The sequence below is a fragment of the Chlamydotis macqueenii genome, chromosome 3, assembly GCF_036417535.1.
Source record: "Chlamydotis macqueenii isolate bChlMac1 chromosome 3, bChlMac1.mat, whole genome shotgun sequence".
Lineage (NCBI taxonomy): Eukaryota > Metazoa > Chordata > Aves > Otidiformes > Otididae > Chlamydotis > Chlamydotis macqueenii.
In genome coordinates this window covers 35,925,937-35,998,025 of record NC_141558.1, presented here as the reverse complement: position 1 = coordinate 35,998,025, position 72,089 = coordinate 35,925,937, and the positions used below count along the sequence as shown (strand labels likewise).

General features: G+C 42.1%; 1 protein-coding gene across 1 annotated transcript; it reads right to left on the bottom strand.

The window, feature by feature from the left end:
• Nucleotides 1-27,887: 27,887 nt before the first annotated feature.
• On the bottom strand, nt 27,888-66,175 carry SH3BGRL2 (SH3 domain binding glutamate rich protein like 2). The gene is made up of 4 exons (XM_086744501.1): nt 65,985-66,175; nt 45,633-45,818; nt 29,290-29,370; nt 27,888-28,135 (listed from the first exon to the last, which is right to left on the bottom strand). The coding sequence occupies exons 1-4, from the start codon at nt 66,027-66,029 to the stop codon at nt 28,121-28,123; spliced, it is 327 nt and encodes a 108-aa protein (XP_086600627.1). The 5' UTR covers nt 66,030-66,175; the 3' UTR covers nt 27,888-28,120.
• Between the last annotated feature and the right edge of the window lie 5,914 nt (nt 66,176-72,089).

Here is a 72,089-nt window from a genome sequence, read left to right as displayed (position 1 = left end):
AACATAAAGATGATTAATAATGGGCAGGTATGTCTTATGTATTTTCTTACTGATGGAAAACATAAATATTTTGGCCCAAACATAAAAACTCTGACTGTATAATGAAGTGTTTACATTAATCTACCAAATAATTTGTTTTTATTCCTGCAGGGATTAGGGCCTTTAAGAGCATAGAAAGAAAACATGATTATATCTTATTTGGCTGAAGAATGAAACGTACTATAAGACTATAAGAGCCATACATGCACTTATGTTTTCATGCTGTTATGGTCCACAATCCCGGGGGGCTGGAGCTGCACCGCACTGAGGCAGGAGAACTGCCCACCAGCTCCAGCCCTCAAATGCCAGCAGCATTTTGGCTGGGGATGCTCAGCTGATTTTATTACATAGATGATGCTCCTCCAATGTAGTTAGCAGAGGAGCAGCCAGAGGGGAAGGAAAGATTTCTTTCAGGTGCAACACCTGGGGAATATCTGGAACATTAAGTGTGAAATAATAAAAATATCTCCCTTACAAAGGCTTCATGGGTGTTCGAATGTAGGACAGAGCAGCAGATGTAGCCCCAGAAGCAGAGGTGCCCAACCCCAGCAGGTTAGTGGTACAGGTGCCCTCCCAGTCTGTGCCAGTCGCTGTTCCACCCTCCCCGCTCCCCACAGTGGCTGCGTTTCCTCTGGGGAACGTGTGGCAGCCAGAAAGAGCCTGACGCCGCTAAGCTGCTCAGAGCTTTGTCTCCCGTCTCATCCATGGGAGGATTTGCAAACCAGGCATTTCCCCACTTGCCTTGTCTGCAAGGTCCTACCGACCCAAGAGCTTTCCTCAGAGCCTCTCTGCTGATCCAAACAGAAGACGCAAGTGCTGACTTGAAATACAGAAGTATGGTTTTAAAACCCTGGCTTCCCTAGTTCAATTTAAAACATTTGTCCTTGAAAAATACCCCATCCCTCTGGTCACTGGCTCGGGTGGACCTCCCCACCTGAGCACCTACTGAGCATTAGGGAGCACTGACGCAGAAAGGATCTGATGGAAAGCTAGCTCCATGCCCTGTGACGTGCTCCTTGTGTCATGATTCAGACTATCCCGTGAAAAATAAATTCTAACACGTAAGTCATTGCAAGGAAGGCAGCTTAGGTGCTTACCTTATCTCATCAATCCCATGTATTGTTTAAATTCTGCTTTGAAAGCAGATGTGCTTTCTGCATTTAGCTCAAAGTTATTCCAGAGTTTATATCACATGTGGTTAGAAAGCTTTTATTTCCCAGTGTAAGTGTATTAATGGCCAGCTTACCTCACTTGTTCTTGTGCCTGTGGTGTCTATAGCTCAAATAGCTCCATCCCTTCTGTGTATCCCCTCCATCCTTGCAATGCCTGCATGCAGTAAATACATTCCCTCTCTGCCTTACTTTTGCTGTGTAAAACATGCTAAGCTGCTCCCATGGCAAACAATAAGAAGCTTGAGAGGGTAAAGAGAGCCTCGTAGGTCTTTGCTGCCCTTGTTCCTATTTAACTTTTTCTTTCATGAACGTGGAAGACCAGGACTGTACACAGCATGCCAAACAAAGTATTTTTTTGTTTACTTGCTTGTTGATGTTTCCTACTTGTTGCTTTGCATGATTTTCAGTTTGAATGGCTCACTCTGAGGTGCCCTCAGGGGCCATCTTGCTAAAGGAGAGGCCTGGAAGACCCTTGTGGAGTCGTGGGATTGAGACCAAACTTCCTTGCTTTCTAAACTCCTTCCAGGAAGGAGCCTCAGTGTGACTGGATCCAGACTTAGTCCCAGCTGTGATGAAGAGTTTGGACCCTAGGTTCTGTCGCAGAGTCAGTTTATTACAGCTCGAGATGGGCCCCCTGCAGGGTTCGAGACTCTCCTTTAACACATCTATCCCCAACAAGCCCAGACACACGATGGGTACAGCACGTCCCTGGGGCAGGATGGAGCAGGGAAGGTTTAGGTTGGTTATTAGGAAACACTTCTTTACTGAAAGAGTGGTCAGGCACTGGAACAGGCTGCCCAAGGAAGTGGTGGAGTCACCATCACTGGAGGTGTTCAGAAAATGTGTAGATGTGGCACTTCAGGATGTGGTTTAGTAGGTATGGTGGTGTTAGGTTGACGGTTGGACTTGATGATCTTGGAGGTCTTTTCCAACCTTAATGATTCTATGATTCTATGCTACAACTCTGACACCTCTCAATAGGTTTTGTCCTCAGCTCTAGGAGCTGCCACTGGTGTCGGACCCGGAGATGGTACCTAGCAGAGGTGGCTCGCTGGGCAGTTTGGAGGTTCAGCTGAAGGCATCATTTACATTTTCAGATGCATGTTTCTGGCTAGAAATATTGCCCCAAAGTACATAGCAGATGACAAAGCCTGGGTGGGATTTTGATATAGCAGATGGGTAAAAAAAAATCAGCTAAGTCAGAGACTCTTTTTCACTCATTTTAAGTAGTTATTCTCATAAGTGGGGAAAAAAAAGGTTTGGCAGAGACCATGAGTATCACTCAAACCCAGATCACTCACACAAATCACTTGGAATTGTTTAAAATCCGAATAATGCTCAGGAACAGTGAACTATTGCTCCAAAATTCATGCCAGAATAAAACGGCCCTTAACGCTGCTGTACTGCTGTGGCAGCTGGATGTGAGCAGCAGTACCATCCTTAACCTACTCAACAGTGACGCTTACGGGTGCTTGCGCCTAGGAAGTGCCGTGACTTGTAATTCTGCCTTCTGCACAACCAAGCTTCCTGCTAATTCAAAGGACTCAGCACAACTCAGCAGGACAAGAAAGGCAGGCTGGTAATGATGCAAGTAAAAATAGCAGCCAGTGATGCCTACGCTCCATTTCGAGCACTCCCTTGTTCACCTGCTCGGTTCCCAACAGAGGTAGGAGGCTGTGATGAAAAACACTCACTACCAGGCACCATACCTGCATTTTTAAAATGTAGCACCTCACATTCCCCTCACAGTAAAGGGGTCTGTTGAGCCCCCAAACACAACACTGCCCTCCATGCAGCACAAGGATGGGCCTGGAGATGCTGTCACATCCCTGAAGAGAGGACAAGGCCCTGAAGGCACCTGAGCCTCCCTCTGCTGCCTCAGCCCCTCATGCTGGTGCAGGAAGACAAGGGGACCTTCACGGGGACTGAGGTGGAGTTTGTCAGGTAAAAACAAAAACTTGGTTTTCTTGGGTTGGGAACGACAGCAAGGTTTGGGTACAAGTGTCCCAGGCAAAAGAAAGCAAACAGTCCTCAAAATTCTCAGATTTTTCTTTTGCTTCTCTCACTAGAAAAGAAAAGCAAAACAAAACATGGGAATTCAAAAAGTTCCTCTAAAATCACAGGGAAATGAGATAGAGAATTGCCTACATTTTAAGACTGATCACTGAAGAACAGCTGAAATATCAATATTTGGAATAAAAATAGATATTGAAATAGGCACTATGGAGTTAACTTTCTCCTTTTTCTAATGACCTCAGAAACAAGATACTTTACAAGATGGCTGTTGTCTGTCAAGGAAAACCAGGCTCCAGCATTGCCATTTCTTTGTGACTTAGCAGCAAGAAGCCCTCACAGGAGCGAATCACCTGGAGAAGCAATGTAACCGTTTTCCAGCAGAGATAACACATGCTAATAGAGCAGAGCTCTCAGTGAAATGCTGAGAGCAGGTTGTATCCCCTGCTTTTATGAAAGATACCTTTCAATCACACAGCTTACTTTCATGCTGCTTTAACCGTGGCAGTCAACTAAAAATCATGCAAAATGGATTAGAAGAATAGAGCGAAATAGACCCAGCCTGAGAAGTAACTTTTGAAGTTATGTGGCAAGAAATGGAAGATGGACAGAACTGTAAATGACAATTGGATTTAAGATTTCAAAGTTGTAGTTATACACGATGAATGCATTTGGAAAATGGAGAAGACTTTGAGGCAATCATCTCCCAGAGGAGGGAGAGAACAACCTGGCAAGTGCACAGGTCTGAGAAGGTTACCTGAAGAAGAAGGTGAGTACAGGAAGATACAAATAACAAATATCTAAAAGACTTACAAATAGAAAGGAAATTACCCATTCTTATGTCTACTGTGAGGAACAGGTTGGGCAGAGAGGTGGTAGATGCCCCATCCCTGGAAACATTCCAGGCTAGGTTGGACAGGGCTCTGAGCAACCTGATCTGGTTGGAGATGTCCCTGTTCCTTGCAGGGGGGTTGGACTAGATTACCCTTAAAGGGCCCTTCCAACCCAAACTGTTCTATGATTCTAGATTCTAAGGATGAAGAGCAGGAGCCTTAGTAAGAGGGAGATGGGAAGACGTAGCTGAAATGCTAGGAGGAGTTTTCCAGACTCGAAGATAGCAAAATCCTGGTGTGAATCGCCTGGGGAGCATGAGGAGTCTCTGGTATTGGAAGGCTTTTAGGTCATTTAGACATCTCTTGGAGGTGGTTTTGGTATAGCTTAGCCTGTCTGGAGCTGGAGAGTGGATTAAAAGGGGTTGTGAGAGCATATTTCTGCAGCTGTATATTCATAAACTTCCCCTTGCTACAATAAAATCTTAGTATGTCTCTAGAAATAAAAAGGCACAAAATTAAATTAATTAGCCATTTAGGAGCCAGTACTTTGTCATTTAGGATTCCTTGGTAGTCGGGTGTAAGAAATGGCACCAAGCCAAAATTTCTCAGATATCCATCACAGAAGATTCACAGTAACAACTGTCAGCAGCAGCCTGCATGTTCCTGGAAATCAGCCTGCCCAGTACTGCCAGGGATACAGCTGTATCCTGCCTCCATTAGGTGTTTAATTCTGTTATTTAACCTCTGTGTTTTTCGGACGTGAGTGGTCAAATATAAACTGTGAATAATATTGAAACCTAATTCTTAAACACGGCTGCCCTGATGCATGCTGTGTGGAGCATGAAGCATCTTTCCTAAGCTCACAGGAATCATAGAATCGTAAGCTCACTGAATTGTTTAGGTTGGAAAAGACCTTTAAGACCATTGAGTCCAATTGTAAACCTAGTACTTAGGTTTAGAACAAATCCACCCCTAAACCATGTCCCTAAACACCACATCTACACATTTTTTAAATACCTCCAGGGATGGTGCCTCAACCACCTCCCTGGGCAGCCTGTTCCCATGCTTGACAATCCTTTCAGTGAAGAATTTTTCCCTAATATCCAATTTAAACCTCTCCTGTCACAACTTGAGGCCATTTCCTCTCATTCTCTCCCTTGTTACTTGGGAGAAAAGACCAACATTCACCCCACTACAACCTGCTTTCAGGTAGTTTTAGAGAGCAATGAGATCTCCCCTCAGCCTTCTCTTCTCCACACTAAAAAACCCCAGTTTCCTCCGTCGTTCTTCACAAGACTTGTTCTCTAGATCCTTCACCAGCTTCGTTGTCCTTCTTTGGACATGCTCCCATCCAGCTGTTTTCTTTTGAAGATGAGCGTTTAGAATTTAAATCATTTACATAATTTTCACTATTTTGCATCTTGTAATAAATCACTGGATTTTCTTAGTGAATTGAATAAATCAGCCAAGACTAAATAAATTTCAGCGTTTTCTAAAGATGTTCAGATTAGTTGTTCTGTAGCTGATTTGAAGTAATTAGTCATCCACACTGTGCTATTAGCAGTGAATTCTTATCTTGATATTGAAAAGCAATCCTACTCCACAGTAACAAGTTTGTTTAATTTATAACTTGAAGTTAACCACTCTGTTTTAGGAAAAAAAAATCTGATTGTACCTGTTTGGTACAGAAACTCATTTAGGTTTTGAAAAAAAGGTATTAGCAAGACTTACTTTTATGCAGTATTGTCCATTTTGAAATGCAATCAGAAGCTGGCATTTGCTTTTGGGGCTTACCAGAACCCTCTTTTAAACCCTTTTTTTTTCCATAAAGCTTCCCAGGAGAGAAGGAGATGGCTTGCCTTATAACTTTGAACTCATTGATCAATGATTCAAGCTACTTTGAGAGGGAAAAGGGTAGTGTGGGTTTTTTTTAATTTTGCACATTTAAAGGCAAGGAAGCAGCAATGCCCCTGCTGAAGAGAGAGAGACCCCATTTCACTCTTTATCCTCTGTATCAGAGACTTGGCAGGGGAAAGGCCTGAGCACACATGTGCAACACAGAGGACATGGGAAGGAGATTACGTTAGTTCTGCTACAGTGAAATTACATAGATCTGCAAAGTCCATTTGTCCTCCTTCCCTTGTCTTCTAAAAGCATGGCTAACTCAGATTTTATGTTCTACCTTGCTTTAATATGAAGAAGAGGCTTCTGCAACTGTGGGGAGAGGAATCTGGAAGTGTATTTCAAAACATTAAAACCAATTGTGATAGTAACCAACATTATCAAATGCAACCTGCTACAGTAATTATAGAGGAAGTGCTTGAAGTGCCTACTTTGGCTTTAAGTCCCTTATTATCTTATAGGCTAGAAATTACAAATCTGTTTAGAAACAACACAATGTTCTATGGAGGAGAGACACAAATGTCCCGTGATGTACAATGACTCCACGCACACCTCTTGTCTAACGATGTCAACACACAGGCGAGCGGAAAGCACCTTCTGTTAGACTGGAAACTGTAAATCTGTACACTAATGAACATTTTCTTCAGAAATTCATCCAAGCTGGGAAGACTTTCCCAACTTCCCTGTCTTCTGGAAATGGTTTTGTACATTGCCAGTATATTGCCTTGTGCCACTGCAGTTTTACTCTGTTTCAGTAACTGATCTGAATGCTAACGAACACCCAAGGGCTGCTGCTTCTACCACTGGAGAAAAGTAATCTAATCAAATTTTAGCTATCAGATATTCAAATAAGCTTTACTAAATAAGAAACAGAGCAGCCGTCTGATTTTTTTTTTTTTTTTTACTGTTGAATTTCCTGTTGATGCCAGGAAAGTACAAAGATTAGTAACATCAAGCTGGAAACACAAAACTGCTAAATAGTTTGACGAAGGCTAGGAGAGAAGTGAAAACACAAACATTATTTGAGAAAGTATATAAAAAAATAGACAGCAATGTTCAGCTTTGGTCATTAAATTAGAAATTAGAAATGATAAATTATTGAAATGAAGCTTTATCAGAATTCAAATGAACTAGCCTTCTGGACATATAATGCTTTCTTCTCAGTGGATATTTAGGAAGAATATCACTAAAAAAGTCAAAACTGTGAGTCCACATCATGACTTAGAAACCTGAATATCAGTGGAAACCTGTAGAGACAGTTAAAAATAAAAGAATAAATAGAACAAAGCCATGTGCTTCTGTCCAAGTGTGAATGTTGCCGTTTAAAACTAACTCAAGATCAGTATATAGCTGGTAAAAATCAGTGATTCCCATCATGCCAGGTTTTTTAGGGGAAATCTGTGTCCATTTGTAATGGGAATCTTTGGGGGACTGCAAGGAGCGCATACTAGTACAGTCTGGTCCACCACATATAATACTGAAGTGGTGGAAATGAATGACTAACGGCGCTTGAGAAGAAGAGGCTGGAGAGGAGCAGGCTGTGTGGGAGCAGGGATGGTGGTGAGGACAGAATTCTGGAATAGCTAGAGGTCCATTTAAGCACCAGAAGTCATAGCAAATGGATATTCCTGCCTGCTGAGAAATGCTGAACCTCCCCAATGGATGCACCTATAGGTTTTCCCCAGGGGGATCTATAAGAAGCTGTGTTCTGTAGTGATGACTGGGCAAGCTGACAAAAGGGGAAGGGCTGAAATTTGCTACCGGCACAAACAGTTCAGTCTCTTTCCAAAGATAAACAGGGTAAGACATAGCAATGTTTTTAAATTAGGAAGGAACTTGTAATTCCAGTAAAACGGCGAATAAATTTTGCCCAAATCTTTACACAATCCAGCTTAAAAACAAATTCAAGCATTCCTCGGGCCTAACATATGGAAATCTGTCCTCGTTCTCCACTTCCCACGCATGCTGGTTTCTCATTTCTGTGTGAGATGAGAAACAGAGTATGACTTCATTTTACAAGCGCATGTATTATTTTTTTTTTTCCTTAGGATAAACTGAGAGACTTGGTAGGGCAAAGACTTAGCAACGATCCTTCAAAACGTCATACATCATCACGCTCTGATGAAGTAGGTGATCTCTGAAAATCATAATTGCATGATAGACTTGCTTCATGCAAAGCTTCTGACTCCTCAAGCTGTAAGTCTGTGCCACTCTTCCCTTTCTCCAGTTAATTTTCTGTCCCCCATTCTGTCATAATTCACTGAGGTCCACACTGCAAACAGGATCAGGAAGATGAGGAACATCAACTTTGCTGAAGTGGCAACAGACTGCAGTGTCTGGGGATGGAGAAACCAAGAAGGGGAACAAGTGGCCTCAGGCAAAGGCATTTGGGTAGGAATTTCTCAAGCCAGCATCATAGTGAAAGAAAATGCATCTTATATGAAACACTATGAGATGGTAACAAACTGCAGAAGGTCCTCGAAAAGCCACAGTAGTGTGGTGATCATCCACTCATGGTCAGGGCAACAGGCATAGCTAATAGTCTCACTATTTTCTCACTTTCGTACCTCTGTAGAAATGTGTGTTCCCTGCAGAGAATTATAACAAATATAGATGGAAGAATGTTTAAATTTATTTAAGGGGGCAAAACCACTTCAAAGATGGGAAAAATAAAAAGAGTCTAAATTGGGAAATATTTCTGCAGAGAAATTCTTGTCCATTTTTACCAACTTCACACAAAAATAAAGTATACATGAAGGAAGAAATTCCAACTATCTTCTAGTTTCTTCCTTTCATCCTAGAAAAACTATGTTAAGCATGAAGAATGATAACAGAACACGGAACCTTTAAAATGGTAACAGCTTGCTGCTTCTGCAAGACCTTCTAAAGGAGCGAGGAGTCATCTTAAATGCTCACATACAAATATTTGCCCACAGTATGTTGCCCATTTAAAATAAATGCAATGTAGAGTATATTAATAATACACAATTATTATAGAACATCATGCAGAATTACTGGGGAAAAAGTAGAAGATTCTGTTAAGGTTAAATGCAGATGGTGCCTGTGGGAACACAGCACAGATGGAAAGAGAGGTGGTCAGTTAAACCCCTCCAGAGCTGGATCCAGCGAGGGACATGAAGAGAATGGCTTCTACAACTGTATCAGCAGCAAAAGAAAGACAGGGCAAATGTGGGCCTGCTGATTAATCTGACAGGAGACCTGGTGATAAAGGACATGGAAAAAGCCAAGGTTAGTGGCTTCTTTCTGCAATCTTTGTTGTTAAAACCAGCCTTCAGGAATCACAGGTCCCTGAGGCCAATGGCAAAGGCTGGAGCAAGGAAGACTTACCTTCCTCTGTGAAGGAGGATCAGGTTAGGAAACATTTGAAGAAACTGGACATATATAGTCCATAGGACCTGATGGGACACAGACAGGAGTGCTGAGGGCACCCGCCAATGTCATTGCAAGGTCAACCTTGACCACCTTGGGAATATCATGGCAACTGGGAGAGGTTCCTGATGACTGGAAGAAGACAAATGTTGGTACTGTCTTCAAGAAGGGCAAGAAGGAGGATCCAGGGAACTACAGACATGTTAACACCACCTCAGTCCCTAGGAAGGCGATGGAAAAAGCCAAGGTACTCAATGCTTTCTTTGCCTTGATCTTTCCCAGTAAAACCATTCTTTGAGAACCCCAGGATTGGATGTGGCTTCCTCCTGGAAGGTAGAAGGAAGTATAAAAGACCTAATATTGCACCAGGTAAATGGTCACTATAACATCCACATCTGAGGTATAAACATATATTTAAAGTAAGGAAATAAAAGGTTGTGTAATGGCAACTTTTTTATGATAATTTGAACAAGCATGCGATGGTATCATATCGCACTGCACTTTCAACATAGAGGCGTCACTCTATCCCCCTCCCCAGCCAGGCCAGGCCCCTTGATTGTATCACACTCATATTTATAACTATATTTAAAATGTGAATATAATATAATGCATAGGAGCCTTTGGCCTTCATGGCATTCTATGAGAGCCACAAAAAGTAATTTCTGCTCTTTGTTTGAATTCAGTGTTGTTAGTGCTGCTGGAAAATGCACCTTTTTTTCCTGCAATCGTTATTTGCCCTTTGCCTATTTTGTCAAACTCACCAAATTAGCAACAGATTATCATCATTGTCACACATGCTCATGCAGGCAAGAAAGCCACACATCTCTGATGCAGTGGCAGTAATTTTGAGCTGGGCCAGCACACCGTCTTTGCACAATCTGAGACCCTCCAAAATCTGTGTGGACTGAGATGACTCCCTGGGCAAGGTCAGCAGGATCTCAGCCGCCTGTTTCCCAACCAGCTTAACCCAGTAAGCAGATTACTGGTGCACTTGGAGAGTTTCTGATTGCTTAACCCAATGAGAGCCTTTCTGTATTTTGCACTCCCAGCCCCGTGTCGATGTGCAATACCGTGGAGCCTGTTGCGTTCTTGGTAAGATGATGCTCAGCGCTCAACCATTATCTGTCAGAACAGATGGTTAATAGGGAACATTCCCACGTTGTTAGTTTATCAGCCAGCTCATAAATGATGAACGTTACAGTGTCACTTTCTAAATGTGTACATGTTTCATCATCACTCATCATAAAGAGGAAAAGCCAAGCTAACTATGTATCTGTCAACAAATATTTCACCTTAACTGTGCGGGTATTAAGAAATGCCTGTTGAATGTAAACTTTTTTTTTTCAGCAACAAGAATGATGCTCAAAACACCATGCAAAATATATCTTTTTTTTAGAATAGGTGATATTAATTTTAAAATTATATTTATTTTTTAGCATGAGTAATCACTATGATTTTTCCAGCGATTGGCTGTGGTTTTATCTATCTGTTTATGAGACTGAAAGCTGTAAGGGGAAACTAACGTTCTGGAAGATCACACCTTGGTCATTTCCAAAGGGTCCCTGCTCCGCCACGTCTCCCTGTGCCCTTCCACGCCAAGTGTTACCGCGGTGCAGTTCCACCCTTCTTTGCTCTACCCTCCCACACATGTCTTTTGGACAGAGACATGATGGAGACTCTGGTGAGTTATCCAAGAGGTTTCCTCCAGCATCCTGGCTTGGGATGTGCCCATCAGCTTCAGCACTGCCTGTAGGCATCTGCCTCCTGCTGTTCACTGGTGTTTTTCATGAGTCGTTCTCAGTTTTTTTCAATTTCTGCTCTCCTTTTCAGCACCTTTCCCTCCCTTTCTCCACCCAGTCTCCTCCCAAACAAATCATCCTGTTATCCTTGTTGTGCTACATCCATTTCCAAATTTGGTATTTGTCCTGCCATTACATATGCAATCTCAGCATTACATGGTATTAATGACACGGTTTCCTAGGTACAGCTCCATTCCCCAAAAGAGCCTCCAAACTCCCCAACTCCAAACTATCTGGTTCATACTGGTTTGGTTTTCTTACCTTACATGCTTTCTGAGACACGCCATCCTGTTTGTGTCTTGATTCCTCTACTCAGCTCCAGGTAAATTCGAGCACCAGCCAGGCGTCAAAGCTCATCCTGTAACATATTTTTCTCAGTCTGTTTTTGTGCTTACAGTGCACCCTGCTCTCCCTTTGCTACTCAGTCACAAATCATTGGCCTGGATGTGTTCCTGGGACACCATCCCACATCCCACAGAGGCACCATCTCAACGCTGCCTAGATCCTCTGCAACTCAGTGCCCTACAGCAATGCTTTCCCAGTGTTGGAGGGACACTCAGACTGAGCGCAACATCGGTCCAGGCACTGCAGCAGGGGTAGGGCAATGAGGCAGATGCAACCTTGTATTGACTGAGAGCTATACAAAATGTCTCTGGGACTCAGGTCTGCCTGGATCTGTCACTGCTGGAGGGGGTTCATTTCCTCTGAGGTCTGCGCTTGAGCAGATGTGTGAGCTGCTGCTTCATTTCGGGGCGCAAACACTTTTTTTTTTTTTTTTTTGTGGAGGATACACCTTTGATGAGAAGTGGCCAAGCCTGGGTTTGGCTAAAAAGAGGACTGAAAAACCAAAACATTTTTCTGCATTACTTGACGTCTGATGGGACTAATGGAATTTTCCTTTATAAATATCTGAGAAAGATACTTTCTATTTCTTCATATATTTTTCCTCAGAGGTGATAAATCACTTATTGTAGTAATTTTAGTAGGAGCACAACCTTTAGGTGACCTCTCTTTGTCCTTGCAGCTAGCCAGCTACCTTCTCAGAGGGGTAATGCCACTGACTGTGAATTCAAGATAAGTAATTATGTGAAGCTGAAAATAAGGTGTTATGACCAGGACAGCTGATGAAAGGGTAGAGGAAAATACAGGAGAAAGCGGAGCTTCCTTTGAAAAAAAAGTGCACTGAGAAAAAAAAACAGGCAGTGGTATTTCACCTCCCAAATGAACAAGACTTTATTTCTGTGCATCATCATTCATAAAACACTTTATGAAGGGAGTTGGCCACTGGGAAAGGAGTTGCTTGCTCCATTGCTTGATCCTCCTTCCCAACAGCTAAACCAGACGAAATGCCAGTTGAGAAGAAAGGTTTGCAAGTGTTGTTCATATAAATTCTTTTTTTTTCCTATGATCTTGTGTCAATAAAGACTTGCTTATGTTCTTACCCGATCTCGATTTCATAGGAAACATTTTTAAAGATTATAACTGCTCATGTCAGTGTTATTTCTGCTAAGCACTGTGCCTCTCCTGCTCCTTCCTGCTGCTGCTGCTGCTGCATCCCCAGTAATCTCCTCAAAAAGAAGGTCATTCTGTATTGTTTCTAGTTCAGTAATTTAATGTGGTAACAAGCCATTGACAACGGTAGTATTTATAGAGGTAGTTAGAAGAAGGAGATTAATTAAAGGTCATTTTGAAAAGAACATGGTTCCATTGCTTTGAAAAATAAAATAAAGACCACACCGCTGTAGCCGCTTTGGAAGGTTTCCTTCCACTTTTAAAGCAGATGTCTCTGATGTTTAATTATTAATAAACTGGAATAGCTGGATGCTATGGGAAATCTTCTGTAAAGGCAGATGTCAGCCAAATCATCGTGGTTCATACAAAGCACTTGTAAACTCCAGAGGGTTATGGCCTCTTTTAGTTAAACTACACAGAGTCTCTAACATATACTGCTTGCTGTTCATTAAATGATGTTCATTAAAAGCAGCTTCTTAGTGAACATTGACATCATCCTGTTCCCTGGCTCTGTGGTCCTTCCCTCAAGAACAGTTCAAGGATGTTCTGCTCTTTTTTGTTATGCGAAACCAGGCACAACCCTGCCTTATTAGCAAAAAGTGTATTTTCAGTCAAAAAGAAACCCAGCCCTTTGCAGAGGGAAGCGTGCTCATGATGTATTTTTTTAGCACTCAGAAGGTGGGACCTTTGTTGCCTGCAGATGATGCCATGACCTGTGTTTTCCACGTGGTGATGCATTGCCCGTTCTGGTGTTAAGATGTTAGGAAATGAAAATTGGTCTTGTTCACTGTGTGGTGAGGATCTGTGATTCCAGGCGCTGTTGGGAAATACTTCTGTGTCTGGCAAGAGTGGACTTTGCTGCCAAATACCCTTCCTTAGACCACCTTTGTTTTTTACAGAGGTTTATTTGAAGAAGAGAATGATACACAGCACATATTTATGAACCATCTTTGAGATATAGGTATGCCAGTTAAATATTGAATATTTTCTGAACTTACATAGAAGAGTTCTATGGTAACTATTTCTTGTGATCAATGTAATGTAAACATGCAGGTTTGGAGAAAATCTTGAGCAAAGCTGAGACTCAAAATTCTCGTAAGACCAAATTTGTCTTTGATTTGCCTTTCATTTTATGCTGAAATATCATTTTTCTCTAAAAGATAACTGCTGCTAAATGACCTCAAGTAGAGTTCCTCTCATTTCCCTTCATCCCCAAAATCTTGCCTCACAGTGACTATATTAAAGTTTGGGCATCATAGTAGAACAAGCAGGAAGAAAATGCATCCCTGGGAGCTGTGGCAGCTGATGCATTGGAGATGGGCATGGGATAAAATATGAACATGAGTTACCTTCTCCACAAAAGAAAGGATTTGGGTCCAAACTTATGTATGCAAATGCCTGCACTCAGGCAGCTGAACCGAGCCTTCCCTAGATGTCCATTTGCAGTAATGGGAGCTTTGATAGCTTGCTCACATAAGAACACGCATTTAGATGTCTTAAATGGAGCTAAATTGCATCCCTTTTCTTGTAAGTTTTCTAAACTGGATAAAAAACCACAAAGCCAAAGGCTGAATTCGGTTGTTGGGCTGCAATTAACGTCAACAGAACGATGACATATTTATTCAGCGATAAAGACAACTGGTAATAGGGTTGAGAAGGTATTTATGGAGTTGCTATGATCTTGATGACATCGTTATTGTTGAAAGGCTGTAAATAATATTTAAACAATTATAAATGGCGCCACTTAATGTCTTGCAGCTGCTATGACCACAGTTTGCTTTAACAGAACTTATAGTTTAGGAGGCTTGAGTTGTAAGAAAGAAAATGTACCTGTAACATCTGTTGGTCACTTTGACTGTCCAGCCAAGCAAGCACGCAGGGACATCATTGCCAGCAAGCTTCTGCTTTCTGTAAGTGCTTCTTGAATCCAGCTAGGATTAGAAGGAGGGCTAACTTTACCCCACAAATTTTGCTGAACTTGCATCACTCTATATAATTTTCATCCGACTGCTCAGAAAAGCACCTACCAGAAGCAGCACATTTTAACAGGAGTCAGTCTAACCTAAGCCTAATTTGCTGACTGACAACAGCAGCACTGAAATTCTCAGAGCGTGGTTTTGTTTTGTTTTTTTTTTTCCCTATTTCTGTGTCCCTGTGCAAGGAGACGCATTTTGCTCCGGCTCTTCCCCAGCACCGCAAAGCTCCTGTCAGCCTCAGTGAGACAGCTGCTTCCCTGGAGAAACCACTCCTAGGTAGGTAGATACTGCTGTGCAGCATCAACTCTTGTAAAAATGCTTTAAAAATTGATTTTTTATTTTAAAAATGCATGTGGTAAGTATTTCACTCTGCGTGTATTTATTAAGCTATATTTCAGCTTTTCTTTAATCTATTTCTAGGCAAAGTAAGGATGAAAACAGGGCTTTATATAACCCTGATTAAAGCATCTGTCAAGTAATGAGAAAGAAATAAGTACAAGAGACTTGTTAATAAAACAGTAAAAATATCTAGAGTTGCAGCATTGCAACGAGGGAGCCTGCCGCTCTACTTAAACCATCTGCTTTTAAAATTGATTTCCTTTAGCAACCGGCTTAAGCGCTGGGGCATCCCTGTGTGGCATTGAGCTGAGCCCCCCGGACTCGCCTCAGTCAGTCTTCTGCAGGCGCCGTCCTCTGCGCGGGGTGTCTCAGGTGGTGTAAAATGGCCCCCAAAGTCATCGTCGTCGTGCACAAGCGCTCTGAAGAGGTGGCCCCAGTGCCAGGGGAGTGTTGTCCCCTGAGAAGGGGGCATTTGTGCCTCCTCTCTACATCTCCTTCACCAAGGTCCATGCTGAAAGCATACCGGACAGCCCCACATTTGGGGAAGTGGGGAGCAGGACTAAAGTAACCTTTCTCTTTCCATCTGCTGCCAAAATTTCCCTTGGTCTAAGGATAGCCATTACCAGCTTATCCGTAAAGTGAAACTGCTAAAGAGTTGGGAGCTTTGTCTCAGGGCACAACTGGAAGAATTTTACAATCTTAAAGCTTTGTGAAGCAGTCAATCCCTGTGTCATCCAGCTCTGCTGGAACATCACTGGATGTCCACTGCCCAATTTATTTTGCACACACAACACACTGTCATTGCAGATTAAGTTTTTCCCCCTTTTTTGTCAGTTGTGCTTGTCTGCTGTTGCTGGTGTGGTGTGCAGTGGCAGTGGAAGGGCCATCTGTAACACCACAGGCACGAGGATCATGCTCACTGATGACCTCTTTCTCTCTTTAATCGCCTTTCCCACTTTGTTTCTGGAAATATGGTTTTTATGGGGTAATGGTTTTAAAATAGAGGGAGGTAGATTCAGATTAGACATTAGGAAAATTTTTTTTTTACTGTGAGGGTGGTGAAACACTGGAACAGGTTGCCCAGAGAGGTGGTGGATGCCCCATTCCTGGAAACATTAAACGCCAGGCTGGATGAGGCTCTGAGCAACCTGATGTGGCTGGAGATGTCCCTGCTTCTTGCAGAGGGGTTGGACTAGATGACCTTTAAAGGTCCCTTCCAACCCTAATGATTCTGTGATTCATCACTCCAATGAAATAAAATAAGTCCCTGGAAATGTCAACCACTGGGGTCCACTGCCTGCAAAAGCACACAGGTAGGAGCCTTCCCAGCTGCAAAGTAGGCAGCGATGGGGGTGGCTGATGTGAGCACCGCTCAGCCGACGTGCAGAGCTGCCGGGAAGCAGCAGCACAGGTTACACCTACTGCATCGCCTTGTCCTCACTGACCTCAGCCCTGTAAATCCAGATGGCATGCTGAAAGCATAATTAATGAAAAGCTAATTAAATGTAGCGCTGAATTAAAATTCCTCTGAAAAAAAAAATTATTAGCTTTGTGCAAAACAGTTTACTCATCCTTTTACTATTCTGCTAATGCTCTTTTTATGAGGACAGCCTCTTCCCGAGTGCTGGAAAGCCAAGGTGTGGGGTAAGCCGCTGATTCTGCGAAATTGCCCCACTGAGTGCCAGTTTGGCATGGTCTAAGCAGGGTGATGAGCTGCCACGTGCACGGTTGGACACCCTGAGTGGAAGAAGCTGCTCCTTGGCTTGAAGTGATTATGATCGCCTCCTGGGACAAAAGAAACCATCCCAGCCCAAATATCTGCAAACAGTTAAAAATAATCCCACTAAAGCTTCCTGTAAATGGTAAGAAGCTCTATTCCAGCCTCTTTGGTTGTTTTCTACATCTGCAAAAGCTTGGAGCTGGCAGAAAGACACAGAGAAGGTGGCCTGTCTGCAATAGCTTTCATCTTCATCCTCTTTAGCTGTGCAAGGAAGAGGAGCCTACTGTGAAAATATGTCTCTGGAATTAAAACCGATTTCCCAGGAGCCTCCCTACTTACTTTCTTTAATTTAAAAAGCTGCCTTACCTTGCATTAACAGAGACTTAAACAACATCTTCTTTATAGGCAGGTGTAAAACACACCTACTACAAATGGATGACAACAGGATCTCGTAACGTTCCTGGCCGTTCCTCCACCCAGAGGGACCCCATCCAGCCCCCAAACCTGGTGCAGCAGGGCAGCAGTTGCACCTTGCAGTGTGACTTGAACCGCTCAGCAGCACCCTGCAGCCTCCTGCCAAAACCTTCCTCGGCGCAGGGTGCCATCAACCCCCGCGTTGGAGCCACAGGGGCTTTGCTGGCACCCAGTCTCCTTCAGCTGGTTGAGTAAAGCCCATGGGCTCCACAGTCAGTGGTGGGAGAGGGCAGTTTGCTGAGCTGCTGGTGTGTTCCCCCTTAGGAAACATCCATCAGTGCTGGCTGGTTGGGTCAGTCTCAAATTTTGTGTGTTTTCTGGGGAGCAGAAGATGAGAAGGCCCTCACAGCAGACCTCAGTGCTGGTGCCTCACCAACGATGAAAAACGCAATGTCAGTGTCCAAACTGGGTAAAATGCTTACATACGGCCCAAGCACAAGTTTGAAAACCCAGCGAGTTTCAGCTGTGAGCACTGCTGTGCCCATGAGCAGTACCGGGGCAAAGGAAGACGCACTATGCCCCAGGTTGGTTACTTTATAATATATACACTTCACATATATATATATGTATATATATATACTGTCTGTGCTGTCCTCTGGATGTCAGTGACAGCCAGCACATCCTAACTCCCATCCACACCCCGTCAGGGCTGGGACAGGCTCTTCCCTCCTCCCGCTTCCCTGGCTTCATTCTCTCTGTGATTCGGAACTGACCCTTCGTGGCAGCACCAAAGGAGGTGGTCCTCCAAACCAAGCTGAGATGCAAACTTGTGACAGTATTTTTTTAAAAGGTCAGTCTCCACTTTTTCTGTGGGTTACCAATTGTTGGTAACAATGGTTTCCTGCGCTGTGCTGGTAGGACCAGCTCATCCACATCACCATGCTAACACAGGGGTGCTCTCCAAAGGCAGTACGCTCTCCTCAGGGGTGAGCGGAGAAGGATTGCTGCAGTCCCCTCATCAGGATGGGGAACGCCATGCCAGCATGTGCTGATGGTGTTAAAGGAGGATCTTCCACAATAGACAGATAAGGAGGTTCAGGAGAAACAAAAGGCTATTCAATAACTTGCTGTGTTAATTTACATGAGGGTGAACTTGTTATTAATGAAGATGCTGGTAAAAGAATTTTACATCAAAGCCTTTCTCAGCAAAAAAAAGAGGTGGTGAAAGTGCACAAAAAAAATAGTCAATGTACTTACTGTCTTTGAGGCTTCTGTCTTCTAAGGACAATGTGAAAAAGAATTCATTTATTTATTGCATGGGCTTGTTTTCCATCATTTTGTTCTACAGAGGTAGTGAACAACTTTTTTCTAAATATCTCTAATGTGAAGACCATATTCACTAGAGACCTCAATCTCTAATTTCATCCTCCTTTCATCTCCCCTCTTTTTATTCCCCAAGGATACATCTTCAAGAAAGTGCAATCATTGTTTAGTCTGCCTTTATTGATCCCCTACTGTGTTAAGTCTCTATAAGAGAATATTTTTATAAGGACTGCCTCATCCCTGGAAGTGTTCAAGGCCAGGTTGGATGGGGCTTTGGGTGACCTGGTCTAGTACAAGATGCCCCTGCCCAGATAATCTTTAAGGTCCCTTCCAACCCAAATCATTCTATGATTCTATGACTGCTGTTTCTGATCGGTTGAAGACATTGCTAAGAAACAGATACTGTGATGCACAATTGGCTGGGACAGAGGAAGCTAAGAAAACCTGGAACATATTTCTAGCTTCAACCATCAGCATTCCTGAAAACAGATTAATTTACAGTTTAGGTCATATGTAACCCTGAGAGGACATTGAGCAGGTCTCAATGGTAAAGAAGATCCTGTAAAGTTACAGTGAACAAAACTCTCTTGGTCTCCTCAGTCTTTAGCTGGGAAAAATTGCTGAAGTAGTCACCATTTCATGTTTTATTCCCAGTGGTTTTAGGACTTATGCAACCCTGTTATTATTATTAACCATAAGAGCATCTGTCCCACTGGGGTTTGGAGACCATAAACTCCACAGCATCCCTTAGGGCAGCTGTGCATCTGCTCTGTGGGGTTTCAGCTAACACAGTGAGAGGTGTTTTCTGATGGGTAGCGCTTTGTAATGGCAATTGATTACTTGTTACATTTCCCCTTATCAAATATCCCGAAATATCTCACGTATCTTCATAACCTCTCAGCTGGAGACACAAGGCATGGAGACTAACGTGAACCTGGGGAGGGTGGCAAAAGGAAGAGGCCACCAGCACAGGGGTTGTGTTTGAAAACACAATGAGTTATAAAGAGAGGAGAGACAACTGGAAAATACACTGGTAAATGTGCTGGAAGTCCAGCTAGGATGGTACGACAAGGTGAGAGGATTCAGTTGTGGGAGACTGCGGAGGGATGTGTGCAGGGAACAGGTTGGAGCAAACACCATAAGTGTGATTTTTGCAGCAAACACAGTAATTTTGGCTTGACGTGCAGGAAAGCCAGGCAGCAGGACTGCACCGGGAGTTGGAGCAGAAGCAGCAGCAAGAGCCGGCAGAGGAGCGGCAAGGAGAACCTGAGCACTGTGCAGGAACAGCGGGCAGCATTTGGCAGGAGACAGATCATGTATGTGCTTGGGGAAATGCGGCCATTGCCCTTGTCCCACTCACCGCAGCACACAAAAATAAAGTCACAATCACAACAGGTCTCAGGCCCCTCACGTACAGGGGTAACTGCTGTCTGCCGTGGAGAGTCATGTTCCTTGTTCGAATCAGTGGGGAATTAGCATCTACCTTAACAACTTATTTAATATTTATGTCTATATATTAAACTGAAATAAATTTTAAAAAGATGGCTGACTACTCACGGTCTTTCCAAGATCTGTATTTCACTCCTGCAGCTGGTGTAAATTCAAGGAGCATCTCTCTTGCTATGAGATTTTTCTGACACCTTTGAATTAATTGAAGGTTAAAGTCTTTCAAGAGAATATTTAATTCCTATATTTAGCAAATGCAGTTCTTTCATCTGCCCACACAGTATGCCCAGGAAATATGTTAAATTGGAGCAATAGCTCAGTCAGGGCTAAAATGAGAAACTGTTAAATGGCAAGACTGCTACCAAGATGCTGAAAGCAAGTATCAGGATCGTCTCTGTCTTCCTTACATCTCTAAATTATTAATTCTGCTAGTTGAAGTAATTAAAGAGCTCTTTCTGGACTTGCTTCATGGAGTTACTCTATGCTATTGTACAGGGGAGATCTCCTCATCCCAGGGATCTCAGTTGTCCTTGGACGTCAGTGGCACCAAAAAAAAAAAACCAGGAAAAAAAACCATATCAACCTAGACCCAGATTGTTGCTTTTGTGCTGGAGTTCGGTTGTTTTATGAAACAGACTGTGACAACAGAAATGGCAGAGGATTTGGCTCTGTAAGCCAAGAGATCTCCTCCAGGTTGACTAGTTAATACAGACCATGAAATTTTATTGCACTGAAATGTCATCACCTCTGCAGGTTTCTGTAGGTGTAAGTGGGTTTGATGGATACCTCCACTTTGCTCAGAGCGAGAATGCTCCAAAGGACATGAAATGACCACTCAGGGCTTAAGCACGATAGCCTGGCAGGAGCAGTACTGATGCTACAGCAATTTGCCTTAATGACTCAAGAGCGTATTTCACAGCAGTGCTATACAGCTGTCCTGACCTAAAAGCCCTCTCATGGCTTAAATGGAAATTTATGCCACTCACAGAAGACATCTAAAAGAAAAAGCATATCCAACAAATCCAGGAGGAAAACTGCAAGAATTTAAAGCTGTGAAAATCCAGAGCAGAAAACACATTGAAGGGAAATTATTCCAGTGGTGCCAATGATTATAAAAGTCTCGTAGAAGGAAGACTGTTAGATTAGACTAATTATCTAATTAAAGCTGTATCTGAAAGGGAATCCAGTTCTTTCTGCCTCTTCACACCTACATTCTTCCCTCCTCCCACCATTAAGGATATAAAACTGTGAAATTAAGAGAAGTTAAAGAAAAAAAATCAGCCCCATTGTCAATTGATACAGGGCACAGCATGGCAGGACAGTGGTGGAACACCCAGCCTTCATGGGTCCCTTGCGGGGTGACCCCACTGGGGCCATCCTGGAGTGCAGGGAGAGGGATGGGAATCCTAGGGTCTGCCTGCTTCCCCAGACAGAAAGGAAGGAATTTCTCCTACCGTCCCTACTTACATAGGCTTTGCATCTGAGCTCCTCTTGAAAGGAGAGGTGGCATTATTTTTAAGACACAAATTGTTTGACTTTTGAATGCTGTCCTGGGGTGAAAGTGTCCACACTTGAGTCACCGTCAGAAGTGCGTGCTTTCCCTGGAGAGTGCGAGGTGCCTCTCCTGAAAGTAGACGTACATACTGTGGATAGCTAAACTGGATGGAGCATCTTAGCAGCTAGGGATTGGCACACATTTCTTAAGGACTCCGCTTTTGAACTCCCTTTTTCTGTGACAGAACCTAACAATTTCTTTCTTGCTTTCTAAACACAATTTTGGTTAGGGTGCTAGTTCCATAATTTTATAATTTTCTAATGGTTCCCAAATTAACCAGGGGATTGAATTATGTGCAATGCTCACCTTTAAAGTAATTCATTTGCACTGTGCCTCACTATGTAGCCTGAGGGAGGTTCCTTCAGATGAGAGTGTGAAGGTGCCTCGAGTGAAGTCTATGGAATGAACATGGGAAGTCCTTCTGGCACCTAAAAAGCAAATCAAGTGAACGTGACAGTTCAGGAGAACCTTCTCACAGCCCAGATGGACTGCTCTGGGGTAGGAACAAGGAGATGTAGACAGACTGACAGACACACGCAGGTGTGCAAACACAGAGATGACTTTCAAGCACTTTCATCCACTGATGCTCCCCTAGCACAGGGAGCACACACAGAGCTGGGGACCTGTAGGACAACAGCTAGGCGCAAAGCATCCCGCACTCTGCAACCTCTGCCCGCTGAATGCCCTCGGTCTATTCTCTGGCAGCCATGCAGAAGGAACCACACCATCACAAGTTTACACATGAAGTGCAGGCAGTGATGCTACAAGAGCAAAGTGATATAGAACATCTCTTCATCTTCCTCTCTGGAAACCAAGAATTTTCTGCCAACCCCTGCAACAGAATCTGGCTGCACCCAGATTTTGCACATCTACCCACCCTGACACAACAGCTGAGCTGCTACAGCTCCAGTCACTTCAGAGAGGTTCTACTGATCCTGAAGCGATCCTCATTTCAAGGGTCTCAGGCTTGCCTTCCCAATCCATATCTCTTTTACTCACCCCGTCTGACAGCAGGTGACACAGAACCTCGCTCCAGTGCACAGAAGAAGACACACATAGGTAGAATTTTCATAGCGGTGTCCACACTGGAGATAATGGGCAAGTTTTAGACAGGAATGATACAGTATTAAAAATCACATACTAGAGTGAGAATCAAGGGAAGACTGCAATGATGGATAGACAAAGCAGGAAAAAGACCAAAAAAAAAAAAAAAAAAAAAAGCACTGTTCCTGAATATTTTAGCTCTAGGGGCAAAACTTCATTGGGTCAAAATTTCCTGTTACTATTGCCCAAGCCACCTCAAAGGATCCATCCTTTATTTCCATGTATCAACTAACCCAAGAGCAAAAATGTAAGACAATAAATCATCCTCTTTTTTTTTTTCTTTACTACTGTTTATCTGGGAATACCTAGACCCTAACCCAGCAGGTATTCTGCACATTGCAATTTCCACCCAGTCAACACGGTTCGGAGGCGATTAGCACCTTACAGGATCAGGCTCACCCATCTTTCAGGGAGTGCTCCAGCCAAAGCACCAGGCTGTCACCAGAGGGAGCTGCAGCAAGGAAAAAGACTCGTATTTTTCCATTGTTTTCCTTGGCACACACAACACAGTCCAAATGTCTTTTCTGAAGTACATTTTTATTAGACGAACATGGTTTTAATATATAATTTAAAACTCCACGTGTACACAGCCTAGGATGCAATGTGCTCCCTCCCCCACTGAGTTACGAAACACGGACACCGTGAAGGTGAACACCAGCTCTGTGTTTGCAACCTCACAGGGATGTGACAAATGGCCAGGAGTGGAAGCTCTGCAGGCAGGTAAGTCTACGCAGGACAGGACGAAGCACATTAGCACATTAGGAAAAGGTAAAGAATAGGAAGACGGGAGTAAGCTGGATCTGCTCTGGCTGAAGGACTGCTCCTCAAGAAGCCGCTCTGTTTCCCCTCCCGGTTTCCTTAGGGAGCAAGAGGGTGATGGATAGGCCACGATGCAGGTTGAGTCCCGCGGAGAGCAGCACTGTGTGGTTTCACACACGGCACGGCCAGCCAAGGGCTCCTGCGAGAACCACTGCTCAGCGTGACGTCAACCAACCGTGGGCCATTCTGCATCGCGTCTTCCACTCCCATTCTCTGTGCAGGGCGAGCACGCAGGGCTCCCTCCTCCTCCTCCCACTGCTCATGCCAAGATCTAGTGAAATTAGTGGACAAATCACTGAAGACTGATAGGATTTGGCACTTTCCTGACCATGACCCCAGTCTTGCGCTCCTATGAAGTGCCACAAGGCACTGCCTAAAATTTCAGAGCCCTACTTCTGAATTGTGGTATTCCCGGAATCGGGCTCCCTAAACAAATGGCCTGACGAGGAGACAGGGCATGGAGGGACAACCAAGAAATCCACAGAGAGTTTGGCGGCTCCTCTTCATTTCAGCTCAACACTTGAATCAGATAGTTATTTTAAAGCGTAAACATCAATTTGGCAGCTTTACTCCAGCCCCACTTCCCTTGGAAGGTTTGATTCTAGACAGTTAACAAAAAGAAAAAGAAAAAAAAAAAAAGAGAAAGCCACACTAAGACAAATCAAGAGTTCAGAAGACTCATCAAAAACTATTTCAACCTTACAAAGCACGTCTTTTGATCAAGCCTCAAAATCAACGTACTGTATTATTACAAAAATAGCAATATAGAAACTACCCCTTTCTCAGTTCAAAGTTCAAGCACATCTAAGAAGACCCTACAAAAACAGTCCTCTTTCTGGCAAGGCACTATCCAGGAGTGTGTGGCACAAACAGAAACACCTCCATCAAAGCCACTGATACAGTGAATGTGCGCGTGCACGTCAGCCCACACAGCAACTTTAGCTAGGTACAAAGACTTACAGTTTAATTCGCACTGCTCTCACTTTTAAAAAGTGGGGTAGTTACAAGTATTAGCTAAAAATTGGGATCATTTGGTTCTCAAGCATATCTTTCCATGCAAGTATTTTTAAAAAATTAAGAATTTGTTATTTCTTTCAATAAACGTCTCTAGTTTCCACAGACCTTTTCAGTTACCTGATAGCTACATTTCACTATTACAAAACTTGTTTAAAAAATTCCAGATCATCTTGTGTAACAAACTAGAACTCTACTTGCTCTAATTACAAAAATAAGGCTGTCATACAACAGACCAAATTCACATTCCAGCAACATATATATATATATAATTAAAAAAAAACCAAAAAAACTAGCCACTTATAATTCAAAAGCACATATTCTTAGGGACTTCCACTGCCAATCCATGCAAGCAGGCAGGATATCTTTGGAGCTAGTATTGTCCTCCATACAACTAATTATGCTCCCACACATGCTCACAAATAAGCTAGGTTTACCTAACAGCTGTAAGAGGACTAGCTCTCCACTGAATGGGAGGCTTCTATTCTACAATTATAAAAATTCAAGAGGAGTTCTGTGAAACTAATTTCATCCCTGTAGAAATCAGTGTGGTTTTGCCTTTCACATCAGCAAGCCTGGGATTTCCCCCAGGATTACTCATGTGGATATACTCACACACCTAAGTACCTAAGTTCTTCGAAACCGGGACTTCAGGCAGTTCTCAAAGTTTACAACATATCAAGTACATGATAAATCCAGGATGGCTTCTCTGTAATCAACTGTGTAACTGTAAATTCATCTGCAAAGTTAAATATTTTTCTTTAACTTTTTTTTTAAGAATAGTTATATTGAACTTGGTGAAGTTAATAACGTACAGCTCCACCTGGTGTTACATTCCCTTCCTATAGTAAGGTTCAAGTCTCATGAAAATACGGGACTGGTGACAAGAATGTCACAACAACTTACCACAGACAACATAACTCTTAAAAATGCACATACATATATGTATATACATATACGCATGTTAACAACTCCCATTCAAGATTCCTCTAGAGAAGGTGCTGTACCTAAGATGTTGACCAGTAAATACAATCAAGGACTTAAAATCTGTGTGTGCTCTTGCTCCATCTAGTCCTTTAACTGAGCTGAGGAGGCCCCAGAGGATCCAAAGAGAAACTGATTTATGGATGGACTCCTTTAACATCTCCATTTTTTCAAGCTTTCTGGCCTTTGTACTAGAGGGAAAAGCCACACAGCTATAAGCAGTTTGCAGTCAAGATAACAAAAAGAGGAAGGTAACCTGATTCTTTACTCCAGCAACTGGTAGTAACGAACATTGTTCATGTCATAACTCTGTAGTCGTGAGTAAGCCAGTGTCCAAAATCTGAGAGGCTACAGTTCTCCTATTGTTCAGCATCTTCAGCAGGGACTTGTATGATGACCTAGCATGCACTCAGCAAATCTGTGAACAGCTGAACCTGGTGCAGTGGTTGCTAACAGCTGGCAGAGCTTCAGTCCAGGGTCATTGCAACAACCTTGAAGGCTGGGCCAACAGAAATCTCATGAAGTTTGATAAGGACAAGTACAAAGTTCTGCCCCTGGGGGTGGTGAGGCATCATTATGGGCTGGGGATACCCTTGAGCATACCCCTGCTGAAGGGACCTGGGGATTTCAGTGAATGTCAACTTGATCATGAGCCAGCAAGGTACTCACTGCAAATACGGGAAAGCACGCAGTGCGCTTCTTCAGGAGAAACGTGGCCTGCAGGTTGAGGAAAATCATTAACCCACTCTACTGAGCACTGGTGAGGCCACATCCAAAATATCGGTTTGGGACCTTTTTCCAGCTCAAGAGGGATGTGAACAAACTGGAAAGAGTAGTCTTCCACCAAAGCAAAGCAGCCAGAGGCCTAAAGCACACAGCCTGTGACAAAAGGTTGAGGAAGCCAAGTTTGTTTAGTCTGGTAAGAAGAAAGCTAAGAGGTGATCTAATGGTAACCTACAACTATCTTGTGGGTAGTTACAAGAAGGATGGTGCCAATTTCTTCCTGTGAGTGCCAGAAAACATAGCAAAGGCAACAGCCACAAAATTACAGCCTGGGAGTTGAGGCTGGACATTAAATTTTCACTAGAAGAGTACTGCCCCACTGGCACAGGTTACCTAGAGGGTTAAGAGATCTTCATCTTTGGGTGTTTTTAACACTCTGCTAGACAAACCCATATCTGATCCGAGCTAGTGTTGGTGTTAGCCCTGATTTTGATAGTGCTGGACCACATGACCTCCAGTTGCCCCTTATAATTAACATGTCTCGGATCACATGGTTACTGATTTTAACAGAACATGTGATTTGTTGCACAGACAGTGTTGCTTTCTGACACTTTTTACAAGTTTAGCTTCCTTCCAGCCACCCAGTCTGAGTGATGCTGTGATTGCCAAGCAGCTTTCCCACATAACAGTCGTCTTTCATTTACCCAAAGACATAAGGACATTTATTGGAATGGCACTACCCTGTCATTATGAAATCACTTGAGTAAAAGATACAGTACAGAGTTGTTATTTTTATAGCCAGACTTGATTCAAAATGCATAATGCAATTTGACTCCTGTCTAGAATGCATTTTGTAACAGTTATTGGCAAGTCATGGGCATAACCTCTGCTGTGTGCATCAATGCAGTCCCACTGGAAAAATCTCCACTTCTTTTACTTGGCTCTTGTTCCTCAACTCAGCTGACCATTGTGGCTTCACCCAGCAAAGCACACACTCAGCTTTTTCACTCTCTTTGAGGCACCTCCACATTTCCATACCTGGGGATATAACCAAGACAACAGCTGGGCAACTTAGGTGTGCTCTTGGACCATGGTAGAGCTGGCTCTCAAAGTATCCTCCTGACTCTCATGTGGCTAACGGTGGAGCTGTAAGTTACTGAAAGTAAACTCAAGGTTTTGGCAAAATTTCATTGTAAGACAGTCCAACTATAGAGCTCTGACTTTGGGTGTTAAGTCTTTCTCAGTTAAGAGACAACTTAATATTATCATTAGCCATGAGACCTCTTCTGCTGAACTATCCAGTATTTTCCACCAACTGGTTTCCTGCACATTTCACCTACATTTGGAACAGGAATCATGTCAAAATACTTCACTTTGGCACCTCCTCCATGATAACAACTGTTTTTAAACACTGAGTTGCAATGTGCATCATTAGACAAATCAAGTTTTCATGAACAAGGTTAGCAGCCCGTGTCTCCTACAATAAACATGATCTAGCATAAACATCACAGTAAATAAATGTAGAACAAAAATACAGCAGTTATTGGCTTAAACTGACATCTTAAGATTGACAATTTTTACCTTCTGGCTCATGGCCAGCACAAACATTCTAATAATCACCATCACTTTAACTATCATGATGAGCTAATTTCAACTACAGTAGTTGGAAGAATCAAAAAAGGGAAAGAATCTTGACTACAGAAGTATACCCATGAACAACAGAAGCCCTACGCTTCCACTCCTTATTCTCAAACATACATGTCTTTTAGAACATCAGCGTCAGTTGCAAAAGCAATCCAAAGACAAAAGGGAAACACCAACAACGAGTATTTTTAAAAGGAAGATGAGTAGCCCGGCCGTAATGCTGTGTCATATATGTGTTATTAACTCCATGTTACTGGAGAGCACCGACTCATGGCAAGCAGACTACTACTAATGATGCATGTTTGCTCTATCACAGTGATCCATTAGGGAAGCTGTTGTGTGCTGAAGAATAGTGTCATTCATCCAGGAGATGTGCTTGCGATACTTCAGACGGGTTTTCTAGGGTTCTGACTCCTATTTAAAAGAAAAGAGGGGGGAAAAAATATTATTAATGCTATGAATACATTCTCCTCTCCTGTGTCTGTGACCTTTGTGTAATGAGGTGCCCTTAACCCTGGAACACAGCAGCTGAGGATGCATCGGTCTGCAGTACTACCAGACTGAAGCAGGGATCTGGCCAAGTTCAGAGACACTCCTCCAGGCCTACAATCAGTTATTTCCCAGGAACAGAGCTGCGTGGAAGCTGCTATTTCTGATTGCAGGAGGACATAATCTTTTCCCTAGGACTAGTTCTTCAAGCTACAAAGCGAGGCAGGCTGCCAAAATAACCTGCTTTTGCGGTTCCCTGCTGAGGTTCCCTCCCACTCCTGTCCCTCGTGGGGTCCAGAAATAAATTAATTCCTGGCAGAAGATGAACTCTATAGATACCAAAGAGCTATTGTTCAGGCCTGAACCAGTACTACTACCAAACACAGCCATGCCTACAGTAGCCAAGGGAAGAAAAACCCTCCCGTATGTATTTGATCTACTGCCCAAAGGTGCACCACACAGTCTCTTTGAACAAGCTTCCATATGGCAATAAAATCTCCTCTATTACACTGCCCTCAGCAGGCACACGTTATCTGGCTTTGTGTTCTGACCTGTATGTATGTATGTACGTATGTGTTAAAAACGAATTCTTGTCCAAAAAGTTGATATAACTCCTGACTGCTCCAGCATGTCAGCATAAAAAAAAAAAAAAAAAAAAAAAAAAAGCCTAATAAATAAATGTTGCCTTGGTTGAGCCATTATGCTGCCAGGCTGGCCCACTAAGATGATGCTTTGGTGACATAAGCTGCAGATAGTCCAGTGATTATGATCCTAGTTCTGTCTCCTGTTACAATTAAGTCTGTTGCTTTCAATTTAGATTGATAATGTGAAGGAGAATGTATTCTTCAAACTTCACTCATCTGCTGTCTCAGATTAACTCCCATGTATATGCTTGGTTTCATTAAAAATGCTTTACTTTACATGGCAACTGCTTCAATTACTTTACTAGCAGGAAGTCGATATGAACAAGGTATGGATCAAGAGAGTGGTGCATCCAAACACAGAGTTCCTTCAGTTCAAAGAAAATTCAATCTCAATATTTCAAGAATTCCATGAAAAGTCTGCAATACTACACTGACCTTTGATGCTAAAGTAGGTTTCAGTCCAAGAAACGAGAAGACAGTGTTGCTCTCCTTTGATTCGAAAAAGCCATCATAATCCTAGAGAGAGAGAAAAAAAAAAAAAAAAGATGAGTCAATATTTGTATTCGTGTTTTCCTGATTGATCTTACCACACCACATATTCGACTAAAGAATGGTATGTAATAATGCTCAGGAAAATATTGATACTTATCCATACTCTCCTATGCAAACCTAAAAGCATTCTAAACTGCAATGACATGCAATGGGCGTTGGACTAGATGATCTTCAAAGGTCCCTTCCAACCCAAACCAGTCTCTGATTCTGTGATATCAACTACAATGGCAAAGAAAACCACATAAATTCTCTAACTACACACCTTTCACTACTTGAATTAAAAGAAAATCTATTGTGGGTATATTTTAAAGGTATTTAAGTGCCTAACAATGCAAAGAAGTTTCTGACTGGGTTTCCAATTTGCATGTTAGCACACAAAATACTTCCTAACATGGAAATCTCCAAGAAGTTCTAAGGCAGCTGAACTCCTTATTTCTTCAGTGGTGGAACAGAGACTTCATCTTCATTGTATCCTTTGAAATCAGCAAACGTATCTCAGCCTTGAACAACCAGATAATTAAATATAAAATGTTACCATAAAGAATCTTGTTGCATAGAAAGATAACCAAGCTTCATTATCATGATTAAGCTCCTTTTAGGTTTCAGCTGCTTAAGAGCAGGTTCTGATCTCAAAGCGTTCCTACTGCTTTTCCTTTTGTTTATTGCATTGGACACCTGCTACTCTTCTATCATCAGACGAGCTGACAATATTCAGTTTTCAAGGGAAAAAGGAAAAAAAAAAAACAGAGCACAGTTTAGTGAATGGATTTGGCACATAGCAAGAAGCGAAGTTTCGGGTTCTCCTCATGGTTTGGCAAAGATTTCCTCTATCACCACTAGCAAACAATAAAGCACCCAGTTCAAACTCTTTTCCTCTACCATGTAACTGCAAATCCTTACTTAACCACTTCTGGCACATAAAATACTCTGTAAATGGCAGGAAATTTCAGGTATGTACTCATCACTACATAGCAATTATCTCTAAATATCTAAGATTAGTAGTTATGCTTAACTTGAAAGCATTCAACAAGAGAAATCCCTTTAAATATTGACTGTGCACAAACATGCTTTCAACACAGAATAGTAACAGGCAGTCTCCGTGCCTCCACACACTTCCCATCTGTGTAACAGTCATTCCCAATGCACCTGACCCCCAAAATTAGCACTTATTTGGCTCTTAACCTCTTATCTAATTTTCGAGATCTCATCTCTCATTGTTACAGTTTCAGGTGCTTTCCCTGAAATTGGACCTCCATTTTTCTCCAGTAGCAGGTGCCTTGCCCATTTACCTCTTTCCGCTCCTGCTTTCCCCAGAACCTGTAAGCTCACAAACCACCCCACAATCACAGGGGACCATGTAAGATAAACAGAAGAAGCTCTAATTGAAAAGCACAAATCTTTCTCTGACCTGGCTATTCTTGGAAGGCTGTCATAGGATATGCAAAGATTAGGAAATTTCTTTTATCTTCCAACCAGAGTTTATTCATGCCTAGCCAATATCCACTCCTGCTTACATTTTGGCTTCTCAGATCATAAGCAGGAAGCAAAAATGGTCTGGGAAAGCATTCTGCTTCGCAGTAATTCTCTGGGTCTTCACAAGGTAGTGTGAATCCCTTCATCCGACCTGCCAGACCCAATTATAAGGTATACCAAATTACGTCCTTGCCGAAGGTTGGTTGGTATTTTGTGAAATACAACTTTGTAAGGAAAATGTGTACTTGTAGATGAAGACTTTGCTTGTCTTCGTTCTCTTCTTTTTCTCTCTACCAACTTAAAATAAAAGATTGTTCGGACAGAAAATACACAGTCACCATTGCAGGGATAATATACCTCCCACGAGATCCATAATCATTCTGCAGATGTGCAGGATTTATCTTAAAACCTTTATGGTGCACTAGACAAAGGTGCTTTACTAGCATTTCCATAATAACATACTGCTATACCAGCGTGAGCACAACTGTCCTAGCAAAGTGATACTTTGCAGTTGCATAATCATTCAAATAACCCCAGCCCAGAAAAAAAAAACAACATAGCTGTCCCGAGGCGGTTTCCCAGCTTAATCCTCTATACTAAAAGAATCTGCCCTGAAAGACACAGAGAGGTCACCAGGAGTGTATGACAGTCATCAGGCCTCAGACATATTAGCTGACATACATAGAAGGAGTAAACCTTCTTCTTAAGATGGCGTTTTCTCGTCACCTTCTTAAAAGATGACTATATTGTTGTGCTATAGACTTGGGCAATAAGTCAGTATTCCAGGACAAAGCTTCACTTCTACTCATCCTTTCAGCTTTCACAGACACATATATATATAGAATCATAGAACTATTAAGGTTGAAAAAGACCCTTAAGATCATCAAATTCAACCATTAACCTAGCACTACCAAGTCCACCACTAAACCATGTCCCTAAGCACCACATCTACACGTCTTTTAAATACCTCCAGGGATGGTGACTCAACCACTTCCCTCGGCAGCCTGTTCCAGTGCTTGACAACCCTTTCAGTGAATAATTTTTTTCCTCATATCCAATCTAAATGTCTCCCAACACAATTTGAGGTCATTCCTTCATGTCCTATCACCTGTTACTTGGGAGAAGAGATCGACACCCACCTCCCTACAACCTCCTTTCAGGTAGCTGTAGAGAGCAATGAGGTCTCCCCAGAGCCTCCTTTTCTCCAAACTAAATAACCTCAGTTCCCACAGTCACTCCCCGTAAGACTTGTGCTCTAGACCCTTCATCAGGTCTGTTGCCCTTGTCTGGACGCACTCCAGCAACTCAATGTCCTTCTTGTACTGAGGGGCCCAAAACTGAACACAGTATTTGACGTGTGGTCTCACCAGTGCCAAGAACAAGATAGCGAGAGTGCGTGCATTTCTTCTATCTAGTCTTCAGTTCCATGGTTTTCTCTATGTGCAATACCTAATTTCCAATGAATACCGTCTACTCACTTCATTCTATGGGAAGAATCAAGTTTATTTGCTTTCACTGCCAGAGGAATGAAACAATTCAATGAAAAAAAAAGCAGTTCTGAGCAAAGGAAGATAGAATCTCCCACAATGATCATGATCACAGACTGGAAGGCAGACTTTGCAGACAGATGCTGCTTATCATTATGAGGACAAAACTATTACCATTACTTTTTAAAATGCTAACATATGAAGATATTAGACACAGTTTTGAGTTTCCTCACTGTTAGTTATAGGTATGGTCTGCTCTACCTAACCTTGAAATTAAACATATAATTAAATAGAGGAAATAGACACATTTACACCAACTAAAAAACCATTAAAGGTGATGAATTGGTGCTAATTTCTGATTTAATGTAAATGCATGACTAAGAGCCAGAAAGTAAATCCAAGTAAAATAGACAAATCTCACAACTAGACCATGGCATGTGCTGAAATAGTACTGAAAGCAACCCCAACAATGCTATGGACAAAAAGAGGACAATGTAATCACGGAATACCTAGAGGAGTAATAAGTAATACTGAAGCTCTGCAGAAGTATGTGTGATTAAGCCTTTCACTTGAAAAACTTCATGGACACTGTTAAACTTGAAAAAGGTCCAGTCTGATTCTGCTAAAGCAGATGAAGAGCCAAGAGGGACAGGAGCTATACAAGCAACCACATGTGAAGACAGCGCCTGACCTGAGAAATAACCTTGATGTTCTCCACTGGGTTCACCTACCAGTGAGTCACACAATCTCTAGAGCTGAAGGTAGGGGAGCAGTGGATGAATACAGCCCACAGCAAGAAGAACAAGGGCACCTCTTTAATATCAGGACAGTTTAAATTGCCTTAAGATGCTCATTACAGCCCTGTAAACTACAAGCAGCCAACCTGCAGACAGGCAGCTATTGCGAGCATTTCTGCAGCAGCACAGCTCAAGATAGACATTGTTTCCACTCCTCACCAGGAGCATCCTTTCCTCCTAAGCACACAGGCAGTTTTCATGAACCTCCAGACACCTGTTTGTCTCAACAGTTTGTCCAAGAGAAGGTGCTCTGTTTGAGTGGGTGAGTCATCATCTCCCATCCCCATTTTCAAGTTCTGGGGTTCTCCTGAAGTGTCCTAATCCTAGTACTTCTAAAACCGTCACTCCTCTAAGACCATCGCTTTTTCACTCTTTGTTAAAAAAAAATGGAAAGAAAAACAGAGTAGGGAAGGATTCACTGCCTGAAAATAGTGTCACAAGAAATAAGGCTGCATTCCTGGCTCTGACAATTACTTTGTGACTCAGCAAATCCATCATTATCTGTGAACATCTGTTTACTTTAACCTCTGTAAAGTAATTTAGGACTTAATCACAAAAAGCTTTCTGCAAGTGCTAGTTATCAATTTTTACTTCCAGCAGTACCCAAGCCTGATTTAGTATGTTTTTTTTTCCACATTTTTACAGATTATCAAACCTGGATTCACTTACTGAAAAAATTGTGAAGGTTAAACAATGAGCTAAACCAAGTAAGAGAATGTTTGAAAGAGCACAAAGCCCAGTGGATTGATTCATTTTAAAAGGAGCAGAATATTTAATAACCGCAAGAGATTATCCACCAGAAAAAACTTCCCTGATGTTTTGAAATATCTGCATTGCAAAACATATTAAAATGCTATTGACACTTTCATACTTTCATGGGAGATGGTGTAGAAACATCATGCTTTTAGATAAAATTTTAAATACGAGAATTTTCCTACTAATCTCTGCAATGAAAACATATGATCCCAAAATACTCAAATGTGAAGAAAACATTCTAAAAATGCATGAATCCTATAAATGTTGAGAGAAATTGCTTTAGTATGGCAGTTTCTTAAGAGATTTTTGAGAAACGTGTTCTCAAAGAATATGATCTCCAGGACTCACTGGTTTTGCTTTAGCATGTGGTAGGAGTTCAAAGAGGACATCCCTGGCTTTCCCTGTAACACAGACGAGATAACAGATGTTCCAAAACCATCTCACCTTTGACTTTACCTTTATATGGAGACCAAGTCTGTGCAGATTTGGGCCACATGTAAAGACACTACATCAATGGACGTGGACACAAAAATTCTGGTCTCACATAAAGAACATCCCACTGCTACCAGCAGCAGATGCAGAGACTGAAGAAGGAAAATGGTGCCAAGCTCAGTGGAAGCCGAGAGCTTCATACACAGGCAAAAGCCCAGCTTGCTTGCAAGCCAACGTGTTCCACTTGGGTAAACTCTGTGGGACACTCTGCCTCCCACAGAGGAAGGATACCACCGTGCTTTGGTTTTGGCAAGGCACTGGTTCCCTGTTTCTGCACCAGGCTTCACTGCTGGTAGCAAGTTGCTACAACCGCCTCGCCACCGTGCCAAGCAGCTCTACCATGCCAGCGGGCACTGTGGCTTTGCTGGGATAGGCTGAGCAGCACTGTCTTGCCCCTCTGCAAGGAAGTGGCTCCCACTGATGCCCTGGAGGCATTTGGAAAGCAGCTGTTAATCTAAAAACATACTAGCATGGCAAACTGCCACCCACTGCCCCACTTCAAAAGGCAACTATGTGCACAAATAGAATTTTGACTGTATTGCTTTAAATCATCATCCGTAGTGCTTTCCAGAGCTGCTAATTACACGTTATTAACATATAAAATTCTGGCAACATTAGCAGCCGATTAAGGCTACTAAAACTAAGGGGACATAGAGACAGTGGACATGAATCATCAGTGATGCATAGATGCTCTGTCCTTCTAGAAAAGTTGAAAAGCCACAAAAATACGGGTGACAAAGCACAAAGACAAGGGTATGAAACGCTACAGAGAACAACAAATGCCAGTTAGGAGGGAAAAAAAATATATCTCAGGATGGTTTGAGGGGATAGAGAAATGACAGGAGTATAAATAAGGCAATTAAAAAGCTATTCCAAGTCAGAAAAGGTTTCTTAACAGAATAACAGCCATCTGACTGCTTTAGGCCTGGTTCCTCACCTTTAAAGTCAATGGCAGCTTGATCACCAAGTAGTTGGAGCAAGACACGGTCCCTCTGCTTTACTACTAGAATCCTTTGTCGAAAAATAAGTGATGCTAACTGTACTGAAGTTTCATGGCATAAAGCTCTTCTTTTCTTTCCCTGCTCCTGCTGAATGACTCTAAACTGGGATAGAGAGGCAGGCTGTGGCTACAAAGGTCTTCAGGAGCAGTTACCCCAGATGGTAGCGGGAGGAAGGCTGCTAAGCTCACTGTGGTGGTAGGATGATTGGTCCTAGATGCAGAGCTCAGCAGATCCATGGCGCACATTGCCAAAGCACGCTAAGGGTGCTAAATGGTTACATGGTTTCACCAGGAGGCTGAAGTTCATGGAAGAGAAATGTAATAAGAATTACTAAATGTATTAAAGCTGTATTTGTTTAAAAAAAAATAGCTAGAGACAGGGAGAATGCTCAACAGAAGTATTTTATATGCTTGACTTGCTTGTAGTCTTTCCTAGGCATATGCTTATGGACACTGTTGGGAAAAAACTGGGCTAGGCAGACCTTCAGTCTCACACAATTAAGGCTACTTGTGTTATCTTAAATTGTATCTTACACAAAGTTTTAAAATAATCAAAGTCAAGTGATATTGTTCACCTATGCTAGTAAAAGCAAAAAAAAAAACAAAAACCCAAACCTCACACTTAGATAGCTTTGTTTTCAAGATCTGAGTCCTGCAGTTCATCTTGAAACCAAAAGGTGCTGCGATGCTTTGTACCTCTTTAAAGGCAGATTAATCAAAGGCAGGAGAATTCTCTTAATGTCTAGATTCTGCAGAAATCCCAACAGCCATCCACTGCCCAAATTCTGCAGTGAAGTAAAAGCAACTTACTCTTTGAGATAGTGGACAAGCATTCATGAAATCTGAAATTAACTTCTCATTATGACACAAATGCCTTATCTCCTTCTGGCATTCATGTGGGGTTTATGCCAATCTTCTTCAGCAGGAAAACTGTTGGTCCTTGAGAATTCTCTCCTCCTTAGAAATCCCTTCTCTGCAAAGTTCACAAAGCTCAACTTGGCTACAGGAGTAGCAGTATCCCAACTGTGATGTGGAGGCTTTAAGTGTGTTGTATTCCTGGTGCTGGGAAACCAGATCACCGTAGTGATGTGACTACAGACACTGCCATAATTAATTTGGCTCAGCATTTTGTTAAGCAGGTACACTGAGGCTTGTTTAAATAAACACTGTCACTGCTGTGAGAAACTATTTACTGCACACCAAATTTAAAATTGGCAGTAGTGCAGACCAGCATAAATAATTATTTGTGCTTCAATGAACACAACACAAGTGTGATGGCATTCGGTCAAAGTAAAACATTAACACAAAGTAGATTTCATTTACAATTAGCAATTATGCAGACACTGTCTATCCACTACTGTAACTGAGATTAGGAGAACTTTGTATCTAATGAAGTTTCAAAGACAGTAACTGTGAATAAAATTCTTGCCAGTAAGTTTCTTCAAAATAGCAAGTTGGCTTTGTTACTGTTTGCTTTTAGCTTGCAACAAGAGCGAGCTTGTTAGACATCTCAGACAAATCCTTATTGCTTACCACATCAAGGAGCAGAAAAACAAGGAACCTGCTCAAATATTGTTTGCACTGCTTTTTATACAGATTTTTTTTAAATGCACTAATTATTGGAGAGCACTCAAAGATAAGTCTATCGGCATGCTGTTTGAATTCTCTTCTCTTTGGCAACAATTTTTAAATACATGATCATGATCTCTCAATTCTTATAAAAGGGGCAAGGTAATTGCTCTTACAAGTAACATTGGGAAACTCGTAACTTAAATGCATTAAATCAGCGCCCTGCTGCTGGCTGAGTTAACACTGTACGCCACAGAGAATGAACTGTGAGCATCCTTCCCAAAAAGGGCAGTCCAGTTCTCTAGGGCAGATGACACTCATCTACTGATCTGATTAGGATTACAATGGAAAGCTCTTACTCAGCACAGCTCTCCTTGGAGAACAAGTGTGCGTGCATGTGTGGGTTTTTTTAATATTACATAAACGCACAAAAATAAGATCTTGTCTGCACAACACAGGAGTCTAAACATGACAGTTTTCAATTAGCTAACCTTCTGATACGATCTCTGGGCAGGATTTTTGAAGAGCTTAGACAATTGACTCTGCAAAGCAACCTGTTACTCCTCTCCTAAGGGCCAGATGTTTATTTCACTAATCTCTTGTTGCAGGCTTCCAAAAACAAAGGCTTTAATAAAAGGGAGCAGATGTCAGCTACAGCTCTATTGTTTGGACAGTACAGGACAAACTCAGGCTGATGTGATGTTTGTCATTCATTCAGCAACTGTGACAGGGTACACAGACACTGACTATCTAAGAACCGATACCCTCACCTCTAGGACAGGGAGTCCAAGTGCAGAAGTGGCTTCTCCCATCCAAGCATTGAGGACCCCAAATTGGCACAGTGCCCATTTGGGGCAGGGGAATATTCAGGGGTAGTCAGTAGTAGAATCAGTAAGTGCTGTGGATGATAACAGGTGCCACCTCCCCCTTCTGTGCACCTTCCAGCTCATCACATTATTTTACAATTTGTTTGGATAAGAACACTTATCACTCAGAACACGGCAGGTGTTTGAGAGAGGGAGGGACAGAAACATCAGGGAGTTCACTGTGGTAGTCATCCTTTTACATGAAATTATGGCTAAGAGACACATTGACTGTGCTGCACAGAAGCTCTACAGGCACATGTTTTCACTTGGACATGTTCAAAGGTAGCTGTAACTTTACAAGAGACACGACAACCACATGTTGTTTGTTTTCCTTTTAGAACATTTTACTCACATCAATATTAGGTGACATCTCAGAGCACTAAATGAAAAACAGATTTACCCCTTCCATTTGTTTATTTTAGGAACTGGACACTGGTAGAATCATCTTTCAACCTTTCCTTTGTTTTCCGTGGTTCCTTCAGAGAAGAACAGAAATGTGAGTCTACTAAAGAAAGAAGAAATTGCTCTGCAATGTATTAACAGCATTTTTATTTATAAATGGATTATAACTTTGCTATATCTTCAAAGTGTGTCTTAGAACATAATCATATTAGCACAACCACAAGTGGAACATTGGTGCACTGCATTTCTTATTTCATCCTGCATCCATATCCTGTGTGCCCTCAAGCTATTCCTGTCACCTAGTACGCTTTCTTATTCTTTCCTCAGTATATTTTAATAGACCAGGCCCTTTATAAAAGACTTTACAAAAGACTACCAAAGTAGTCATGATGCCTTCAAGAACAAGCCCCTTCTCTTCAAGAAAGTATGGCATAATAGGAAGTTTTCATTCCATGCAAAGAAGAATTAGGAATTCAAACAAAATTTTTAGTAGCTTGTGTCATACTTAATGATTATTCATATGTTCTGCAGAACATCACTGTAATAAATATAAAAATCTAAAAGAAAAAAAATGCAGTATTTTCTACTATCTCCTCTAAAGGTGACAATTCTAATTTACACTGGTCATCTTTAAGTGCTTAAAAATACATAAACACTCTATAACATTATATTTAGGAAAGAGAGTGTCTGAAACAGAGAAAGTTATCTCCAGAGATGTATCAAATCTTGACAGCTATCATCTCTATGTGGTGGGATGGTTTACAAGAAATTACCTGATACTTCACCTTGAAACAGCTATTCATGAACTTTAGAAAGCAGAGAGGAAAGAGTCCAAATAAAAACTGTGGTGGTCAACAGGAATATACTACAGGGTAAACAGCAGCACTAAGACACTACTGATACCAATTCTAACTGCTCTGGGCAAGAAAAAAATTCTTGGATTATTTTATTTTTACTGAGTTGTGGAGTTTCTATTTTTAAGCTCTAACACTGTCCAGGCTGGCTACTCTACACTTTGCCTCTGGTACTATGCTTCCTTTTATTAAGTACATATCACACAGAACTAAAGCTTTTTGCTCCAAGACACAGAAAAGCAGTGCAGAAGTGGACAGTAAAAGCACAGGCATAGACTTAAGTTACAACCATACAGACCTTGCCAACATGCAGAAGACGTTGGCAACCCCAACGGGCAGAGGGTGCTTTCCAATGCCAGCTTTGCCTTCTATATTCCTTGCCTGAGAAAAGGGTTTATCAGGAAGATAAACAGTGCTATGTCACTGGCCCCAAGTCACTCACACTTGGCCTAGGTTCTGTGGACACTTGTGAGCCACAAACTACTCCAGTGCAACTGCAAAAGGTAGTTAAGAACGATTTCAAACAAACAGCTTAAACTGGCCATACACAAAACTGTACCTCTGATGGAAAAAATAATTAATCAAGAAAGTTTCATCATCATCAATCACTAAAGCTGTTACACAATCTCTGAGCAATTCACACCAACTTTTATCCAGTGAGATTATCGCTCATCTCAAGAGAGACCTGGACCACCACGATGCTAAGGGAGTCAGGTATGACACCTCTAAGGATGCAGGGAACCAAATGTAGACTTGCTGAATACCAAATCAGCCTCACAGCTGCCCTAGCTCCTGAAGTAAACACACTACAGCAGGTGTGCTAAAGTGAATTCTGCCACATTGCTTGAGGATCCAGAGAGTTCAAGCTCTCTGTATCTGTAGGCTCAAGAATGACAAACTCCCCAATGACAGGTCAAGGCGGAAAGCCTGAGGTGGCCCCTTGCCAGTTTTCTTAACCCCTCTTTCCTCTTCTTTCTCATATCAGTGAGTAGTTACCGATTTGTCATTTGACACATCAAAAAAAAAAGAAGAAAAAGAAATGTGTGTGAATCTTTCCAGGATCTTTAAAAAAAACCAGAAGAGACTGATACTTAACAGTGCAAAGAAATCAGTGCCACAGTAATCGCCTGTGCACTGAGCAGTTTCTCGACAACAATCCACCTCTTTCAGCAGCCTATTTTATTTCTTTCTTTCTTTCTTTCTATAGGCCTTCACTGTTGATGGAGTTGATATCCATATATTAAATTTCAAGGAGGGACAATAAATATCAAATATCTCTGTCTCTACTGCTGTGCCCACGACACACTCTATCAGGGCTTACCCTAACACTCCAAACCATCAGAGCAGCTTCCAGGAAAAAAAAAAAAAAAAAAACAAACCAGTAACAACAAAAAAAAAGAGTCAGCCTGTTATGTAAATATTTTCCCTTCAGCTCAAACTCCCACCTGGAAACAGATTTCCTTTTAATTTTGGTTGGCCTAAATTTCAGGCGATCTCACACCAGTGGCAGATTTCTGCATATAAAACTGTCACTGCTTCAAAGTGCTAACTTCCAGCTTTGTGAGGTTAAAATTAGAGTGCAGTTCACTGGGAAGTGGAGATTTCCAATCCAGGAGGCTCTTCAAGTCTAAGAAGAGTTGTGTATTCGACTGTGGAGATTTCAGAGAAAGCAGAAGAGGGAGGTGTGAGGCATAGGCCTAATTTCAGACATCACTTCTCCAGCATTTCTCACTTGCTGCTTTAAGAGCTCTCCATGTCCAGTATTCTGGCTACTGCAGTTCCTGTTTGGATATACGCACCTATGGCTCCCCACATACCACGTGAAGAAGCTCGAGCCCTCGCTGGGGGCTGCAAATTCCATTCCAGAAGCCACATGCCCAAAATTTACACATTTCAGTGCTTGGCATCATGCTATAGTTCCTTTGTGAATCTGGCCCTAAAGCACCAGTCCGCAGTGATCTCTCCATCTGTCTGGATTTTCCACAGTCTGTGCAAGAAAGGTAACAGTATGTAATAGTTAAGTAAGGACAGGTAATTAACACTTTTAAAAAGTGTTTTTAACCTGCAGGATACTGAATAGTTAGTACTATGTTGGATCCTACCAGCAGTACTTAGAAAAATTTTAATAACTCACACACAAAATCACTGCTCTGGCTGTGTAAAACAAATTCACAATGGAAGGTGGAGCATTTAGAAATTTTTCTGTAACCTTGAAAGCACAGGACTTAGTGAAAACTTAGAATAACGAGCTACAGTCTTCACCTTTCCTTTTTTACTGGGTCCAGCTGGAATGGAGTTAACTTTCTTCACAGTAACCCCTATGGTGCTGTGTTTTGGATATGTGACTAAACCAGCCTTGATAACACACCGGTGTTTTGGTTACTGCCAAGCAGTGCTTGCACAGCATCAAGGCCTCCTCTGTTTCTCACTCTGCTCCTCCCTGCCAGCCCCTGAGAGTAGGCTGGGAGTGGGCAAGAGGCTGGGAGAAGACACAGCTGGGACAGCTGACCCCAACTGGCCAAAGGGATGTTCCATACCGTATTAATATCATGCTCATAAAAAAACAGGGAGTGTTCATCTTCCAAGGTAGCCATTGCTCGGAGACTGGCTGGGCATCGGTCTGCTTTCGGGAGATGGTGAGTAATGGCGTTTGCATCACTTGGGGTTTTTTTTCCCTCTCCTTCACTATTAAACTGCCTTTGTCTCAACTCATGAGTTCTCTTGCTTTTGCTTTCCCTATTTTCTCCACTATGCTGCTAGGGAATTGGGGCGGTGCAAGCATCTGTGTGGCTGCTGGCTGGTCAACCCGCAACAGTCATTTTTGGCTCTTGAATAGGGACTCCAAAAGGTTCAAGGTAACAACAATTTGATAAGTGTGCTAGGCTGAATTTACAGCTTTTATACCTGTTTACCTGCTACTTGGCAGGCTGTTACTTGGTGTTGCTGGTCACGCTTGTTCTTGATGCTGATTTGCTTTTTCTCTCAGTTGCTCTGCTGCTAGCTCCCTTTCTTCCTGTACCTCAAACTCGAGAGCTTGTTAATGGCTCTTTTCAGCTTTTGCTGTTTGCCGTGTTGTTTATCACTTTCTTTTGCTTTGTCTGGGAGAGCCACAATAACAGCACTAGCCTTGAGCCTAATCTGGTATTTGCCCCCTGCACTGCTGCCATCTCAGTACTCTGGGAAGCATCTTGTGGAGACTACTAGCAATTATACCTTTCTCCTCTTCTCTAGGACCCACTTTGTGGAGGAAATTAAGAATTGCATCTTCCTCTTCTCCTCCAGGACAGACGTTTCCCACCCTTGTGGAAACCCTTCAAGTTCTTGAACACCCAATGTAACCAGAAGGTTCCACTGGTGTGTGCAGTGGCGTTGATTTTGGCTTTTCATAAGGGAATGCCACCAGTTGGGAATGCCACACAGGAACGTGCCCTGAGGCAACCAATTCCCAGGTAGCAAGGTGTGTGGGAGAATTTGGGCAGATGCCTAGAGCAGTTTCCATCTCCAGTGGTTTGGGACTTCACTCCTGCGCAGATGCGGAATCCTGTTGAACTGGCAGACCACTTGCAGGAAGGATGCCTTGTATATATGGTAAAGACACAACTTCCAGCACTGTGTTGGGGCCTGAGGTAGGCCTATGCCTATGCTCAAAGGAATGAGAGGGTCTCTGAATCTGAGAACACAGAAACAGACACTGTGAGAGTCTCTGGATCTGAGGACATACAAAAAGACACTGTGGCTAAATGGGAAACCCAACCCTCAACCACAACAGTTGTTCCTGCAGTCAAGAAGAAACAGTGGAAGCACAGGTCAACCCAGTTAGCAAAGGAGACAGAGGTTCCTCCTAAAGGAGAGCAGGAAGGAGAGATCATGGACTGGCCAGAAGGCAGACTTTTTGAAGCATCACCCAAGGAGGTGATTCATGCCAAAGAGGCCCCATTATATAATAAATTACCAGAAAATTAAAAACTGTATGCTCGATTTACTGACGGATCCTGTCATATTGTAGGAAAACACTGGAAGAGGAAAGCTGCTGTGTGGAGTCCCACAAAACAAATCACCGAAACTGTCACAGGGCCAAGGTGAATTGAGTCAATCCGCAAAAGTTAAAACCATCCAGCAGGCCCTAGACATTGCCAAAAGAGACAAGTGGCCAGTATCCTATCTCTACACTGACTCATGGATGGCAGCAAATGCCCTGTCGAGGTGGCTACAGCAAGAGAAGCTGGCTAACTGGCAGCACAGAGGCAAGCCCATCAGGGCTGCTGCATTATGGCAAGACACTCCTGCTTGGTTAAAGAACCTCATTGTAAAAGTACATTACGCAGTTACTCACATGCCCAAGAGCCATGCCACTGAAGATCGCGGCAACAAGGAGCAAGTAAACCAAGCTGCCAGAACTGAACTGGCTAAGGTGGACTTGGACTGGCAACATATGGGCAATCTATTCATAGCTCAGTGGGCCCACGACACATCAGGACACCTAGGAAGAGATGCAATGTATAGATGGGCTTGTGATCGAGAGGCGGACCTGACCACTGAAGCCATTGAACAGGTTATCCATGAATGCAAAACATCACCATGATCAAACAAGTCAAGTGGGCAAAGCCTCTCTGCTGTGGAGAACAGTGGCTGGGAGAGACAGCGTGGGTTGCTCTTACCTCAGGAAAAGGACTTTTCTAAAGTCATAAAAATAGGTAAATCATCATAGTGTCAGTGCTATGACACAGCATTGGATTATCAGTAAAACAACTCGTGTTCTTCTGTGCTCACAGCTCTTATCTTGTTGCTGATAATAAATCAATAAATGGTTCTCGCAGAGTACTTTATTTCAAAATCCATTAGCAGAATTTGTTACTGAAAAATTGGGGAGTGCACCTCAGAAAACTAATTTTCTCTCTACTAAAGAGAAAATGAGGAGGGGGAAAAAAAAAAAATCTATTAATGCTTTTACTAACACAGAAAAAATAGCATGGCTATGAACACAACATTGAGTCATGGCTTGTACACCATATGCTTGTAAACCCCTATTGAAATAATATATGAGTAAAATAAAAATTGTACCTACTTTGTTTTGCTTTGCCTAGCTCTCATCCATTTAGATGAACGGTAATGGATCTGACCAGTTTGTATTGTAATTCAATCAGTCTGTATTGCCAGTAACAACGTGTAAGCCAGAATAAGTACACAGGCAGTTTCCTGGTGAGACTGCAGAACTGGCAGGCAGAAAAAGAGTCAGTCTTTGGTAATAGAGCAAATTGGATTAGAAATTGCCTGGACACAAATCAGGAACGGTAAGCTACAATTTTCACTAACTCAACTAACAGAAAACTAGGTGGGTATTTTCTTCAGTTTAAGTTATTTAATAACAATTTTTCTTTTGTTATTTATGGCAAGATAAACATATGAAAACACTCACTGTGGAAACGACAAAGACAGACAAGATGTTAAATATCTGCTGACTTCATCTAATTGTGTATTTTAACCCTCTTTCCAGCACTGACCTCCTCTGCCTCCTGCTGAACGTTTTCCATCCACTCTATTACCTAAGAACTTCATTAACTAATGCAGCAGGCTAACTGACAAATGTTGGAGATCCTGCACATACTTCTTCCTTCATCCTAGAAAATACAGCTTATTTCAAAGCATGTTTGCTCTTTAAAAATGTTCATGCTGACAGTGAGGTCTAGTAATAGGATTAACTCTGCTCAACCAAAACAGCTATCAGCTGGGCAGACAGATTAACGAGATCATCTCACATGTTTCATGACATCTTCTTCCTCGCTAACTCCAAACAACAATTTCTAAGGCTAGGTTAAAACATGCTATAAAGACAAGCTGAAAGGGTAGGAAACCAGACCTTTAAACATTGTATTTCCCAGGCAAACTAAAAATCACATAGAACAACGTAAATGTGAGGGGCTGCTCCGTAAGTCAGGGTCAAAACCCCTTCCATGTCCCAGACAGAGTTCTTTAACTGACATTTCTTACCTGGAAGTAGGAAGATACGAGTTACACTGCGGAGGCAAACAAGTAAGGCCAATACAAATGTTGTAGTTTAGCCCAAGTCACCACACAGTTTCTCGCTCATCCTCCCTCTCCCCCTCTGCAGCGGGATGGGGGAGAGAATTGGGAAGAAACGAAAACTCACGGGTTGAGATGAATGTTCTCATTTACTGTGCCAAAGATTTCCTTCTGAATTTTTATGCTTGGACTAGACCCAAGTAGCAAGAAAACCATAAATCCCCAGCTTATAGTGGTCTCACAAGGGACTTCATCATCAACAGGTTGTAGTTGTGACATTACAAATTCTTACATTCATGGAGGGAATCCATCAGCTGAAGACAACTTTAGGATTTACAGATGAATGATCTGAATTTTCACAGTATGATCATCATCTGCTCCTATTGCCCCAAACTGTCACCATTAATTCAGGTACTACTAGAGAAAGCTCAACAGCAAGTCCCAGTTTTTTAAATGGCCAACAGGGTATATTAATATATCATTCACTGACAACCGTAACAGCTACTTACTCCACAGTACCGATCATCACTGAATATCTGTGGGGGCAGTGGATTGCCTTGTGCAGGTTGCCTATCCTCAGGAATATTTTTATACATCCATTGTCTTTTCTCCTCTGACATTGTGATATCCACTTCTTCAAACTCTATGCGATTGGCTTCCAGAAACCTCACCACATCTTGCTGCCTCTTCTTTATCTACACGAAAGAGAGAAAAAAAAAAAAAGAACCACAATACTCAGAGCAAGTCCACCATAATCCTGACATGCTTACAAACCTGAGAACATTCCTTCTCTCCAATCCCACTTTCACAGGATGGTAAGTCACAAACTCAGGAAGACAAAGGAGAGAATTTGTTTTCAGTTTTAAGTTCATAGAAGTTAAACACTGTTGTTTCTTTACAAATTGGCAAAGGTTAGACTTCCTTATCTTATTTCTATAGGGCTGTCTCTTCACTTCAACTATAGGAATTTCAGCCTTTACTCTCTAAAGATGCTTTAAAAAAATAAGCTGTATGGAACTCTTCAGGAGTGGGAGTTAAAAGAGGTCGCTTGTTTTCAAAGTCATTAGAACCTACATTTTTAAAGTATACAGGCACCTAGAAATGCAAGGTAAGCAACCTAGCAAGCCCCAGAAGAATCTACTGTTACAAGTCTTCATTGAGATAAACATGTTGGTATAGCCTAAAAACCCTCACCCCAGCTACACAAATTTTTGTTTTTCCAGACACCTACACAGCTTTTAAAAATGCAGCTTGATGGTTCCCTGAACAAGGCTTGTTGAATCTTTAATTAAGAGTGTCTGCCTGCATAACAGACATGCCTAAAAATAAGCATGATCTCATCTCTTGAAATTTAACTTCATTACAAAAAAATGCCTGAGGTTTGTATTAAATGTATGGGGTTTCTGCCCCTCGAGGAGATTATAATCTTTGTACAAAAGCCTAACAGAAGCAGAACACTGGCATTTTTCAGCTCGCTGCAGTTCACTAAGATCAATCCTTAACAGCTACCTGGGCTTTAAGCAGATATACTCAGGTGAAAACTACTTCTGTCTCAAACAGGACTTGATACCCAGATAGCAACCTTTGATTTCAAAGTCTGTAGAGCCAAGGAAAGCTACCTGGGCTCATTCAGTTCAATCTGCTCTGCGTTCTCTTCAGTCCATACTGTATTTTAGCACCTACTTAATAAAATTAATTATTTCAGAAAGGAACTATAAATTTTATGCTGCATTTTTTACAGCTATCATCTACAGCATTATTTGAAGAAAAAAAAACCCCACCGCTTTAATAATTTTACAGTATTCCTGGAGTGTCAGATCCAGGCAGTTGCTGACTGGCATAAAGCCCAGGTGGATGAATCATGCCTGTGGGTATCATCTGACCTAGACACTGTTTGGAAATCAGAGGACTTTTAAAGTACATGTGCTAGTTGTTCTTGTCACACAACTCATTCTGTCTACCTAAATGCACCACACAAATACATAACTTCAGGAGGAAGTATATATTCCAGCATATATTCCATATGCTGATGGAATCATTTCCTTGAAATAAGAGGGCAGGCATCCCAAGAAACTGCAAAGACTCTTAAATGATTACTGTCTTTCTTAAGAAGTGGGCTGCGTAGTAACTTTGTGTCTCTCTTTTCCTTTTCTTACACATACTGGTGGGGTTTCTTAGGCATATGTAAAAGGATCACTTTTCATACAGAAGGCAGCTCCTAAAATTGTGTGCAAATACTGCATTATCAACAACAGCAAAATTACCACATCATCACCACTGTTGGTACCAAAGCCAACATGCCTTTTACTGTCTCCCTAAAATCTGCAAAGACAAATTCTGTTGTCAATGTAGAGGTGAAAGACGGAAATCTTTTCTTCTGTCTTTCACCAAAAAAAAAAACAGCAGGAGAGGCTCAAAAGAGTCAGAGACTGAGATTTTCTTAACACGAATATTAAAGATCTGTTCAAACAGAAATGGGACGTCTAAAATAATGCATGGGAGAGGTCATTTCCTTATAGTATACTACTGCTAAAACCAGCGTGAATTCCCTCCTACAGCATTGACCAGCTGCAGTAGTCAGAGCAACTAGCAAACTACACAGTGCCTGGGCCCTGAGGACAAATGGCATCATCTGGGCAAGTTTATTAAACCTGCACCCTCTTGGAGTGGCTGCATGCAAACCGTACACTGGGAATGATTCCTGGCATGCTGTAACACCCAAATCATGGCCACAAACTGTTTATGAGACTGTAAGTTATCCTTGGCCAAAGCTGTCTGTGCCAGCAGCCATTCTTCTAACAGTTTGAGAGCACCAGAGAGCTCCATTGCCCAGGCCCTGCCCGTGTACCAGTACACGGTAAATAAAAATATTTACCCATTTTCATCTGCTGTCTTCCAGCAGTCTGTATACTGGGCACAAGTTTAAACACACTTCAGATTTAACCAGGTCCCTAATATTTTACTGTTCATACCATAAGAATTCTCCCACAAACCCACATTTCCTAATATCTCCCTTTTAGTTTTTTAAAACTAATTAAGACGTTGAAGTGAAATAAATTGGGGGTTGTTTTTTATTTTTTAGCCAGAAGCCTTGCAATTCTCCATGACATCTGCATGAGTTATCAGTTGTGGATGTGCCAGCTGCATAAATTTAAACAAAATGCCCTGAAAATTTTTAGCCAAAAAAGTTGCATCTTCTCCTCCCCCAAGTGATATGATTCAAGTCTGCACACTGAAACAAGAGCATTAATTACATTAAAAATCCTATTAAATTACGCCGTGTTGTTTAAGATTGATGCTCAGAGCATCTGCCACAACAGAAGCCAGCTGATTATTCCCCAAGAAAACCACAGGACCTTTGTCCTCCTCTACAACTGGATCTGTGCCGCAGGAGCGCGTCAGCCTCACAGTCCTGCCTGCAGCTCTCATCTGTGGTTGCTCTGAGCTCTGAAAACTTCCAGTGTTTGACCACATGAAACACTGAACAAAGACAACATGGCACAAAGAGCAGCATCAATTCTCCCCTCCTCACTAGCCTACGCAGAGGATCTGAGCTCCTGTCAAGGGCACCAATAGAGAAAAATACATCCTCACTTGACAAACTATGGAGGTGGATACTTGAGTCCTCTTTCTAAAACTTAGCTTGTACCTTGTTGCTTGTAAGGTTTCCACAGCGTGATGCAACTGAAAGGAACCTGAAAAGAGTATTCATAGAATCAGAGGTACCACGTTCAGAAAAAGTCACTTCGTGGCTATTCATACACCGCTTTGGGAAAGCATCTGTATTCTCACAGGATAGACTGCTTTAGCATGAAAATATTTTGGTTTTAATAGGCTTCAGCACACCAGAAGACACTGCAAGATATATCATCAAAATAGATATCCATTGTGAAGTTTCAGAGGAAAACACGTTCCCCACTTAATTTAATTTCATTTTATTCCATAAAAGAGAGCACAGCTTCCATATACATCCAATTTATCTAATCTCAAAAAGGTAGTATGATGTTGATTTTTTTTTATTTAATGAAAATTTTAAAAAAGGAAGAGTCATGAAAGAGTATTAGTCATAAATACAACTAGAAACAGGCAATATCATCTCTTTTATTAAGCAGTAACACTGGCTTTGAAACAAAATCAGTGTCTCTACATAATATAATCCTAATACATCTTTAACATGGTGAAGAAAACTCTGATAGAGCTAAGAGTCTACTATTATAATTTGATGTTTGTCTCCCATATTCTTAGCAGGTTGATTGTTTTCTGAACATTATTTCTCTGTGTTTGGTTTTATTGTTAATCTGTATTTTTATTCACAAAAGTAAGATAGGAAAAAACTCCCAGACATAGCTCTATTTTATCCCAGTACTTGAAGCTGGTCTTCTTTTAGGATTAAAAACCAGGAAAATAGGATGTCCATTTTGACATACTGAACTGCTAAAATGAGCTAATCACTTGTTCAGTTGCTCAACTTACAAAGAAAGTCTATTGCAGCTAAAGTAGCCCAGCTTTTTCCCTTAGTTTTCATTCCTTTATATCGATTTGCAACAGGTAACAGGAGGACACACTTCCAGGCTGGTTCGGAGAAATACTTCAAAGATATCCTCAGGCCAGGCCAGGTGGGACCACTGGGATTATCCATTCTGACCTTCAGCATCCCTGAATTAATTCCTCTTAGAGTAAAGAGTTTCTTTGGATTTTTTTCCCCTAAGCTCTGAACTGATAATAACAGAGAATCTGCCAGTCTTTGTAAATTGTTCTCATAGTTAATTAACTGCCGACACTTAAAATATTTGCTTGCTTCTGTTCAGAATTAGTTTCACTTTCAGCTTTCATCCACTTTACTTTCTATATCTTTGGCTAGACTGAAAACACATAAGATTTCTGTTTCGCACACAACTAATACAGGGGGCAAGGAATAGATCTCCCAGCTAACCTGAACAGTGATCTCTGGTAAAACGATAAATCCTATCACTCATTTAACAGCAGAATAAGAATGTTACCATCACAAACCATGTCCAGACTTGACCAGAAGCTTAGCAAAATCAGATACTATAGGAAAGATGACTCAAGCAGCAGTATTAATAGGAACTGTGAAATAACCGTGATTAAAGAGAACTTCTCTGCTTTATTTAATCAGCAGTTAATAAAAATGGGACAAAGCAGGCACATTATCAGACAGAGATGGTCCTGCTGGTTCCCCTCCTGCTCTTTCCAGACCTTTGCCCTTACTCCAGAACGGCAGCAGCCACGTTACCCACTCACTGACTCAGCTGAAAACTCAGTATTGCATTTTTTGGCAGGGGCACCTTTAGGGTGCAGTTTGACAATACAGCTAAGCAGATCTCACCGCTGGCTGTCCCTGAGATGCCGCAGTGTTCCTCCCTCCTGCCAAGCAGCTCCTGCAGCTTTCCCTGCACAAGCATAATGCAGGAACCAAGGGAACAAGGAAAGGAGCATCAATAATGTCAGCACCACAATCTCATCAGTTTATATCAGTAGCAAAACCGCACCCTAAGAAAATGGCTCAGCAGAAGCTGAACTGTGAGCAGCTACAGGTATTTGAAATATGAACTGCATAAACAGCATTTCTGTTACATAAACACAAGCTCCAGCTCACTCCCACAGCTGAAAATATCAAACCGGAGCCTCTGCCTTTACAAGTCATGCAAACAGAACCAAAGGGATTGTTGCAGTGTAAAAGGCAGATGTAACATAGTTACTGCAGAGGATTACTAATCTTCACTTCTCATATAGATGAGGCTTAACACATACTCCCAGGTAGCAAGGAGATACTACGCTCTAACGAAGAGATGCAAGCTCCAACCACATCAAATGAACAGAACTCTAAACAGCGTTAACTGCAATCCTAAACATACCTTCCTTAGAGGAGCAAGGAGGAGGCAATGCCTCTCACAAACACACAAAGCAACATCTGCATTCTTTCTCTTCTGTTTCCACTATGTTTCTGCTTTCATACAGAAGCAATGAAAAACAATCTCACACATTGACCACGGCTGACATGCAAATCCTCATGGTCCTGTTACATTTGCAACCTGTAGCAATAGACACTTCCTGCCAAATTTCTCTTTCTTTGCCTGACTTAGGAAAGAAGAGCACAACTGACCCCAGTAATTTTTATTGCAGAGAGATGGTAGTGCTGTGACAGACCTTTACAAAGGTTCATATGATTAATTCATTGTTCTTGGCACAGGAAAATACACCTCACCTATGTACATAGGAAAAAAAAAAAAAAAAGAACAGAAGCTGTGGTGAAGGAGGGTAACAAAAACGAAATTTTAAGAATAAAAATAAAACACCCTAGCATTACATAACTATTCCCAAAAGCAAAGTAAGTGGCTACCTGCCACAGCAAATACAGCATTACATGTGATAGAAGGAAAACACAGCGTTCTCAGAACAGGCCTCCAAATAGCTAAAAACACCTTCAACGCCTCATCCTCAAGAAAAAAAAATACATGTGCATGTTTCAATATCCTAGAAACTGACCACGGAGCTTTTCAATTTGAAAAGAAATAGAACAGTCCCTGAATAGTGGCCACATGCAGCCTGCACTGCCCTGGTCTCCTGCTAGCAGCAATCTTCCACTTGCATACAGAGACATAATTAAGGACGCGCCATACGAAATACTCCATTGAACTGGGAGGGCAATCTGTTCAGCTTTATGCAAAAGAGGTTTGCAGGTCCCTGGGAGCTGCTGAGACACTTCTTAGCCAGACAATCTACACACTTTTTCCTCTGTGCAACATGCAATTTCCTCTGTGTATCTTTGAAATACTCTAGTATGTAAGAAATGCAATTACAACTTGAGACAGGTTTGGTTTTTAAAAGACTCCTAATCACAAGCAGTCAGCAAAGAAAACCGTATTATTATCTTTTTCTATATAGCTACAGAAGACAGTAAACTGCTCCATGATCAATGCCAGCTAACCTAATTTTCCTTGTCAGATGTTGCACTGATAAAACGTATTTAAATATATTTCAATGTACATATGTATACTACAAGCTGAAGGGAAAATTTCTGATTTAAGATAGTTTGTAAGAAACTGTGGTACTCTGTGCAAGTAACAAGGTAACACTCCAAAACACGAAGAAGTCTTTAGCAAGTACAAACACATTTATCACTCTGCAAAACAAAAGGTGATGGGAGTTTGCTCAGGGGTTCACTTGGTATTATTTCAGTAAGCAGAAAGGGAAAAGGAGAGATAGATACAGAACAAAAAGAAAAAGGAGAAAGACCAAGAAAGGAAAAAGAGAAGGTTCTACAGAAATATCAGCTACAGGTGGTGCTACGCAGGGCACCTTTCAGCTGTGTGCGGCTGAGAAAGCCTCTGAAGTCACTCCCAAGCCCACTTATTTTGATTTCTTCTGTATTTCAGGAAACAAGACTTGCCAATGATGTAGATAATGGAAGTAAGTGATTCTGTCATCATTTCCTTCTTGCAGTAGGTACAATGTGTTCCTATAGTGCTGAAAATCCACTTACATGTGAGTCTCTGATGGACTGAAGGAAACCAGATGCTATGAGACCCGAACTGTGGCTCATTACTTCACATCAAAAGAGTAAAAATATAATTGAAGCTGGAGCTATCTTCCAAGTAATGACGTGAATTTGTGTTCTGTTGTGCCAATATGAAACAATAAAAAAACCCACCAGTATTGCTTGTGGAAATAAAAAAAATAGCTAAAACAAAGTGAAACTTGAAGACTTTGCAATAGGCACTGAACCAGAACTTGGAAGTCTCACTGAGTGTACAGGCAGGCAGCTCCAAATCAAAGCGATCCTAACAGACTAGCAGCCAGAAGACTCCATGCAGACTGAGAAATACAGTGAGAGAATTCTCACTTAGCCTGGCAAGCAGCAGGTGACTGCCAGATTGAAGGTCAGGATGCACCTCTTGGTTGTTCTAGTAGGGAACCTTGCAAAACCCACCGCCAGTCTGGATCGTAACCTACAGCAAGAGCTCCGTTCTGTGGAATTACACTATCTGGAAAACTTTTACATTTCTATTTGACAGAATACACACTTGAAATTATATTTGTGCTATAGATATAGGATCTTTCCTAGTCATAGGTATTTTCTTGTGAGGGCACTGGGAAGGCATACTGGTTCTTCTTTGGCGGGCCCTCTAGCTAAAAGAGAGGGCAGATTACCAGAGCATGCTGGTAACTTCACCCGTTTTTAAAAATGTCTCAGCCAACAGTGAGTCAAGAAGATTCTCAGTTATTAGAATTATGTGCTAGGACTTTTTTTTTTCTTTTTAGCCAAGGTTGGGGATCCTAGTGGCTAGCACAAAAGACGAGAAAATTTGGGCAGCGTGGAGGATTTCAGGGATTCATTAAGCATATTCTCAGCTATCAAAAACTTCTCCTGATGGAACCATCCTGCAGGACTAGAATAATTCACTTCAAAAGACTAACAATCCAAACCCTAGCTGGTAGCTAACTTCTTTTAAGAGATAGATGGTTTTGTTTGCAATTTACCATATGTTTCAGTAATTCAAGAGTGTGGTTAAAAAAAAAAAAGTGTTATTTTCATGCATTTTTCCAACAGAAACCTCTCAAAGTTGCCACAGAATAATTTAAATCTCCTGTTTAGCATTCTACATTTAACTCCTCCTTGTACTATTTGCTTTTGTCAAAGTGGCATATTTATAGCAAGTATTTTGCATCATGAAAGAAACTCTTTAAACAAACAACATCTATCTTCCTTTTCAAAATGTATACTACACATAAATACAAGTACGATAACTGCAACCCTTACTAATTCAGCTGCTCTTTAGTACCTCCAAATTAAATGCAAGTTGCTCTCTGATCTCCACGCTATATTACATTTATTCATATGTTTATTTCTTTTGATTTCTCTGAGTCATTTGATTCTGAAGAATATCCTTTGCTTCCCAGTGAAGTCCCAGTTCAGCAAGGTAGTCGAGAACTGCGAAGTTCTGAACGATGGGAAATCCAGTCCTTAGTCCTGCAATGAACAGAAAATTGATCTTCAAATCTCACAGTTCCTCCTGCAGAGTTAGGAGAGTGTGTAAGAGTTTGGTGTCTTGCACATGTCCAATATTGCTATAGCTACAAATGTGCAACAATTTAAGAGATATCACTTTGTTAATGTGAATCAAGCTTGCTTGGTAAAATTACAGTTTTGTGGAGGGACCAAAAAACCATGGTAATTATGTTTTGTTTATTTATTTTCTTGAAACATGTTAAATATTTGGCAATTGCTTAAAGTGCACTGAAATAGCACTGAAGAGAGCAGTTTTACAAGCAGGTTTTGGAAAGTAAGCAAATGCTATAATACTCGAATGAATCAGCAGCCTGCCCTGGCAGCCAAGAGGGCAAATCGCATCGTGGGGTGCATTAAGCACAGTATAACCAGCCGGTCAAAAGAGGTGATTATCCCACTGTATTTAGCATTGGTGCAGCCTCACCTTGAGTACTACGTGCAGTTCTGGCCCCCAGATGTTAAGATACTTTAACATGTCCAGAGGAGAACAACAAAGATGGTGAAAGGGCTGGAAGGAATGTCCTGTGAGGAGTGAGTAAGGACATTGGGTTTGTCTAGTTTGGAGAAAAGGAGGCTGAGGGGTGACCTCATTGCTCTCTACAACTCCCTGAGGAGGGGAAGTGGAGAGGGAGGTGCTGAGCTCTTCTGCCTGGTATCCAGTGATAGGACGTGTGGGAATGGTTCAAAACTGTGCCAGAGGAGGTTTAGACTGGACGTTAGGAAGCATTTCTTTATGGAAAGGGTCGTCAAATGCTGGAACAGGCTTCCTAGAGAGGTGGTTGATGCCCCATGCTTGTCAGTGCTTAAAACACATTTGGATGATGCCCTTAACAACGTGCTTCAATTTCTGGTGAGCCCTGAAGTGGTCAGGCAGTTGGACTGGATGATCATTATAGGTCCCTTCCAACTAAACTATTCTATTCTATTCTAAGTTCTGCAAAGAGAAACAGCAGTTTAAAAACAAAAAATTCCTCTAACAAGAAATTCAAACACACTTCCTATTATGTAACATGATTATCACCTAGACTTTTAAGATGAAAACACATAATTGTCTTTTTTTTGTGACGTGGTGAGTCAGCAGAGCACTGAAAAGGTTGTGAACTAGTTCTATCAATTTATCAGTCACATTGTTTTGTAACAATGAATAAAGCATCCCCAGATGTATTTTCTGTACTTACTGCAAATGAGATAAAAAAGCAAACATCTTGACACTAAAAAAAATAGGTCCTTTTTCTTCCTTCTCATTAGCTTTAAGCATCAAAACCCAGTGGCACAGGAATATTTATCTATTAGAATGGATAAAAACACCTAGCAGCCCATAAGACGTAATAAGCAACTAGCCTTGTTTCGTCCGGGTGGGGTCTCAGTTCTGTTAGCTCGAGACATAAGTCCCGCTAGCCATCTCCTGCCTTACCCACGAGGCTGCACTCTCTACATTTTGTCACTCAGGACCCATAGCCCAACACCCAGTTACACCCAACTGCAGCTCCAGCTATTTCTGAATCAAGAGCAGCTAGCTGATGGAGAATATGGAGCCATAAGATGCCACAGGCAGCAGAGTCTCCTGATAGTAGGGTAGAGTTTCAGACAGACATTAAGGCAAGCTCAAAGACTGCCTAGCCCTGCAGTGGCATACTGGCTTTGATGGAGAACTCTGTTCCCACATAAACACAAGGTCACATCTATAGCTACTAATCCCCCTCTATGAATTTGAGAGAATGACTGGACACTTGGAAAAAACATCCAGCCTTTCCCTAAGAAGGACTATGCTTGCATTTATTTGTTTTCTCGTCCTGAAGGATCAGAGATATTATGATTCCAAAATGCTCCAAAGAACGTGAAAAACAACTTTGTGCAATAAAGCTGTCAATACTTTCACTATTTTCTCCCGACAGCTACTATCTGCACAGCACAGATGTGTCATTCTGCCAACTACAGATACACATACCCTTGATAATGCACTTTAAAATAACAGCGGTACGAGTTATTCAGAATTTGTTGTGCTAAGTTTTTACGGATATTTACAGGTCTTTCTAGCAGTACATGAAGCAGCAACAGAAAAATGCATTTGCGGCTCTAGACAAATGTCAGATTTCAGATAAAACTGGACTGTATTACCACAAAGTTCTATCAGTATGTTTTTGTAAGGCTAAGATGAGGGATTTTGTTGACATCATTGTCTAAACTAGGGTTGACCGCCACTGCTATTATTCAGATCAATAACAGAATTACTTTTGCCTGAACTGAGAGCAGAATGAGGCTTCTAACTTTGTTAACAAATGCCAACTTTATTTCTCTTTCAACAAATGCAACTATATCCATGTAACTTGCCTGTTCCTGCAGCTCTGTATGTGCAAATTACCTTTTCTTTTATACTTATGCAGCCCCATTTCTTACTAACTAGCTGCATCCCCAAACACAGCAGCCATCTGATTATTACTCCATAAACTGCAGACACATCTCCTGTAAGGTCAACGGGACTCACTCCCACATAGTCAAAGGTATCGGTGAATACCATGCTGAATAAACCCACAGATCTTAAGATTTCCCCGCGTTATGATGCTGCGAACCTTTACCAGAAAATCAATCTTGCTGCAGGCAAGCCAGTCTCACTGAGTAGGAAGGGACTGCTGGCACATCAGGGCCTTCAAGGCAGCTATCTTCTCTGATCAAAGACTACTTTTGTATCTCCTTTCTAACTAATTTTAGCTTCCTAGCAGGTTCCTACTGAAGAATTTGATGCTACCTAAATCCTTCAAATACCACTCCTGTCTCTGCTTCTATATAAACACACCAGATCACTCAACTAGAGATGCTTCAGGAAGATTGACCTTAGGACATGCAGATGCACACCAAAGCTTTAATGCATAGTTGAATTGCGTTTCTTTAGACTAGACGGTGATAATAATTTCACTAACCCTGCAGCAAAGTAATGACAAGCTTCAGTTGCTGATGCTCTATTGTTTATAAGATCAAAGGAAGCTTTCTTTCAAACAAAGGCACACAAAAATTCACTTACCTTTCTCTGAAAGACACAGATCCCAGTTCCATAATTAGGAAACCATTCTTTAATTGATTTGTAATGTTATTAAATTGTTGCAAATAATCACCTATAAAGGTTTTAATAGCACAGATAATACCTGACATCATCCTCTGCAGCATATGAAAATGTCAGGAAATGGAACAAATTTGTGAAAGTTGTGATGGAATTTCCACAATTAAGTTCTGATGGTTTTTTTTTTCTGAGTCAAGTTATCTTGCTTCAACTGGAATCTATCCAGTGAATTCAGAGGATCCATGTTACATAGCAGATTGGGCCGTATCTCCTACCATGTGAAGGTAAATAAAGTTCTGTCTTCCTGTGTAAACATAAAAAGCCAAAAGCCAACAGGAAAAACTTATCAGTATGTGTGAAGGGAACATACACAATCACATGTTTTGATTTGTATTTAATATGGAGTACAAGTTCAAGGTTTCAGGGCTCTGCCTATAAACAAAACCTCTGAGGGTAACCCTGCTGGCAGAGTTTGCAGCAGAGCAATCCCATTAAACATGTTCAGAAAGCCAGAAACCACGGCTGTTTAAGGCTTTGTCACAAGCAGAAGCTTGCTACCCTCCTCTTGCCACAAGTTATCATCTCCCCCGCAACAATGGCAAAACTGGACAGGTCCTGGTGCGGCAGATGTTCAGTTTCACAGTCCAATGTATTACTAGCCCGCCTCCAGCACCCGTGAGGGCAAACACACAAGGCTGCAATGAAAGAGACCAAAATGCAGGAACACATTCTGTCCTCGAGCTCTGCAGCAGCCAAAAGAACAACTTTTAAGTTATCAGCAGTGAGGTCTTAAACTGCCACTGCATGCCTGTCAGAGCTCTCAGATAAGAATCTTCATAACATCGTTCACACTGATGTTACCTTTTTGCTAGGAAAGGAAGGGAAATACTTACGCCACTGTGCGTCACCATGAGCCGGCACAATTATACTGCCAGCTATACAATTATATATCTCGGTATAACTATGCTGATGTTTTGTAAGCACCTCATTATCCGAAACAAGTTACATAAGTAAAGTTCTTACGGGTTGACCAGACACACAGAATAACTGAGGCAGCTGAGCAAGCACGGTGGTTTCAGCACTCTAGCTTAAACAGAAGACAGACATCCATGGTTACAATTCCATAAGGCCTAGCTATTCAAATAAAGGAGCAGTCATTTTTGATAGGGCCCCAACGGATGCCGATGTATCTTGAGCAACCAGTGCGAGGGACCAGGGTATTATATTTATTTCTCTTCCGAGGATGCAAAAATCAGTTGCTTATGTTTACTACTAATATGATAATTACCACCTGTTGGTGATTCCAGGGTTAAGAAACATATATACACACACATATACACAGATATAAAGATACATAACCTACACACACTACATATATATATCTCAGTATATATGTGTGCATACAAAAATGCACATCTGCATATGTATATTCCAACTAAAGGCAGGCTGGTACATTTGCAAAGGTCACTCCCAGGCGTTAACTTCTGCAAGTTTATTCCTTGCAGTAAAATGAGAAAAGTCTTGCAGGTTTCCACATTGTTTTACTAGGAATGGTGGGGATTAGTAATCCAGAGGTAAAAAAGCAAAACCACCACCAACAAATCCTGGAACTCTTAACAGTGAAGATACGCTCTATCCTACCCAAGGCATCTGGGCAACAACAGAAGGGCATCTCTTATTGATGATTAACAGGAGTCACTAAACAACCTGCTTCTTCTAAGAACTTCTCTTCATAAATCTGCTAGCAAGACTCCCCTTCCTTCGTGCCAAATTCAATCACTTTATAGTGAAGTACAATATTAAATTTAGACTAAATAAGCTTGTTTACTGTTGTAAAATCCAGCTGTTTTTCTCTTCCCCCACTAACGAGATAGAAATAACTTGTTTTAAGAAGGCTCCTCATCACTATAGCTCATATCACCCCAAACTTAGTTCCAAAAGAAAAAAAAAAAAATACTGACACTCTGACACTTGCCCAAATAAGACTTCTTGGGAAAAAAAAAAAACTCTAGAGAGAAAGTGAATACGTGACCTAGGTTTACAGAAGAATAGCTGAATAGATTTTGGGAAAGCAGTTCTGTGATGCTCAAATGTAACAGAATTCAATTCATTGTCCCTTGGCTGAGAGACCTTTATAGTGACAAGAAACCAGACACTGAGCCTGCAGCAGGCTGCATATGGAAAATACGCCATTTTCAATTCGAATTCACCAGACTAAAGTTGCTGGTACCAACAAGAGCTCCAGTTCAGCAGCACCGAAGGGAGCAGTTGCAGTAATCCAACGTGTTACAGCATGAGAGCTACCTGCCTTGCCCCTCTGCTGGAGTTTGTCTCTGCTGGAGCAATATTAGCATGTGACAAGGACAACTATAAATGTGGTATAAATATGGTTGATGTACTAGCATCAGCCAAAAAATGGCAATGACCAAAGAATGTTGCTTTCATACCCTGCCTTTCCTCCCGGGTTGTACTCTCTAGAAAACAGACAGCTGAGTTATGTGCCTATATAAAGTTTCATTTCACATAACAACATGGAAAATAAAAGTAATCCAAAAGTCATTTGTACCAATAATTTGCATGCAAGTTAATTATTACTTCATTGTTTTTTCATTAATGTAATCAAATTCTGTTATATGTGACCTCCCATGATCACTGACACTACGACCAGGGTTAGGACAATGAACTTCGCGGCTTTGATGATACGGGTGGAAAATTAAAAATAGGTCACCATCGGTGAAGTATGTCCGTTCAGGGACTTGCACTTTGACACTGCTATACTCTACAGAAAAACAGAGAGGAAAAGCTTTCTTAAAATGAACAAGATGTCTTTTATTACTCATTTTATTCTTTCCAATCCATGTGAATTCCATATTCAAAATAGAGGGCTAAGTCTGTAGAGAATGTCACTGTGTTAGAGACATTGAACTGTATGCCTGTACAAAGCAGATCAGTAAATGGAGAGTACACACTCTCTTTTGGAGTACACACTCCAAACAGTCCTCAGAAACCCCATCAGAACAATACCTCCTTTGAAGTATTATTACAGTTACAATTGTAATCAAAGGTCAGTAACGGTCCTGACCACTCATGACACTGTAGTCTAAAGTGTGTTCTTCAAGGTAGCATTATTTCTGACAATCTGCCTGCCCAGAAGAAATGTAAATATTTGAAAAGCACTAGAGCACACAAGAATGGTGCAACAGTTAGGTACTGAATACCACAGACAGATGGTCTAAATTCCACCTATACCCTTGTAACTAGGATACGGTTCTCTCCCGGCTCCCTCCAGAACATGTTCGCCAAGCCACCTGAACCGCTGTTCAGAGGCTCCTAGTTCTCTTCATCATGAGGCAGGAGGATGTAACTAGAATTTAGATTTCTTCGGAATGCTGACTTGAGAACTAGATCCGCAGAGGGTCCTTAGGGTGAAAAACAGCTAAAGCCTGCAGCACTGACCTCCCTGCCTCACAGAATTCACAGTCCCAGCTGAGGCTCTCAGGCTTCCTCTGCCACGTGAACCCTCAAAAACAGGACTGACAGAAGCCAGCAAAGATGAGTATGAGCCACCTGACCTGGCACTAGGAAACTTGAGGAAGGATGAGGGAACTAATTCTGTCCGTCAAAGGGACTAGATCCAGAAAGTCCCTAGATCTCTCTGATACAATTACTAAGATCCAAGACATGGATACACATGACGTCCTGTAACTGAGCAAGGATCCAGCTTTTCTTTTAGTATCACTGCCGTTGCTTGGCACTACTCTGCAGGTGCACAACCAAAAGCACCACCATCTTGATCAAGTGAAGTGACACAGTATGATGTTCACGTGACACTCGAACATCAGGCTTTGAGGATCCAATCCAACAGGAGTATCGTCAGCATGCTGACAGATAGAATCACAGAATCATACAATCGTTAGGGTTGGAAGGGACCTTTAAAGGTCATCTCGTCCAACCTCCCTGCAAGGCGTAGGGACATCTCCAACTAGGTCAGGTTGCTCAGAGCCTCATCCAACCTGGCCTTGATACTAAACAATACTGTGGTTATGCATTAAAAATATTGCTATTTCCCATGTAAATATTGCAGGATCACTTCCAATTGTAAAGATTATTGTCTCATTTCTAAAAAGGTAACATACCTGCAGCTTTGATCTGATTATACAAACTTCTAATATTAAAAAATAATGATAATGTTCATAATTTGCAAATATTAATATTTTACCGCATAGGTAGTTGATTTTTTGTAAATCAGATGCAACAAGTTGTAAATCCCTCCAAATGACCACCATAACTAACAGAGTTTTCACAAAAGGCACTTGTATCACTGAACCAAATCACTTTCAGTTTTGACTGTTGTGCTTTTGGGGTGCAAAGAGGCAAAAGAATCTTTTAGATAGTGGATATTCTAGAAGTGACATATTCTAAGTGAATTTATTCCACACCTCTCAACAAGAAGTACATTCTTCCTGAGAAATGCTATGAGAAATGTTGAGTTACAATGACTTTGTACAAACAACGGTGGAGTTGAAATTCATCATTATTGCTAGGAGATAAGCTTAGCCTTAAGAATGTTAGCATTGTATTTGTCTTCATTACATTATCCAACAACACATGAACCAAACAAACATGACTGTAATTATTCGGACATTCTGATGTTTCATACTGTGATTTAAAGTCACTCCAGGAAACAAAAATTCCAGCTCATTTGACCTCCATAGTATGCTTAGAGCTGTAGTCTCATAAAAACAATATTTGCTATAAAAACAATTTAACTGTAACTGCACCTATCTTATCAAGCTTCCTAATCAAAAATCCATAATTCTCTTCAGTAGCAGGAGTCAAAGTCCAACTTTTGGTCATTTAAAAAAGTATATTATTTTCAGGTTGGTGCTGTTCCTTCCCAAACATGTTCTCATGGAGAATGTGGCTGAGTAGCACTTATCCTTGTACACTAAATGGAGTTCATTTCAGTGACGTGTTTTTCACATCTCATGCACGCACAAAAATTTCAATGGGAAAGCATTCTACGTCTCTCCCTTGTCAGAGGAGATTCTACCCACTGTTCCATTTCTTCACTATATCTATTCAGCTTAACAGATGAAGCTCCAAGGCAATAAATTATTACCACAGAGGAGAAAGTACGACAGTTGTTTGAGGTTTCTCCAGTATCTGAAAACTCTTCAATGACACTCCCCTTACCTGATCTGCAGTCCTCTGGTCTGGCATTTCTAGATAACTGTAGGAATTCCAGGCTTAGAGTTACTTAGCTCATACTACCAGATTCCTGTCAAAGGTAGAGCTGCTTTAATACGCTGAAAACCTTTTAACTGAGTCAATACACAGTACAGTAGCCCAAGTGTAAATTTTTACTGATAGACTGGAAAATGCGAAACAGATTAAATTACAGTCACCTTGGAATGATTTGGTGAAAAACGAGGGCATCAACTATTTCCTGAAAACAGTGAAGCACTGCTGAGGGAGAAAAGTCATAGCTAATTTTAAAGTTGCCTTTCTCCCAAGCACAAAAGAACACTGATTGTCCTTATCAGGGAGGAGTAGCAAAGCCTGCCTCCCCAGTCCTACAAAGAAGTGCTTGGAATTCGAGACACAGCTTACGAACAACCAGTAGAAATTCAGGTCAGAAATAAGTAGGAGACGGTAAGGCTTGTAGAAACATGCCTGCCTGCCCTATTCAGAGGCTTCCCATTGTTGATTCAATTGGATCTGCCTAATGCATGCTTAAAACAACAAGAGGTTATGTAGAAATGTACACATACACACAATGCCTCTCTCCTCCCTTCCCATAACAAGGTCTCAGGAACTTGTCTACAGCATCCCTACAGGGTAAACCCACAGTCCAGCTTCTGTAAAAACTGAATATAAATGTTTTCACTCAAGTACCAACTAGGTTTGGGGATCTCGGAGCCCTTTTAAGCTCACGAGGCGATTATACTCCCAAGTTTTTTTTAAAAAAAAGACCAACAACAAACAGTTACTACCATTAACCTCTCAGGGATCTCAGAACCTTCAGATGTGAGGAAGATGCTGCAGGGAAAAGTCCAAGACCAAATGGAGGGAAGGTTCGCATTCTTTTGGCTGTTTCTCATCCACTTCCTTTTCACATTCTCCAGAACAACCCCCAAAACATTTTATGCGCTGAACTCTTAGAATTATGTATGACTACTAAGTATTTTTATCTTCTTTAGCACAAAATAAATTACAGCAAGTATCGGGATCGATAAACATTTTAAGTTTCCAGGGAAAGTTATATTTACACAAACTGAAGCCTTTACTGACTACACAACCAGTATATTTCTCAGGAATGTTTCAGCCAAATGCCTATCATTTGACCTGGATATTCCAAAGGTTTCAAAAGGAGTCATACACAAAGAGATTAGCTTATTATATTTGCTAGGTAATATCTCTTTCACCAGTTACCATAAGGAAATTGCTGCATATTTAAACAAATCACTGTCTTCACCCCTCCCTCTCTGCAAACTCAAATCAGTCTTATTCCAGGCACAAAGAAGAAAGAGGACTGAGAAGTCCCCCTGCTTTAACAACACACTGCTGGTGAGGTAACAAATGAAACCAAAAGCTTACTGTAGAGACTAGACAGACTTTTCATTTTAAAATAAAGAGTATGTTAACAAAAGATCGCTAGTGAGATTAGGAAAGTGAATTGGGTCACTATGACACTGCTTTTAGTTTATCAGCAAATATCACGTATAGAAGTCTTGGGTCAATTACAGCAGGTCAGATACTAATCTCAGCCACATCCACGCTCACAAGCGGCTAGCCTACAATTTGACTCAAGCTGACCTACAGGTGGAAATTAAACCACGGAATCTGACACTGTTTTTAGCAGGAGACAGATCTATAAGGGGTACTCATTTCTCTAGACAGGGAAATCATCCTATCTCATGAATTGCACAGGATCCCAGAAAGCAGTTGATGTAGTTGTGCTGAAGGCTGGAGGAGACGACAAGGAATTACATGACTCAAACATTTTTTGATTCCCTTCATGACTTTTTAGTTCTAGGAGGATGAAACTAAGTTTAAAACTTCCCTGCTTAGAGATGTGCAATACAGTAATCCCCCTTTTCTTCAGATGCAGATTCCCACATAACCAGCTGACAATAGTTTTTTCTTTGTCATTTTCCTCGATCACTTAGCTGTGATCTATGGACACCCCCTGCAAAGCCCACAGAAAAAAAGCCGCGGTGATACCACACTGAGCACAGCAGGAATATAGCCCATAATGAAGGTTCCTAAGTGCTGAGATAACATAGATGAAGAAAAACTGACAGAAAAAAGAAGTCACAGCTCTGGTCCTGTGTAACAGTTCCTTCAGTCACCAAATTATCTATTTTCCTTTGGCTAGGTTGTACTCAGATATACTGCTGTCTATATGAAGAAAGTTGACTATCACCAGTATGCAAACTGTTACCTGCATTATATGTCATCTTCCTCCTGTCCAAGTCAGAAAAAAAGTCAGCAAAAAGTCAGCAAATGAACCAATGTGCAAATCAAATTACTTGTCAACCTCAGATTTGGTTTGTTGGGTTAACAGATAGTGAAGAGGGTTACATTGCTGCTGCTGCTAACAGGACATGTACCTTGCAGGCAGAGACAGGGGAAAAAGAGGGCAGAATCAAAAACTCCAATCAATAACCTATTTGCAGACCGGTCAGAAAAGGAGATATGGGTGAGCTAATTATGTAGCCCTCTCCCTTCCCTTCAACAAAACAAAATACGCATTAATGTTCAAGCTATGAGGCATGAAACGGAAACTAAACCTAGCACTACTGAGCTACCACAGCATGAACCAACTGCCCGTGCAGGGAAGGAGATGTTTCTATTACGGATGCTTGATGAACACGGATTATAGAGTTCTGAAGACACTCTGTGTTTACTCAGTTGGCTACTGAAATGGATAATTAGTTTTTATTAGCTGTAATGCAGCCACTAAGTATTTTGAACACTTCATGCCAAAACATATCAGAACGGATACCTGTCACCATGCCACTGAACTGAAAACTAGTATCACGCAGTACAAGGCTGAAGGAAGCGAACACGCAATAAACCTTCAGATGGGAAAACACAGTGCCACATCCTTCCGCAAGGCAAAAATGCCGCTGCCTTCACTGCTGAAGCATAAAGAATATCAATTATATTTAAGTCCTTCTGATGTTTCTCATTAAAGAACAAATTCAGTAGAAGACTTCCACTCAGGTTGCCTTCATGGAAATCAGAGCTGTCATTTTATATGAAAATATGGAAATTCATAGGTCACATGCATAATTAATTCAAGAAGAGAAAGCTATAGGAGCTCCAATTAAGCAGAGGACGCAGCGATGCCTTTCATAACCCGAGTGGGAAGGGAGCTGTACCTTTTCCAGAGTATTTGTTAACGCAGAGAGGAGCTACTGGCCCGAAGTTTGGCTCCAGGCTCTCTTTTTATCCCTTCTTTAAACCCGCAGTAGCTGGCAGGCCCCAGGGCACCGCACCTCAGGGCACTCTCCCCACCCCACCGCCCCGCACCACGGGGCTGAACCCCCCTCCCAGGAGGGCAAATTTAGCCCTGCTTTATCACGCCTGAGACCCTCAAAACACACCCAAAATCTGACCCCTACGAAGAGGAGCCAGGTCTGGGAGCTGTGGTGGGGTTCGGCGGCTGACAACCACCGGGCAGCTTCGCCCCGCGCTGTCCTCGGCCCCGCCGGCCCCGCACCCCGGCTCCTCTCCCTCCCTCCCCCGCCGCTCGCCCCGACTCACCGCCACCGAGCCCGAGGAGGAGGCGATGAAGACGCGGATCACCATCTTCACCTCATGAGCCGCGCCGCCGCCGCCGCCGCCACCACAACCGCGACGGGACCGGACGGGACGGGGCAGCGAGGCTGCGGGAACGCCGCTCCCCGGCAAGGGACGGGGCCGCCCCGCTCCACCCCGCCGCCCCGAGGGCGGCCGCCACCCTCAGCACCCTCCTCCCCCGCGGCGGCAGCCCCTCCCGGGCGAGCCGGGTCCGGCTCCTCGCTGACAGCAGGCAGGCGGTAGCGGCGAGAGGCGGGAAAAGGTGGGGGCGGCGCGCAGGGGCCGACGGGCGCTGTAGTTCTCCCCGGGCGGGGGACAGCCGGCTCCTCCCCGTCCTTCGCCAGGAAAAGCGAGCCGGCAGACCTGCCTGCTTCGGGCGGCCTTTGCCCCGCCACCTCCCCCGACGCCCAGGGCTGTCAAGGACCGCCACTGGCGTTTGAGAGGCTGAGAAGGGGATTGTGCCACCCTCCAGGTGTGCTTCTCACAGGTCGAGGTGGTCCCGTCGAAAAAAGTGCTGAAATGGGGAGGGATGCCATCCAGAGGGACCTTGACAGGCTGGAGAGGTGGGCCCGTGCAAACCTCATGGAGTTCAACAGGGCCAAGTGCAAGGTCCTGCACCTGGGTCATGGCAATCCCAGGCACAGATACAGGCTGGGCGGGGAATGGATTGAGAGCAGCCCTGAGGAGAAGGACTTGGCAGTGCTGGTGGACAAGAGCCAGCAATGAGCCAACATGAGCAGGCAATGTGCACTTGCAGCCCAGAAAGCCAACCGCATCCTGGGCTGCATCAAAAGCAGCACGGCCAGCTGGTCAAGGGAGGTGATTCTGCCCCTCTGCTTTGCTCTGGTGAGACCCCACCTGGAGTACTGCATCCAGCTCTGGAGCCCCCAGCATAAGGACGTGGACCTGTTGGAGCAAGTCCAGAGGAGGGCCATGAAGATGATCAGGGGGCTGGAGTACCTCTCCTATGAGCACAGGCTGAGAAAGTGGGGGCTGTTCAGCCTGGAGAAGAGAAGGCTCCAGGGAGACCTTACAGTGGCCTTCCAGTACCTAAAGGGGGCCTACAAGAAAGACAGGGAAAAACTTTAGCAGGGCCTGTTGTGACAGGACAAGGGGTAATGGTTTCAAAATAGAGGGAGTTAGATTCAGATTAGACATTAGAAAAAAAAAATTTACAATGAGGGTGATGGAACACTGGAACAGGTTGCACAGAGAGGTGGTGGATGCCCCATCCCTGGAAACATTCAAGGCCAGGTTGGACAGGGCTCTGAGCAACCTCATCTGTTTGGAGATGTCCCTGTTCCTTTGCAGGGACCTTTGAAGGTCCCTTCCAACCCAAACTATTCTATGATTTTAAATTCACCCTGGCTGCCGTCAGGGCTGCTCCTCCCTTACACCTCGGCCTGCCCAGCTGCTCCTGGCACTCCTGCCTCCACCATCTGCTGGGCCCGCGTCCAATCCTGCTGGCCACCATTTACAGCAGCGAAGGAGTGGCAAATGGCGCTGTTCCGTACAGATCACTTTCCTGCTAGGGCAGGCAGAAGGGATAACGCAAGGGAAGTGGCCCACTGGGTGAGAGCACCATCCTACTCCATACATCTCAAAGGAGTTAGACAACACTGCCTATTTTGCCTCCCTAGCATAGATGTAGTTCTCAATATTGTCAGCTGTGGAGCAGATGTTATTAATCAACAGGATAAGCAGATAACCCTAAATGACCCTTCATCAGTCAGCTCATCTGCAAGTGACTGAGGGGAATCTCTACGGCCCTCATCAGCTTTTGGGTCTGGGAGGACGCAGCCTGTCTTTATTTAAAGACTCAGAACCACATAGCTGGCAGCCTTATACGTGCTACTGCAGTCGTAACCCTCATCCTCTTACATCCCTACACGCAGCCAGATGGTTACTTGTTCCCTCTAACTAAACTCTCCTTTCCCACCCTTCAACCCGATGGTGAAGTGCTTGGTGTCAGCCTCCTTCACACCTTTGCATCGCCACCACCTTCAGTGAGCTTCCACCATCCAGACTAAGTGCAGACCTCAGCTCACTGCCAAATAAGTCCTTAAAGCTTTCTTGACATTTTAATATTGATCATTTATTAATGTGGCAGGTCCTGTGGAAGGTACCTAGCAAGAGGTACAAAAAATAATCAGGATTCTCGGTGTTCATTTGAGCTTGATTTATGTCTTGTGGAAGTCATTGGAAAGCTTTGATCGACTTCACTGTCCTCTGGAGTGGAGCTCAATATCAGCAATAGAAAGTTTAATCCCGTAATGTGAGTTCGGGTACAAAAGATTTATAACTATGCATTACTTTGCTTTCATGAAAGTGCTTGTTGAAAACCAAGTAAACTTCTGTCGTAGTTCAGCCCTGATCGGGACCAGACTACGCAGTCTGTCTCTTGCTCCCCCCACCCTCCGAGAGAATAGGAGGAGATGATATAAGAAAAACAGCTCAAGGTTTGAGATAAGGATGGGGAGAAATCCTTAAAGTTACCGTCACGGGCAAAACAGGCTCGACTTGGGGAAAACTATTCATTTATTTCTAAAATTAACAGGAGAATGAGACAGGGAACAAGATAACCTCCCCCCACCCCTCCCTCTTCCCGGGCTTAACATTATCTCTACCACCTTAGGCCCCCCCTCACTAACAAAACCAGAACAACTTCACCGGAGTAAACTTAGGTACAAAGGTTAAGGTTTTCTGGCTTCAGTGCTCCTGTCTTCATTTGAGCACAGCTCTTAATGGGGGAGCCACAAACCAGCGACCAACAAGTGTTTACTGGTTAATTGCTCCTGAATGACTGGCAATAGGAGCAAAGGAGGCAAACTTTTTAATGTTGGTTTGTAAGATAACTCCATGTAACTTGTTAAAATTCTGTAATAGGTGAGTAATTATAGGAATTTGCTGGAAAATCCCCATTACCTCACTCAGTGAATTTTGCTCACACTGCAGTATTATTTCTGACACCATATTTTCCTGTCTTTCTCTAAGTTTTCTTTAAAAGATGGAGATGTTTTCTTCCCACTTACTTCCCTATTTATTCCCTACTAGAAAATATTGGTTTTAATATTCTAGTTTGGCCATACTGTTATTATGTGAAACAAATAGAATCAGGGCAACTCACTGCAGATGGTTGTATTTGATTCTCTCACAGCATTAATACATAGCATTAAATTATAATATTAATAACTCCTGCCTTCTAATATATTTCTTAAATACAGCAAAACAGAAAAAAAAAAGACAGCAAAGTCTGATTCTGAAGGGTGCTGAACATCTTTAACTCTCACTAGACAGAAGAAGAGGACGCTTCTACCTCTCAGAGACAGCCTTGACACATTACCAATAACCTAGAGAAACCATGAGGCAATGGCACTAACTGGAAAAAGCATGAGATGTAAATAAGAAAATTAAGAAATTCTAATGGGACTGTAAAAACTGTAACTAAAGTATTTTTAAGGTTGTTTCCTCTCCTTGTAGGAGTCCTCTAAATTGTCAGCTCCAAAAGCCACAAATCTAGTCTCCTTTCCCATCTGGAATACAAACAACTTTCATTTCAGTTCACCTGAAAGCATTACTGAGCTGCATAAATTCTCAAAAGCTACAGGGACAAAAAAAAAAGAAAAAGAGACAGTAGGAAAAGTAAAACCAGGTAAAACTAGCACCCATTAGAAGAATCCAAACTCACTATTCCATTTTGAATGCCCCAAACTGATCCCCAGCCAGCCAAGCCAATGTACATTTTTCTTTTCATTTTTTTTTAGAATTTCCCTTTTGTTCCTGTAGCCCTTGGGTAAGCAGACTCCTACAGCTTGAACTTCAAGACAGGCTGAGCAGCCAAACTCATGGCCAGAGGTGACAGACACAAAGTGAGTTAAAGTGCTAGAGCTCATGTAGATCTTCCATCCATCACACTTGGCACAGCTTTCAGCCAACGCTTCAGCATCCTTATTCTACACATATTTAGAGACACCATCAAAGTCAGGGCAGGGGGCTTCCTCCCTACATTCAACAACTTGACCATGAATGCAGCAACTTAATTAAAGCGTCCTTTCAAACACCTTTTGAAATGGAATTTGAACAATCTCAAACTGTATTTCAATGAATTTTCTTGTAATTCTCAGTTTTTAAAGTAAGTTTATAATATTTTGGGCTAAAAATCTTGCACCTGTAACTTCTCAGTATCAACCCTGATGTAGCAGGTGCATTGAGAATCCAGACAGCTTTTAATTTCTCTCTTTTGTTCATGTTTCCATACACAAAAAGAAGCTAGTTCTGTCATGGAAATAATCCAGAAAGTTAGGAAAAAGGAATATTACACTGAGAAGCTGAAGATTTCAAATCTTGTAGAGCAGCCTTTTACCTTATGTGACTCCTAAGCACAGAACTATTACTCTGTGGAAGGTAAAACCTATCGGGCATCGATCGCCATGTGACATTTTGCACTTTCAGGTGGCGTACAGGTTAAGACTGGCCATCATCCTCCGTCCTGCAGCTGCTGCTGCTGAATGTTTTGAGGCCATACGTTTAACTCCATTTCTATTGTATGGGTCTAGAGGCTGAAGACCAAATGGTACAAACATTTAGGTAAGTAGAAAAAATGTAATAAACTAAAAACATCACTGAAATTCTTTCTGAGCAGTTTTCTATGTTTACAGGAGGTACGGAAACACTGCATTCTAGACTGGAGTTGAAAATGTGAATTTATAGGGGGCAAAGGGCAGTTTCTAAACATTTGACGGTTGTTCATTGTTATGCCAGATCTTCATGGAAGATTAAACAGAACTTTTCTGCTGCTAAGGCAACAAAGAACAAACACACAAAACCAAGGCTTGCCAATATGTGAAAACAAAAGCACAAAAGTACAACCTTGGACAAAGAAGATTCTAGTTGTGATAAAAGATTATTTGTATAGCAAGATGCAGCAGGCATAGGAGAAAAATCCTGGAGAAATGGAATACTGTGTTCAGAACTGAGTAAGTGGTTAAGATGGCTTCACCTCTTACCTGAAAGGAGCAGTCTGTCTGAGGCATTTTAGAAGTTTTCTGGTCTGTAGGTTGTTGCTATCCATCAGTTGTTTCTCTGGGTTTTATGAAAGGTTGCTAAGAAGTAGTAAGTTCACATAGACTCTGCGACAATCTACATACTTGAAATTTCTAATGGGGTATTCAGCACTTTTAAAAAATTCTAAGTATCAAAACATGTTGAAAATTACTGTTTTAGAGCGTGATTAAAAGCTCCAACAGTCCTGAACAATCTTCCTTGGCAGAATGTGACCATCATGCCAGGAAGCAGCAAAAGGAGAAGATAAATAGTAGAGAAAACAGAATACTTCATCAGCAATAGAGCTACAGAGTCATCATCAGCTGATCTCGTGCTGCAGACCCCAAGAGAAAGTAAATAACTTAAAGGCTCTAAAACACACAAAATGGGCAAAGTCATGTGATGTAAGTTCAGGATTGTTCCACTTGTTGAGGAATAGCACTCACTGTGGTGACTGGCAGCCTATAAATGTCTTGGCTAGACATAGCTTGAAAGCGTACGAGATAATGCTGTTTGGAGCCTGATTCTGCACAGACATCCTAGAAGCCACTGTATTTTTAAGGTATGAGTTTAATCATAGAAGGATCCTCCAGGGTACACTCTCTCAGTTGTGCATTAATGCCTGCAGTCGTGGGTTGTGCATAATATTATGACTCCTCCTCTACATGCACAACAGGTCAAGCAGCTTCTATCACCCTATCCCTTGCAAAAACGGCTTCAGAGGGTTTGCAAATGACGCTGGAGTGTCCCAATAACAACCTTAGTTGCATGCAGGACTCTCTTTTTTCCAGAAACTTGACTGTGGCCAGAGGTTTACATTCAGAGCATTTCACAGCTTTCCCCACAGTAAGATTTTAGAGATAACACCCACAGAATTAAACACTGTCCCAAGATAAAGCTTTTTCTCTTTTGGCTCGAATTACTCTGAAGATACTACAAAGCGCAGATGTTAAAGCAGGCTCTTAGGAAGAGACAGAGCTAGAATAATAACAATTTTGAGAAGGGTTTTGATTGTGCATTCACAGA

Coding starts and splice junctions, on each gene's coding strand:
- SH3BGRL2 (XM_086744501.1), bottom strand. CDS start 66,029: ATGGTGATCCGCGTCTTCATCGCCTCCTCCTCGGGCTCGGTGGCG. Junction 45,819..65,984: donor CCTCCTCGGGCTCGGTGGCG/GTGAGTCGGGGC, acceptor TCTTTCGTGTAG/ATAAAGAAGAGGCAGCAAGA. Junction 29,371..45,632: donor GTGATGATCGGTACTGTGGA/GTAAGTAGCTGT, acceptor CTCTCTCTCTAG/GATTATGATGGCTTTTTCGA.